Raw genomic sequence first — 72,089 nt, 5'->3', positions numbered from 1 at the left:
ATAAGGCTTGATATTTCAACCTACTTAATGTTTTGGTATTGTTCGAGACTTTCATTGATTTTGTGATTATTCCTCCTTGTAATATTAATAGTTCTATTGAGAGGGTGTTTAGTTATACATACTAGTACTATTCGACAGTACTAACGTTCTTTTTGCCGGGGACGCTGCATCTTTTAATGGATGCAGGTATACTTCTGCAGGATGATATGGATCTTTGGTAGGGATCTTCTGTGCATCAGATTATGGTGAACCTACTACAATTCCAGTGGGCACTCGAGTCTAGTTGGTATTATGTACTTAGGTATCTATTGTCATAGAAGCTCCATGTACACTGTGGGTCATGTACTTAAGTTTTGCGTTTCGTCATGTATTTATGTTCACGGATATTTATGAAGCTATGTACCCATCACGAGTGGAAAAAAAAATTATGGGCCATTGAGCCAAATGTATTCAATATGAAAGTCATGATCTAATTATGTTTTGATAAATCATGCATGAGTTATGATGAGAGGTTGATGTAACGTAGGCATGCTCGACTTGGTTCACTCGGTTGAGCGCCGGTCGCGCTCCTCGAAAATCTTAGCCACTTCGATCTATTTAGAGATATAGCAAAATTGAACACAAATTAGGAAGGAGTTCATAGTTCCAGCTCACTTGAGTATTTTATCAAACATTAGGTGAGCATTAAGGTTTCAAAGTCCTCCTATGGTAGATTCTTTCACCCCACTACCCAAAGTTTACCCAAAAGAGCTCAACAATCCTCCCACTACCCTTGATGATACATGCATGTAAAATAAACAACTCCCACACCCAAGAATTGCTTGGTTTATTACCTATTTTCAATTAAAATCACGAAATTGAGGACTATGGAGTAGAACCTTATCTCTAGGATGAAGACCTAGTGAATTTTTCTTGCAAATTCTTCAACTTTGAGCAAATATTTATGAATGATGAGCTTAGGAACTTCCCCTTTCACTCTATGGCACTCCCTCTCTCTAGAAATATATGTTTTTACCTTTTAAAATGATCCCCAAGGCTGTTTTATAAGAATGGGGTCGGGTTCAAAAATTAGAAAAAATGAAGCCCTGATGCAGGTCTGCGGTCGCATATGCGACCGCATAACGCTTCTGCGGTCCGCAAAATGGACCGCATAATGGCCCTCTAGAACTGGGCACCCCTGCCTCACTCTAAGACCAGTCTGCGGTCCGTAGACCTATTCTACGGTCGCATAATGTGCCGCAAAATATTCCTCTTGAATTATTTTGTGTTGGATCTGCGAGGGGTTATGCGACCCGCAAAATGGACCGCATAATGGTCTAAACATTTTGCCCAAATTTCTGCCTCGGTCTGCGGTAGATATGCGATCTGTGGATCAGTTCTGTGACCGCAGAATGGACGTAGAAAATGCCCTGTATTTCCAAAAATTTTCTTCAATCCCCAACGCACTGTTCAACCCAAAAAGTCCAACCTGCGGCGAGCTTGCGAGCCGCGAAGAATTCCTACAATCGCCAACACATAAGCCTATTTTGGTACCATGAAACCCCGGGTCTTAGGCAAACTTTTACGGGGCCTTACATAGAATCTATAAACATAATGCGTGCAACTCCCCAAAACCTGGTGAAATATAAGTCACAAGCTCTAGATACAGTGCTGGACAATCCTATACATCACTGTTTATAAAAGTATAAAGAAATAAGGAAGAGCAGAATAAAAGGGGACTCTGAGGCCTACAGATACAGGTAGGTGTACCTTGAAGTCTCCAATAGCAAGCTTAATTCACTGACGTCTAGGCTGGTAAAATGTACCTGGATCTGCACAAAAATATATACAGAAGCGTAGTATGAGTACATCACAACGATACCCAGTAAGTGCCAAGCCTAACCTTGGTAGAGTAGTGATGAGGTCAGGTCAAGGCCCTACTGGAGATAATAAGAAACAAGTCAGAAGATATAATGATATAATGATAATGACAAAGAAAGTGAAACAATAAAGAATTTGCGGAAAGTTAACAACACGGAAGCAAGGCAGTTAATACAACACGAAAGGAAAACAAGGATTTTACATGATAAGGAAACAACAACCAAACAAATGTAGCAAATAGAGAAGATCAACAGGGGGCCCTACCGAGGTACTGCCTCATAGTCCCAAATCATAAAAGTAACGTACAGTCTTTCCTTATATCACCACGAAAGCCTTTACATTTAGTTTTAAAAATTATTTTTTCCGAAATAACACCCCGCATTTTAGCCCACCTTATCACACCGCATGGCTTCTAGTAGTTCCCCTACTAGCCACGCGAATCAAGCCCACTTTATCTCACCGCATGCATTTCAACACCTAAACCTTATACCACCACATGTGTATCAATAGTAACAATAAAACGAATGCCAAAACATAACAACTCAATAAAAATGATATTTCACAATTTACACTTTGCCTCAATAGAAACCACGACCTTTGCAACTCAATACCAAACTCAACAGCAAAATACTCCAAGAATAGCAATTTCAAGTAAGGGTTCAACAGTTAAATAATGAATACGAAAATAAAAGAAAATAAGTAATTCAACTAAACATGTAGGGCAATTTGCAAATGAGAGAAACGACAAATAGACATGTGAAATTAGACTAAACATGATGTCTATAACATATTAAAGTATCTCAATTAAAGAATGAAAGGAAACTATATAGCAAAAATCGAGTAATTTCACATTTAGCCCGTGTACCCACTCGTTACCTCGCACGCACGGCTTTCACATTTCACAATCATAACAACAATACCAAATCCTAAGAGGAATTTCCCCCACACAAGGTTAGACAAGTCACTTACCTCAAACCACACTAAATCAATCAACTAGAAGGCCTTTCCCTCGATTTTCCAACTTCGAACGGCTTGAATCTAGCCAAAATAATTTCATACTATAAATATAACTATAGAAAACTAATTTAAATAATAAAATTATGATCTTAGCAAAGAATTAAAAAATCGTCCCAAAAAATCGACCATGGCCCGCGTCTCGAAACCCGACCAAAATTATAAATTCTGAACACCCATTCGATATCGAATCCAACCATAAAATAATTATCCAAATCCGACATCATTTTGCCTTTCAAAACCCAAAAACTCAGTCTAAGAAGTTTCTACCATTTTTCTAATTTTCAAACTCCAAACACTAATTAAATGAAGAAATTATCAATAGATTTATGGGAATTAATCAAAAACGAGTTACAATTTCTTACCCCAAAGTCCTCTCTGAAAATCCCTCTAAATTTTGCCTCAAACCGAGCTCTCAAAGTACCAAAATAAATTATGAAATCAAACCCTCGAAAATCCCCTTTTTCGTGCAGCGACTTCCGCTTCTGCGGCCTTTGGGTCGCTTCTGCAACGCCGCACCTACGGAAAAACCATCGTAGGTGCGAAACACTCAAGTCTCCAAATTCCGCTTCTGCGGAGAACCCCTCTGCTTCTGCGATCATAGCCAGGCCAGCCCTTGTCCGCATCTGCGATCTCCCTTTCGCAGATGCGGTCTCGCAGATGCGGATAACTCCACACAATTGCGCTCCCAGCTGGGCTTAGACAAAATCGCACATGCGATCACAAGCTCGCTTTTGCAAGTCTGCACCTGCGGCCAATCCCTCCGCATGTGCGATGACACCAGAAGCAGGAAATGTTCAGCAGCTCACCAAGTCCAAATTTCGATCCAAATTCAATCCCAATCACACCTGGGGCCCCCGGGACCTGGTCCGAATGTACCAACTAGTTCCAAAACACATAACGTACTTACTCGTATCCAAAAATCATATCAAACAACACAAATTCTACGAATCGCAACCCAAATTCAAACCTATGAACTATGAACTTCCAAATTTCGAACCCAACGCCGATTCATACAAAAACAACTCCGATTGACACCAAATTTTGCACACAAGTCATAAATAACATTACAGACCTATTTCAACTTCCGGAATCGGAATCCGACCCCTATATCAAAAAGTCTACTCCCGGTCAAACTTTTCAAAATCTTCCAACTTTCGCCAATTAACGCCGAAACGACCTACTGGCCTTCAAATCAACATCCGGACATGCTCCTAAGACCAGAATCACCATACGGAGCTATTGGGACCATCAAAACTCCATTCCGGAGTCATCTTCACACAAGTCAAACTACGGTTAACTCCTACAATTTAAACTTCCAACTTAGGGACTATGTGTCCCATATCACTTTGAAACTCTCCCGAAACCAAACACCCTGGCGAGTTACATAACCATAATATAGCATATGGGAAGCATAATTTAGGGGATCGGGGCTAAAATACTCAAAATAATCAGCCGGGTCGTTACATCCTCCCCTCTTAAAACAAACGGTTGTCCTCAAACGAGTATAGAGACATACCTGAAGTGGTGAAAAAATGAGGATAACGGCTACGCATATCATGCTCGGTCTCCCAATTCGCCTCCTCGACTGGCTGACCCCTCGACTGAACCTTCACTGAAGCAATGATCTTTGATCTCAACTTTCAAACTTGCCTGTCCAAAATGCCCACCAGCTCCTTAACATAAGATAAATCCTTGTTCAACTTGACTGAGCTGAAGTCTAACACATGAGACGGATCGCCGTAATACTTTCGGAGCATAGAAACATGGAACACCGGATGAATTGTAGCTAGACTAGGTGGTAGTGCAAGCCTGTAGGCCACCTCCCCAATCCTCTCAAGTATCTCAAATGGTCTGATATACCTAGGGCTCAGCTTGCCCTTCTTCCCAAACCTCATAACACCCTTCATGGGCGAAACTCGGAGCAAGACCCGCTCCCCAACCATGAATGCAACATCGCGAACCTTTCGATCCGCTTAACGCTTTTGTCTGGATTGGGCTATACGAAGTCGATCCTAAATCAATTTAACCTTTTTCCAAAGCATCTTGAACCAAGTCTGTACCTAATAGCCTAGCCTCACCTAACTCAAACCAACCCATCGGAGACCGGCACCGCCTACCATACAAAGCCTCATACGAGGCCCATCTGAATGCTTGACTGGTAGTTGTTGTTATAGGCAAACTCCGCAAGCGGCAAAAACTGTTCCAAGAACCCCTAAACTCTATCACACATGCCCGAATCATATCCTCTAATATCTGAATAGTGCACTCGGACTGTCCGTCTATCTGAGGGTGAAATGTTGTGCTCTACTCAACTCTAGTACCTAACTCATATTGTACGGATCTCCAAACCGCGATGTAAACTGCGTACCCCGGTCAGAGATGATGGATACTGGCACACCATGAAGCCTGACAATCTCGCGAATATAAACCTGAGCAGGCTGCTCTGATGAATAAGTAGTCATCACTAGAATGAAATGAGTTGACTTGGTCAATCTATCCGCAGTCACCCAAACTCCATCGAACTTCCCCTGAGTCCATGGGAGCCCAACAACAAAATCCATAGTGATCCGCTACCATTTCTACTCTGGAATCTCTAGCTTCTGAAGTTATCCACCTGACCGCTGATGCTCATACTTCACCTGCTGACAGTTTAGGTACCAGGCTACATATTTCACTATGTCATTCTTCATTCTCCTCCACAAATAGTGCTGCCTCAAGTCCTGATACATCTTGGCGGCACCCGAAAAAATGGAGTACCGCAAACTTTGAGCCTCCTGGAGAATCAACTCACGCAAGCCATCTACATTGGGTACATTGTAAGGCCCCGTAAAAGTTTTCCTAAAAATCCGGATTCCATGATGCTAAAGTTCAGACATTTTGGATTGAACAGTGTGCTGGGAGTTGAAGGAAAATGTTGGTAAGAAATATGCATTTCTGCAGCCCATTCTGCGGCTGCAGAACCACTTTGCGGACCGCAAACTGGTCGTAGAGTGGGGCAAGTTTCTTGGGAATTTTTTATGTCAATTTTGCGGCCATTATGCGGTCGCATTCTTGTCGCATATCCCGCCTTGGGATCTTTTTCGGAGGGAGGTTCTGCAATGCACTATGCGACCGCAGAACCGTTCTGTAGTGCATTATGCGATCATAGAACAGGTGTGCGGGCCGCATAGCGACCGCAAACCAGATCAGTTCCTTTCCAGTTCTGGCCCCCATTTTAGCGGTCATTTCGCGGACCACATATATTTTGGGGTTTTTAAACCTGGCCCTATTCCGTTAAAACACATCCCATGGACCATTTTGAACATATTTTCTGATATTTTTAGAGTGAGAGAGAGGGTCCTAGAGGGAGAAGTGATCTTCATCAAATTGTTCTTCAATTCTCACTTAAAACCTTGAAGATTATCAAGAGAGGCACCTAGGTCTTCTTCCTAAGAGATAAGATTTTATCACCCAAACTCTTAATTTTAAAATGTAACTAGAATGGGCCATTAGTAAGGTAATTCATGGGGATGAGAGTTCTTACCTTGCATGCATGTGTTCCTATGGTATGTGGGGAGGTTGTGAGTTAAAGATAGAAAAGAATGGGGTATGGAATGGTGGAGTCTTTCACAAAAAGGACCTTAAAACATTTATGCACACATGGTGTTTGATAGAATGCTCAAGTGAGCTAGAATTATGATCGTTTTCCTAATTTTGGGTTCAATTTTGCTATATTGCTAAAATAGATTGAAGTTGCTATTATTCTGGAACATTTAAGAGTATTAAGAGGCTCAATTGAGGTATGTTGGCTAAACCCCTTCTTCTTAGAATCGAACCCCACGGTGTTCATGTAATTGGAGTAAACCCTTGATCATTATAGAATTGGCGATTTCTAATGTATTTGTGTTGAAGGATGTAAATTCAATATTTATTCTAAATGCTTCATCATGTTATCTTATTATTTGAGGATGCGTTCCAAATGTGGAATATGTGCTAGCAATGTTAAGACTTCATGTCAAGATCGAAATAAAGGTTGTTATGCCAAATTGTATGAAAAGCCTTTATGTTCCTAAGACTCCCAAATTGCTCATATGTGAATTTAACGTCTTGAATGGGAAGACTTATTGTTGTTGATAATAATAATGTTGGAATGTGAAAAAGAACTTGAATTATGAAATACAGCCTAGCGCCAAGAATAACTTTATAATTGGGGCCACTCGTGCCATTGTATTGAAAGTATGGGATAGAAATATAAATTGAGATGACAGATTGAATATGGGTGATTTCTCAAATGAGATGGCCTAGCCGATCGGATCGGGATCAGACTCCGTGTAAGAATACAGTGGTATTGTAGACGAAATTATGAAAATGGTTGATGTCTCAAATAAGATGGCCTAGCCGATCGGGCCGAGATCGGACTCCGTGTAAGAATACATAGGTATTGTGAATTGTGGAATATCGGTACTAAAGGTCACCCAACCTAATAATATGGAAATTGTCTTGAAAACGTATATGATCCTTAACTTGTTGTTTTACTATAATTTGAAGCCCTTATTGAATTCTTGACTGTTCTTCTTGTATTATTATTCATTCTACTGAGTTGGTGTTTAGCTTTACATACTAGTGCTATTCGATGGTACTAACGCCCTTTTGCCGGGGGCACTACATCTTTAAATGGATGCAGGTGGTTACATAGTAGGCAATGTTAATCATAGATAGTGCTGCATCCTCTTCTCAGCGGACTCGGTGAGCCCCATTTCATTTCGGGGTTATGTATTATACCTTTTGTTTATATTATGGTCACTTTTTGAGGTATAGTCGGGCCTTGTTGTCGGCACCGTATTTACTCTCTTTTGTATCTTTAGAGACTCCGTAGACACTATGTGGGTTGTATATGGGTGTTGGGAATGTTAAACAAGTATATGTTGTGTTTGCTCACATGTTCCACTCAGACTATAAGAATGTGTATTTTGAGACTTAAAGGCACAATGTCTAATGAAAGATTTAGAATTGTATGAATGAGCTTCCTACTGTATAAGCAATGAAATTACGTCTTGTGTTGATCATGAGTGAATTGGGTAGAAAGTATTTAACAAGCTTGCTCGGCCGGGTTCACTCGGTTGAGCGCTAGTCGCGCTTCCCAAGGTTGGGGCGTGACACACACATAGCTTGCCCTGCATCCATAATACACCGTCATCCCCAATAGTGCCCTCATTGTCATCGTGTGCTGAACTGTGTCCTTGAGGACAAGCAGATGGTGGTCGTCATACTGACACTCTCTTATACTATCATAAAGAGAATACTGAGAAACCACACAAGCCAAAACCCGGCTTGGCTCAGAAACATCCAATCTAACAAACTGGTTGGCCAAGGCCTGAACATCCAAGGCTAATGGCCTCTCTGCTACCGGTAAATATGCTAAGCTGCCCAAACTCTCCGCCTTGTGACTCAAGGCATCGGCCACCACATTGGCCTTCCCGGGATGATATAGAATGGTGATATCATAGTCCTTACGCAACTCTAACCACCTCCGCTGCCGCAGGTTAAGATCCTTCTATTTGAATAGATGCTGTAGACTCCGGTGGTCGATGTAGATATTATAAGGGACACCGTACAAATAGTGCCACCAGATCTTCAAGGCATGAACAATAGCTGCTAACTCAAGGTCGTGGATATGATAGCTCTTCTCATTCACCTTCAGCTATCTAGATGCGTAGGCAATCACCCTACTGTTCTGCATCAATATCGCGTCGAGACTAATACACGACGCATCACAATACATAGTATAAGACCCCAAACCCAAAGGCAACACCAATACTGGGCTGTAGTCAAAGCTGTCTTGAGCTTTTGAAAGCTCTCCTCATACTCGTCCATCCACCTAAATGGAGCACCCTTCTGGGTCAATCTGGTCATAGGTGCTGCAATATATGAGAAGACCTATACAAATCGACGGTAATACCCCGCCAAACCAAGAAAACTCCGGATCTTCGTAGGTGAAGACGGTCTGGGACAACTCTACACCGCTTCAATCTTCTTCGGATCCACCTTGATCCCCTCACTTGACATTACATAACCCAAAAATGCCACCGAATCAAGCCAGAATTCACACTTTGAAAATTTTGCATATAACCTCTTTTATCTCAAGGTTTGAAGCACGGTCCTTAAGTGCTGCTCATGATCCTCATGACTCCGGGAGTACACCAGAATGTCGTCAATAAACACAATGACGAATGAGTCAAGATAGGGCTGAAATACACTGTTCATCAAGTGTATGAATGTTGTTGGGGCATTGGTCAGCCCAAAAGACATCGCAATGAACTCGTAATGACCATACCGAGTCCTGAAGGTAATCTTCGGGATATCTAGTTCCTGAATCTTCAATTGATGATAGCCTGAACGCAAGTCAATCTTAGAGAACACTCTGGCACCCTCTAGCTGATCAAATAGGTCATCAATACGTGGCAATGGATATATGTTCTTCACTATAATCTTGTTCAACTGGCGATAATCAATACACATACGCATAGAACCATCCTTCTTCTTTACAATAAGAATGGAGCACCCCAAGGCGACACACTGGGCTGAATGAGGCTCTTATCAAGCAATTCTTGCAATTACTCCTTTAACTCTTTCAAATCTGACGGGGCCATACAATAAGGTGGAATAGAAATGGGCTGAGTGCCTGGTAACAAATCAATGCCAAAATCGACATCCCTATCGGGTAGCATGCCCGAAAAATCTGCCGGAAATATATCTAGATAATCACTCACTAATGGAACTGACTCCACGGTAGGAGTATCAATATTGACATCCCTCACGAAAGCTAGATAAGCATTACACCCCTTCTCAACTATACACTGAGCCTTTAGAAATGATATAACCCTACTAGGAACATAATCTAAAGCACATCTCCACTCTATCCGTGGTAATCCTGGCATAGCCAGCGTCACGGTGACAATAAAGAATAGCATGATAGGGCGACAACCAGTCCATGCCCAAAATAATATCAAAATCTACCATACTGAGCAACAATAGATCGACTCTAGTCTCAAAACTACCAAGAACAACTAAACACGACTGATACACATGGTCAACAACAATAGAATCTCCCAGATGTGTGGACACAAAGACAGGAGAACTCAAGGAATCAAAAGATACACCCAAATATGGAGAAAAATAAAATGATACATAGGAATAAGTGGAGCCTGAATCAAATAAGATTGATGCATCTCTATGACAGACCAGAACAATACATGTGATGACTAAGTCGGATGAAACTGCCTCTGTCCTAGCAGGAAGAGAATAATATTTGGCCTGACCTCCCCCTCTAGGGCGACCTCTAGCTGCTCGACCTCCACCTCTAGTTGGTTGTGTAGGTAGGGTGGAAACTGGTGCGGAGACCATGGACTGAGAAACCTAAGGACCCGGTGGAATATGAGGAGTCTGAGTAGTCTGTGGAGGTGCACCCCTCTTGAGTCTGGGGCAATCCCTCACAATATGACGAGTGTCACCATACTCAAAACAAACTCTCGGAGGACGTGGCTGTTATGGCTGGCTCGAGCCTAATTGGCTGGACTGACAGCTGAAAGCACCCCGTGCAGAAGGTGCACTAGACAATGGTGGCGCATAATAGGGAGCTTGAGGCCTAGGAGTGGCCGAAATACCGTTGGAGGCTGGAAGTGCTGAATGAACAAGGCGACTCACATAGCCCATACCATGACGAGTTGTAACTGGGGCACGAAGACCACTATATGTGCCAGAATCTCGAGGCCTCTTGGCCTCCCTCTCCTCTCTCTCCTGAGTCCACATGTCATCCAATCTCCTAGTGATCCCCACTACCTGCTAATATGCGATGTCCATCTCCAACTCTTGGGCTATTCTAAATCTGATGCTGGGGTCGAGCCCCTCGATAAATCGACGGACTCACTCTCTAACAGTAACAACCAAGGCTGGTGCATGCTTAGCCAAATCACTGAACCGGACCGCATACTCTGACACTATCATAGAACTCTGGCGCAACTTCTCAAACTCTGCGCGCCATGCATCTCTGAGATTTGGAGGAACAAACTCCCTCAAAAACATATCCGAGAACTGACTCCAAGTGAGTGATGCTGCCTCGGCCGGACTACCCAACTCATCTGCTCGCCACCACTAATAAGTCGCTCCCTTAAGCTGAAACATAGTGAATGCAACCCCACTAGAATCCACAATATCCATAGTACGGAGGACACGGTGGCACTCCTCAATAAAACCCCGGGCATCCTTTGAAGCCAAGCCGTTGAAAGTAGGAGGGTGGTACTTCTTGTACTTCTCGAGCCTGAGTTGCTCCCCCTCAGAAACTGTTGCCCTAACCTCGGGCTGAACTGGGGTATTCGACTGCACTAGTATGACCTCTAGGACCTGGTCAACCTAGATCCGCTGCTCTGGGGTACAGACCTATTCCAACTTCCGGAATCGGAATCCGACCCCAATATCAAAAAGTTCACTCCCGCTCAAACTTTCCAAAATCTTCCAACTTTTGCCAATTAACGCTGAAATGACCTACGGACCTCCAAATCAACATCCAGACAGGCTCCTAAGACTAGAATCACCATACGGAGCTATTGGAACCATCAAAACTTTATTCCGGAGTTATCTTCATACACGTCAAACTATGGTCAACTCCTACGACTTAAACTTCCAACATAGGGAAGCATAATTTAGGGGATCATGGCTAACAACTCAAAACAACCGGCCGGGTCGTTACAATTGGATGATCATAATTACAAAAGCTGCTTTCATATCAGGAACAAGAGATTTGCTCAAGTCTAGTTGTCCAAATACATTAGAAACAAAAAACAAATAGTAGCAATTACACCACAAAATTAAGAAGTCCAAGCATTGTACTATTAGAATGAAACCCTAAGATGGCTTTATATACCTAAGGGTAAAATTATAATTTTGACAAAATTTATTAGGTTATCGTTTAAACCATTAATAAAATTGAAAAATTCATATCCGAATTGATAACCCAATAATCAAATAACACTAAATCGTTACTGAATCATTAACCCAATAATCCTATACAAATAACCCAATAAGCATTTTTCGGTTTTACCCGATATATGCCCCGCCCCAGTTTTAAAAGGCGTGGGCGTAAGGCGAGGCGTTTTACGTTTGCCTCAGCAAGGCGTAAGCCCCGAGGCATGGGACGTAATCCCCATAGGTAAGTAATTTTTAATATTTTATAAAATAATATAATTATAGTAAATATTTATAAACATGTAAAATTACATAAAAATTGAAGAAAACTATATATATGTGTGCTTAGTCCCCACAAAAAACTAATCAAAACAATCTCCAACCCCACAAAAAATTAATCAAAACAATCTACTATACGCTACTTACAAGCACAAGTAACTTGAGTCTAAAAGAATAAAGTTTTCTACATTGAGGAACAAAAAGGATGACTAACCTACAATTTGAATTTTGAACTTGCTGCTTTGAAGGAGAATGGAGTTCCCTTTGTATTTGTAAAAACAATTTGAATATTTGGTACTGTTTGGAGATATTAGTAAACTAGCGGACAAGATAACGAATTTGGAAAGACCATAAATTAAGGTTTCAATCAATAAAAAAAGTTTTGACTTTTAAATTTAATATATTTTAGTTCCTTTTTAAAAGTTTGAGTAATTACCAAGTTGACTTTTGAGAATTTGGGTATTATATGAAGGACTTATTCAATAAATTTTGTTTTAATTTGAGAAAATCTCTGGGATTACTCATCACTAAAAAAATACGACTCAAACGCGCGGGGCATACGCCCCTTGAGACTTTTGCCCCACACCATCGCCTCAGCGCATTTTTGGTGCGCCTCGCCCCAAAAACACCGTCTGCGCGCCCTAAAAATGCCTTTTAAAACACCGTCTACAACTTGATTTGCTTAATGTAAGATGGTTACTTTTCCCTTTTAATCTGCTTCCTTCATTTCTATGCATTTCTAATAAGGGGAAAAAAGGAAAGAAACAGTTGGACCTAACAATCTGATAGCCATTTTAAAGTTGTTGACAAAGACTTTGCCCCGTTTGGGCATCAAATATTATTTCAGTGAGATGATCCAAAATATCATCTTTAAATTTAATAATTAATTATGTGTTCTAATACCTCAAAAAGCGCTATTTATCATTCCTCGACTTGTGTACGCAGTCCGTAAAATTTTCCAGAAAGTTTTTATGTGAAAAAAATGGATTAAAATGTGAATTAGAGCTTTAAAACTCAACTGAGTTGACTTTGGTCAACATTTTGAGCAAACGGAATCAGATCAGTATTTTAATAGTTCCGGTTGGTCCGTATCATGATTTGGGACTTAGGCGTATGCCCGAAATCAAATTCCGAGGTCTCTAACCCGAGATACGAAATTTTGATGAAAAATTAAAAGTTTAAGTTCAAATAGTGACCGGATGTCGAATTATGTACAAACGACCCCAAAATAGAATTTTGATGATTCTAATAGCTCCATATGGTGATTTTGGACTTAAGAGCGTGATCAGAATTTTATTTGAAAGTTCGTAGCGAAATTAGGCTTGAAATGGCTAAAATAGGAATTTAAGTTTGGAAGTTTGACCGGGGAGTTGATTTTTTGATATCGGGGTCGGAATCCAATTCTGAAAATGTTTACAGCTCAGTTATATCATTTATGACTTGTGTACAAAATTTGAGGTCAATCGGACTTACTTTGATCGGTTTCGACATCGAATGTAGAAGTTAGAAATTCTTGAGTTTCATTAGGCTTGAATTGGGGTGTGATTTGTGATTTTAGCATTGTTTGACTTGATTTGAGGTTTCAAATAAGTTCGTATGATATTTTAGAACTTTTGGTGTATTGGGTTGAAGTCCCGAGGGCCTCGGGTGAGTTTCGGATGGTTAACGGATCAAAAGTGTGACTTAGCTTCTGCTAAAGCTGCTGCAATTTTTCTGCTGGAAATGCTGTCAAAATCGGGCTGCCTGTAAAAATCGAGCTCCCTGACAAATCGAGCTCCCTGACAAAATCGAGCTCCCTAACAAATCGAGCTCACTCACAAATCTGTAATTTATAAAAACAGGAGACTTCGTCCCATTTGCCTTTTTGACGAATTGGAGATTGAGGATAGGCAATTTTGATATATTTTTAAGGAAAAATATTGGGGTAAGTGATTCTAATTCGGATTTGGTCAATATACACGAATATATCATTGTTTTCACCATTTAATTTTTGTTTTGAGATAGAAATTTGGAAAACTTTTAGAAATCTCATAGAAAAGAATTTTAGAGATTTCGGTGTCGATTCGGAGTCGGATTTGAGTGAAACTGGTATGGTTGGACTCGTACTTGAATGGGTTATCGAATTTTATGAGTTTCGCCGGATTCCGAGGCATGGGCCCCACGAGCAATGTTTGAGCTAATTTCGGATGTTATTGAAAAGTGTAATAATTTCTTATGAAATTGATTCCTATATTTTTTGTTGACTGTATCGAATTAATTATGATTAGAGACTAGTCGATCAGAGTCGAAAAATTGAGAAAAAAGCATAATACTTGATTAAATTAGAGCAAGTCGAGGGAAGTGACTTGTCTAACCTTGTGTGGGGGAAATTTCCCCTAGGATTGGTATTGATATGATTATTAAAATATGTTGAAAGTCGTGTACACGAGGTGACGAGTGTGTACACGGGATAAATATGAAAAATTATATTTTTAAATTGTGTAGATCACGGTTGCATATTTATTAAATTATTTTATCTTGTGGTATTCTTCATCATTGATATGAGATATATACTTTAAAATTTGTTTGACCTTTTCCTGCCAATTGTTTTACCTGTTTAGTTGAAACTTGGTTTCTTTTATTCTGTGCATTATTTGAAGGTTGATTTTCTTTAAATTAAATATTATTAATACAAAGTATTTGACATATTTAAACTTGATATTGAAGCAACGTATTAAAGATTTTGAAATATTATTGTTGAATTATTTTGACATGAGCCATGAGATCTTTATTGTGAAAAATATTATTGTTGAATTATTTTGACATGAGCCGTGAGCTCTTTATTGTGAAAAAAGTTTATTGATGATTTATTTTGGCATGAGCCGTGAGCTCTTTATTGTGAAAAATATTATTGTTGAATTATTTTGGCAAGTTAAATTATTTGAGCACTTGAGGTGTAAATTGTGATATATTGATACGCATGCGGTGGTATAAGGTCTGGGTATTGAAATGCATGCGGTGAGATAAGGGTGGCTTGATACGCGTGGCTAGTAGGGGGAACTACTAGAAGTCATGCGGTGTGATAAGGATGGCTAAAACGCGGGATGCTATTTCGGAAAAAATATTTTCTTTCAAATAAATTGTGAAGGCTCCCGCAGTAAGATAAGAAAATGAGATATTGTGAATTTATTTATGATTTGGGACTACGAGGCGGTACCTCGGGAGTGCCCTTGTTGATATTGATTTATGGTCGCAGTTGCCTTTGATTATTGTTGTGATTTTCTTAAAGTTAAAAAGAATTCTGTTTTGTTTCCACGAGGTATTTATTTGCCATTATTTGATGTAATTAAATGTGACATACTACTTGATTCATTTCCATTGTTATTTTATCTTATAATATTGTTTAAATATTTTACCATACCATTATTTATTTTTCAGTAGGGCCTGACCTGACCTCGTCATTACTCTACCGAGGTTAGGCTTGACACTTACTAGGTACCGTTGTGGTGTACTCATACTACACTTCTGCACATCATTTTGTGCAGTTCCAGGTACATCTTATCAGACCACGCATCAGTAAACTAGTTGTACGAGGAGACTTCGAGGTATATCTGCCAGCGTCCGCAGACTCCGGAGTCCCCTTCTATCTTGCTATGTTGTCTTCCTTATTTGCTTTAGACTCTGATGTATAGAGACATAGAGAATAAATTCTTACAAGCTTGTGACTTATTTCTACCGGATTTTAGGAGTTGAAATTGTTTGAATTATAATTTATTTATTTCAGATATTTATTATTATTCCGCATTGATAGGCTTACCTAGTCTTAGAGACTAGGTGCCATCAAGACATCCTACAGAGGAAATTTGGGGTCGTGATAAATTTGTATCAGAGCACTAGGTTTATAGGTGTTATGAGTCACAAGCAGGTTTAGTAGAGTCTTGCAGATCGGTACGGAGACGTCTGTACTTATCTTCGAGAGGCTATGAAACTGTTAGGAAATATTCACTTCTTTGATTCCTTATCGTGCAGTATTGATTTAGCTTGAAACATATATCTCATATTCCTTTGTATCCACTCGTGTATGACATTGCGCACTCGGTATCAGTTGTGCGTCGACGGTTCGTGATGCCGCAGATGGACTACGAGGGAGCCAGAGATGCTCAAACATTACCTTAATGTGTGGTTCCGACTGAAGATGCGAGCATATTGAGAGATCACCTAGTGAATCATGTGCGGGGTGCAACGGAAATTAGCGTCTGGTTGATTTATACGAGCTGTGAAGGTTATTATTGTGGATCATCAGACGTTGTGAACTATGACTTCACGCTGTCCACTATCAATGGGTGGATTGCGGGGTCATGTATTATATCAGTTTTGGGCCTGAAATGTATATATGTGGTACTGAAAGGTTCCCTAAAATTTACATATGTTTAAGGCCTGAGATTTTGTAGAGGATAAAGTTGGGACTTGCGGTATGTCCGCCTCCTTAATAATCCTATACTTCAGTACCAAAGGAGTTATAGAAATAACTCTAAATTTACAGAAGGTCTACTCAACGTGGATGTCACGATTGCGGATTTTGGGGTGCTTCGGAGGAAGTACAGTTATTGACGAGATTCTGGACTATGTGGTTCGTGCTAAGATTTGTCTGTATGGAGCTCTACTTTTGTGATCATTATGTATAAATAGGGGTAAGAGTTAGAATGTGTTCGGGGTGAAATGGGTCAGCTCAACAGTGTTGAATCAGCATAACAAAAGAAGAAATTTTCCTTGGGAGAGATAATTCTCCACCGGTATTCGTGGAAAGCCTATGAAGAGGGCAGACCAACCAATGCAACACTGCCCACTTGGCTCAGTTCTCAGAAACTCTTTTGAAAGAGTTTCTTTTTTCGGACTCTCCGTAATGCGCATAGGGTTTGAACGGTTGCATCAGGTCACCATTGACAGTGTTAGAATATGCCATCAAGTTCAATAAGTTAGCCCGTCATACTCCTACTTTGCTTCTTACAGCCAGAGGATGAGTCCACAGACTCGTTAAAGGACTAAATTATGATCATAAAATTTTGTATGACTCGGGAGCTATAAGCTGATACTTTATTTCTGCTAGTTGTACATATTGCCAAGATATTAGAATGTGTTCGGGGTGAGGAAAAAAGGAAACTAAGGAGACCAATACGTCTCGAGGTTTTGGGGAATTAATTGGATTATACTCTGCATGTATAAATCATTATGGAGGGGGCTCGGGCAGTCGACCAGCCCAGTCCGCACATCGAATTACTCGGGGTGCTCCAGTAATTCTTTTAATGCACCACCGACATGAGTTCCTATAATGGTTATTCCAGTTATCTGGCACAGACTCAATATGAGCAGCCTAACCCTCAAAGGGGTTGTTATGAATACGGTGATACTAGGCACATCATGAGAAAATTGTCCCAAACTTGGGAGAGACTTATTTCATCAAAGCACTCAGGCTACGTACCCCATTGCAGTTACTACACCACCCATACAACCAGTTAGGGGTGAAGGACAGACGGGTAGAAGGCGTCCTAGAGGTGGAGACCTAGACGTTGATATATTTGTTTTACGGTATGGCGGAGGTCACTACATCAGATGGTGTTGTTACAGGTACGACCTCGATTTAATATAAAGGAATAATTTCCTTAACTTGATTCGGTTCTCAGTATCGAAACGAGCCCTCATATGGTGCTTCACTTATGAGTGAGCTTCGTAATTCTATAATCTACTTATGTGTTTACTCTTGTTGGGAGATTCCATGGAGATAACTACGCATATCATTCCATGTTGGTCACTAATAAGACCTGTGAGGCTAAATGTGGCTTTCTGTTACTCATTTCGGTAAGTTTTGATGTAATTTACAGATAATTAATTACAAATTGTGAATTATATGTCCTACCGGTGTGGGGTTCATTATGTGTTGTGATTTTGTTTAACGGAAATTATTTAGAAGGAGCAAATGAAAAGTTTCGATTGGCACGATGTGCATATTACTTGTGATTTAGAACCGAAGACGAGATCCTTGTGAGGAAAATTCTTATGTTTAAGTTCTCCTTTGTGAATATTAATTTGTACTATAGTACTAATAGGGAGTCCTGCCTGTTAGGCTTATTTGAAAACTCTATATGAAATTCTCTGTGCATACTTGCCAATTTTGTGTTGTAATTATTGAGTTTTAACCTATGAGGCAGGTTCCCACCCAAGTGACGTTAAATGTGACTTATTAATTCGGGTAAATAATTATGAGGTCTTCATGCCTCGTGTCTTGTTATCAGTATTGTGAAGGTATGAAACGAGATTTTTGTTAACATGAAGTTAATTGACAATTTTGTAATTGATTATGAACAACTATTAAGACCAGATTGACCCAGAAGGGTGCTCCGTTCATATGGACCGAGGAATGTGAGGAGGGCTTCCAAAAGCTCAAGACAGCTTTGACTACATCCCCAATGTTGGTATTACCTACAGGTTCAGGGTCTTATATTGTGTATTATGATGCGTCGCGTATTGACCTCGACGCAGTGTTAATGCAAGACGGTAGGGTGATTGCCTACATATCCAGACAATTAAAGGTGCATGTGAAGAATTATCCTGTACACAACCTTGAGTTAGCAGCTATTGTTCATGCCTTAAAGATTTGGCGGCATTATTTGTACTATGTCCATTGCGAGGTCTACACCAATCACCGAAATCTACAACATCTGTTTAAATAGAAGGATCTTAATGTGTGGCAGCAGATATGGTTGGAGTTGCTTAAGGATTATGATATCACCATTCTCTATCACCCTGGGAAGGCCAATGTAGTGGACGATGCCTTGAGTCGTAAGGCGGAGAGTTTAGGAAGCTTAGCATATTTACCGGTAGCAGAGAGGCCTTTAGCCTTGGATGTTCAGGCCTTGTCCAACCAGTTTGTTAGACTGGATGTTTACGAGCCGAATCGAGTTTTGGCTTGTGTGGTTTCTCAGTCTTCTCTTTATGACTGTATCAGGGAACGTCAGTATAATGACCCCCATCTTCTTGTCCTTAAGGACACAGTTCAGCATGGCGATGCCAAGGAAGTCACTATTGGAGATGAAGATGTATTACGGATGCAGGGCAGACTATGTGTGCCAAATGTAGATGGTTTGCGCGACTTGATTTTCCAAAAGGCTCACAGTTCGCGATACTCCATTCATCCGGGTGATGCAAAGATGTATCAAGACTTAAGACAACACTATTGGTGGAGGCGGATGAAGAAAGACATAGTGGAATATGTAGTTCAGTGCCTAAATTGTCAGCAGGTGAAATATGAGCATCAACGACCGGATGGATTGCTTCAGAAGTTGGAAATTCCAGAATGGAAATGGGAGCGGATCACTATGGATTTCGTTGTTGGGCTCCCACGGACTCGGAGGAAGTTCGATGCAGTTTGGGTGATTGTGGATAGATTGACCAAGTCAGCTCATTTCATTCCTGTGATTACTACTTACTCTTCAGAGCAGCTGGCTCAGGTATATATTCGCGAGATTGTCAGACTTTACGGTGTACCGGTATCTATTATCTCTGATTAGGGTACACAATTTACCTCACGATTTTGGAGGGTTGTACATCGAGAGTTGGGTACTCGTATGGAGTTGAGTACAATATTTCACCCTCAGACGGACGGGCAGTCCGAACGCACTATTCAGATACTGAAGGATATGCTTCGTGCGTGTGTGATAGATTTTTGGGGCGCTTGGGATCAGTTCTTACCACTTGCAGAATTTGCTTACAACAACAGTTACCAGTCAAGGATTCAGATGGCTCCGTATGAGGCCTTGTATGGTAGGCGGTGCCGGTCCCCAGTGGGTTGGTTCGAACCGGGCGAGGTTAGACTATTAGGTACATACTTAGTTCAGGATGCCTTGGAAAAGGTTAAGTTGATTCAGAATCGACTTCGTACAGCCCAATCTAGACAGAAGAGTTATGCGGATCGGAAGGTTCGTGATGTTGCATTCATGGTTGGCGAGCGGGTATTGCTCCGGGTTTCGCCTATGAAGGGTGTGATGAGGTTCGGGAAGATGGGCAAGTTGAGCCCTAGGTATATTGGGCCTTTTGAGATTTTTGAGAGAGTTGGAGAGGTGGCTTACAAACTTGCACTACCACCTAGTCTCTCTGCAGTTCATCTGGTATTCCATGTTTCCATGCTTCAAAAATATCACGGCGATCCGTCTCATATGTTAGACTTCAGTTCGGTTCAATTGGACAAGGATCTATCTTATATTGAGGAACCAATGGCTATTTTGGATAGGCAGGTTCGAAAGTTGAGGTCAAAGAACATTGCTTCCGTGAAGATTCAGTGGAGGGGTCATCCGGTCAAATAGGCGACTTGGAAGACCAAGCATGATATACGCAGTTGTTATCCACAATTATTCACCAGCTCAGGTACTTTTTCTAACTCCGTTTGAGGACGAACGTTTGTTTTAGAGGTGGAGAATGTGATGACCCAAAATGTCATCTTTAAATTTAATAATTAATTCTATGTTCTAAGACCTTGAAAAACACTATTTATCATTCCTCGACTTGTGTGCACAGTCCGTAAAATTTTTCACAAAGTTTTTATGTGAAAAAATGAATTAAAATGTGAATTAGAGCTTCAAAACTCAACTGAGTTGACTTTGGTCAACATTTTGAGAAAATGGACTCAGATCAGTATTTTAATAGGTCTGATAGGTCCGTATCGTGATTTGGGACTTAGGCGTATGCCCTGAATTAAATTCCAAGGTCCCTAGCCCGAGATACAGGATTTTGATGAAAAATTAAAAGTTTAAGTTCAAATAGTGACCGGATATCGAATTATATGCAAACGACCCCGGAATAGAATTTTGATAATTCCAATAGCTCTATATGGTGATTTTGGACTTAGGAGCGTGATCGAAATTTTATTTGGAAGTCCGTATTGAAATTAGGCTTGAAATGGCTAAAATAGGAATTTAAGTTTGAAAGTTTGACCGGGGAGTTGACTTTTTGATATCGGGGTCGGAATCCAGTTCTGAAAATTTTTATAGCTCAGTTATATCATTTATGACTTGTGTGCAAAATTTGAGGTTAATCAGACTTGATTTGATAGGTTTCGACATCGAATGTAGAAGTTGGAAATTCTTGAGTTTTATTAAGCTTGAATTAGGGTGTGATTTGTGATTTTAGAGTTGTTTGACTTGATTTGAGGTTTCAAATAAGTTCGTATGATATTTTAGGACTTGTTGGTGTATTGGGTTGAGGTCCCGAGGGCCTCGGGTGAGTTTTGGATGGTTAACGGATCAAAAGTGGGACTTAGCTACTGCAATTCTTCTGCTGGAAATGCTGTCAAAATTGGGCTGCCTGTCAAAATCGAGCTCCCTGACAAATAGAACTCCCTGACAAAATCGAGCTCCCTGACAAATCGAGCTCCCTGATAAATCGAGCTCCCTGATAAATCGAGCTCCCTGACAAATCAAGCTCACTCACAAATCTATAAGTTATAAAAACAGGGGACTTCGTCCCATTTGCCTTTTTGATGAATTGGAGCTTGAATAGAGACGATTTTGATATATTTTCAAGGAAAAACATTGGGTTAAGTGATTCTATCTCGAATTTGGTCAATATACACGAATATATCATTGTTTTCACCATTTAATTAGTGTTTTGAGATAGAAATTTGGGAAAATTTTAGAAATCTCATTGAAACAAACTTTTGAGAATTCGGTGTTGATCCGGAGTCGGATTTGAGTGAAAATGGTATGGTTGGACTCGTAATTGAATGAGTTATCGGATTTTTTAAGTTTCGCCGGATTCCGAGATGTGGGCCCCACGGGCAAATTTTGAGCTAATTTCGGATTTTATTAAAAAGTGTAATAATTTCTTATGAAATTGATTCCTATAATTTTTGTTGATTGTATCGAATTAATTATGACTAGATACGAGTCGATCGGAGTCGGAAAATCGAGGAAAAAGCATAATACTTGGTTAAATTGGAGCAAGTCGAGGTAAGTGACTTGTCTAACCTTGTGTGAGGAAAATTTTCCCTAGGATTGGTATTGATGTGATTATTGAAATGTGTTGAAAGTCATGTACACGAGGTGACGAGTGTGTACACGGCATAAATGTGAAAGATTATATTTTTAAATTGTGTAGATCACTGTTGCACATTTATTAAATTATTTTATCTTGTGGTATTCTTCATCATTGATTTGAGATATATACTTTAAATTTGTTTGACCTTTTTCTGCCAATTATTTTACCTGTTTAGTTGAAACTTGGTTTCTTTTATTCTGTGCATTATTTGAAGGTTAATTTTCTTTAAATTAAATATTATTAATATAATTTATGGCCGCAATTGCCTTTGATTATTGTTGTGATTTTCTTAAAGTTAAAAAGAATTCTGTTTTGTTTCCACGAGGTATTTATTTGCCATTATTTGATGTAATTAAATGTGACATACTACTTGATTCATTTCCATTGTCATTTTATCTTATAATATTGTTTAGACATTTTACCATACCATTATTTATTTTTCAGTAGGGCCTGACCTGACCTCGTCATTACTCTACCGAGGTTAGGCTTGACACTTACTGGGTACCATTGTAGTGTACTCATACTACACTTCTGCACATCATTTTGTGCAGTTCCAGGTACATCTTATCAGACCACGCATCAGTAAACTAGTTGTACGAGGAGACTTCGAGGTATATCTGCCAGCGTCCGCAGACTCCTGAGTCCCCTTCTATCTTGCTATGTTGTCTTCCTTATTTGCTTAGACTCTGATGTATAGAGACATAGAGAATAAATTCTTAGAAGCTTGTGACTTATTTCTACCGGATTTTGGGAGTTGAAATTGTTTGAATTATAATTTATTTATTTCAGATATTTATTATTATTTCGCATTAATAGGCTTACCTAATATTAGAGACTAGGTGTCATCACGACATCTTACATAGAAAATTTGGGATCGTGACATTCAGTCTTTCAAATACTGGTTTAAGCATTAGTATCTGCAAATACTGTACTTGAAATAGCTGTGAAGCATATGAAATTACTGGTTAGAAGAGTATTTTACGTTAAAAAATAGATTTCAATCACATCTTTAATTGTGATAATAAAAAGCATTCCAAGTAAAATTCATGTGTCTACAATTTCAACTTCTAAACACATTTTGTTTTTACTTTAACTTCAATTACTTTTTAATTTTTCTAACATTAAATAAACAGTGTCGAAATGCCTACTTATATTTGTCACGCCCTGAACCCGGAGGGCGAGACCGGCACCTGATGCCTCATCTATCCTTGCGTATCAACTTGCGACTAAGGGACTCTGAACATATAATGTCATCCTTTGGCCATGGGGCCACATATTGCAAGACGATTTGCGAAGTAAAATATAAAACTGAACGAAAACTACTACTGGCTAAACATCAATATAAGGCGGGGCCGACAAGGCCGTCATAGCTACTACGGCTGACAAACCATTATACATACAAGGCCTACAAGCCCAACATACTGCACTAACTGATAGGAAACGTCTACAAGCCTCTACTGATGGATGTACTGAGATCAGAATAGGGTCCCGACCTACCCATAACCTATATACATATGTATACAGAATGTACACAAAAGCTCTAGACCCGACAACTCCGAAGGACGTGGAGCTTACCGATAAAGCTAAACTCGGGCAACACCTACTGAGGAGGTCTACCCGTCTATCTATCTGAACCTGCACGTATGAAATGCAATATCCCCAGAAAAAGGGACGTCAGTACGAAATAATGTACCGAGTATGCAAGGCAATAATATAATTGAAAGATGAAACTGAACTGATAATAATAATAGTTGAAAGTAACTGGGAGTCAAAGATAATCTGAAGATATGCTCACTTGCTGATACTGACTCTATTATAGTAAGTAAAGTAGTTGTCCGGCCTTATAAAGCTCGGTTTATATATATATATATATATATATATATATATATATATATATATATATATATGCTCTGCCGTAGTAGGCTCGCTCATAGGCGCTCGGCCTTACTAGGCTCTGTATCTCGGCCAGCTGGGCTCGCTCATAGGCGCTCGGCCACAATAGGCTCGATATATAACTTACCATCTAATCAGAGGTTGCCCAATATGGGTCTGCCCGTCGATTATAGTTCGATGGTAATGAAAATATTGTAATAATTTATGTATAGGCTCTCTGCTCTCTTGACTGGAAGAGGACAATACTCAATTAAATATAAAGTCCCGATAAGGAGAATACTGTAATTTATGAGACTAGGATAATGTATATAAATTCGGGAGTATGAACTTCTCTTTATGCCTCGTTATTAAACATATGTAATTACGAGATCATGCCAAAATGAAGGAAAGGCTTAGCCTTAACATACCCGGAGTAGGGAAAAATCCGTATGATATTCTTAGAAAAGGTTACACCATACTCCTTTAGAACCGCAAAATCTTTAGTTGCTAAGGTGCTAATAATTCTCGTTGGAATTATTTTGTTGCAAGAAATTTTGTTGAAAACTTGTTGGATTGAGTTTAGCATCTGTTTTGAAATGTTTGAATTAGGAAGAAGGATATATGATTTCTTACTTGATTATTTTAAGTCCAAATGAAGCCAAACGTACTAAATGTCTTACACGTAAGTGTCATATGTATATTACTTTAGATGGCCATCTTTCAATCAAGATTGTGAGTCACTTAATTTGAATGGGGCTGCTACGTCATGCCATTTAATCCTTTCCAATATATGCCTAATTAATTAGGTAATATTCCATTACCCAATAATTAATCAATTACCCACATAATTAAGAATTATCTCAATTTACTTAAAATACTACTCACTTTTAACATACCTTGTACACCTTACTATCATGGTTATGTAGTACCTTGTATGTCACTAGTCCATAAATATCGGGTATTATCGCTCGGACCGTATTGTATCTCAAATCAACAACCTTTAATGAAACTCATTTTTTTTATTCGTTTACCCTTTATCTTTCACGGCACGTACTTATTGCTTGTTATAAATAGCATAAATGCTTATAATCTCAAGAAAATCTCATCCCCGAGTCTACGTCAATTAACTGAAGACGAAACTTTAATCGTACGAAAAGCGAGATGTAACAATATTCTTACTAAAAGGAAAGCAAATATACGCCATTGATTAAAGCGTAATTGAGTATGATATGAGATGTGTTATAAACTTGTGTTCGAAAATAATTTCTGCAAAAAATAAAATAAATAGAAGTAGAAACAGAATAGAAACAGAGATAAATAAAAGTTCCGAGCTCAACAGAAAAATGTGTTTCCTTAACGAATTTAATCCCCTCAGTGTTGCCCAAGGTTATTGGATTAATCCCTCCTATGATAGAACGGAACAACTATTTTGTAATACCGGCAATGTAAATTACAAAATTTCGTTGAACTCAACAAATGACAGTAAACCACACTTATGCTTACGTTTTTGCTTTGAAAAAACAGTATAGAAATGCAGAAGAGAGAGAGGAGAGTATGCAGATTTTTCGGTGCTAAAAAATGAGGCAAAACCTCTGAATTTATAGCCAAACAAGCTGGGTTGAATAGGTGCGAAGGTACCTGTTCATATGAGGTACCATTTCGGCAGAAGTCTAATCGCGAATTTTAAACTCAAAATAATCGTTGGGAACCGCGAATTTTAAATTAAAATTCCGCGAAAAAATAGTGTATAACGCAAAATAAATTACTGAGCCGAGCGACGACGACATCGCGAGGCATCACTTTTCTTAACTCTTTAAGAGCTAAAAGATGTGCTTCTCTATATAAACACAAAGATTTTCTTCCTTTTTTCGACGAGGGACAAAGTGCATTAGTAAAGGAAACAACTTTAAACTTTTCGTTTCTCTCCAAATCTTTTCCCTCCATTTCCCATTCACACATCTAATCTAATTAGATAAAACCCAATAAGAAGATCATTCACCAAATTATTGAGCATATGTAGCATTTCTAAAGTTTGTTGTTCTTCAAATAAAAAAGACGACGAAAATTAATTAGAATAAGGAAAAGAAACTATATTATAGATGAATTTTAGTTCTATTAAAATGAATTTGTCATGTACCTCAAAATATGTCAACTTCAAACTTATTATAGAATTTTTCAACCTGGAAATAATCGTAAAGCACTTTGTAAACAGTTTCACTTATCCATTTCGATTTTATCAATTGCAAAATCAAATACTTCCTCGCCTATATTACATGACTACGATTTTTGGATTTGCTTAATCAAGTCTTTCTTTGCTACTCCACCCGAACACTTTTATGATTTACACATATATATTTTGAACTTTAGACCTTGGCATAAGAAGTTATGCTTTGCTAAAGCTTTGGCAGAGAAGGTCTAAACTTGAGAGAATTGATTCTGAGGCAGCTAAAGTTTAAAAATATCATAAATTTTGCGGTATTTATACATTTGGTGTTATATTATCCGCTTTGAGTGAAACTTGCATGATTTGTCTCAAAAGAGTCACACACCATTATAAGTAGCTTCCATTTGTTTTCATTTACCAATTAATATGAGACTATTGTTCACAAACTTAACACACTCCCTTGAATTATGTTTCGCATGACCAGTTACCAAACCACTCGACCCTTATTTTATTTATTTATTTTTTAATTCTCTCCCAAAATCAACTAAATTACAATATTAAGATACATTGATGGTGTATTTTATCGTAATTTATGGTTTTAAAATAAAAGAAACTTTAAGACTTTTAGAATTGAATACATTAAATTTTTAAGATTATGAGTTTATGTCTACTATATATTATGATTTCAGTAATTACACATAAATTTATACTTCACATTGAAAATTATTAGTTCAATTGAATCCGTATGTATAGTTCCACATATGCCCCTGCTTGGTATGAGAGTTAGGTAATATTGACTGTGCGGGTTTAGCGAATTCGGTCACTTTAATCCAAACTATGTATTTATCTTAAAATATTAATTTAATACAGAATATCTACATATTATTAATCTCAAACTCAATAACTTAAAATTATTAGAACTCCGAACTCATATAAACTTTAAATTTTAAGTCCACCGCTCGTTAGGTGATTTGACTATCATGGTTTTTCGCCGTATCAGTTTTTTCTCAAAAGGAAAGGATTAGTACCTTTTTCTCTACTAGTCTAGCACCTAGAAAGAAAAAATTACGAGCCTAATCTCCATAAGAGGAAAAAGAAAATAGAATTCACTCGTGGCAACACGCAAGGAGAATGAGATTGTGACAATATTCCAAAGTATAATATTTAAAAAAACAAAAAGCCAAAATCTTGTACAAGTTGCGTACTTCAGCTGACTAAGCAGACAAAATACTTAATTCCATACGTTGTTTCTGACCAATAGCAGCTCAAGAATTTGAATACTCTTTAAAGAATTTCAGAGGAAAAGAATTATTTTTTAATTATAGATTGATAAATCCCAAAGCTAAACCATGACTGAGAAAAAAATACACACAACTGGTTAAGAGGAATTTAATAACCAAGAAAATAAAACAATTATATAATGCTAACCAAACAGAAAACTGTTAAATAACCAAGAAAAGAAAAAAGAATATAGAACTGGTTGAAAAGGGTGTCATTTTCTTGACATAATAAACTATAAGAAAGATAAAGTGGATAGTGATTGAAAGTAAAACTAGAGAGAGAAAAAGGACAATTTGGTGCACTAAGTTGCTGTTATGTGCGGGATCCGGGGATATCCGGATTATAAGGGTCTATTCTGTAAGAGACTGTTTTCATGGCTCGAACTCGTGACCTCGTGATCACATGGCAATAACTTTATCAGTTACGTCAAGGTTTCTCGTTTAAAGCTAGAGAGAGAATTGTACTAGTATCTATAGTGGCGGAGCCAGAATTTTCATTAAGGAGAGTCAAAATATAAACAAACAAACTCACTAAAGAAGTCAAAAAATATCATTATATATATATCTTTTAAAAAAAATTATCGAGCTATACAACGTAATTTTTTGACAAATTACACCTGTGGTGCATGTGGCTATGCCACTGAGTAGGTATATAATGGCGTATGCATGTGAATTGTTATTTGCTAAGCTGCATGTTGTACTAAGTGTATACTTAGTGGATTATTTTAATGTAGTTTGGGAAGTGAAAATGAAAGCAAAAACTATGCCAAGAAATATGGTAAAGAGAGAGAAAATATTATTGCTGTTGAAGAAGCAGAGGCAGCAGATTATGGTTATTATGTACATGGAGATACGAGCCATTAGCAGTAAAGGAACCTTCTCCTTAATACTCTTCCTTTTCCTCCTTTTCATTCTTCTACTCTTTCTTCTTTAAAATTTACAATTCATCTCTATACCAAGAATTCAACTTTTTATCCCCCCCCCCCCCCCACTTTTCTTTTGGTGGGGTTCTTTTTATTTGGCAAGTTTAACTGTTTGATTAAGTAATTAGAATTTTAGTGCCAAGAATCTGGATTTTTTGTGTTTCTTGTAATGAAAAATTCAATCTTGGGAACAAATGTTGAAGATTCTGGTATTGGTTGAGCAGGTTGTTTAAGTCTTGCATAAGTTGGTCAAACAACTTTAATTCCATTTCCTTATTTGCTTAGATCTTATACTTAATAGATGTATATACCAGACTTGGTGTGAATCTAATTACTGTAATCTGTTTCCCCCTTTCCAATATTTAGTGAATTTCTGGGGGAAACTTTTTTCTCTATATGTAACTTGCAGGAAAGAAAAGAAAAAACCCCACCATTTTTACTGTGGGTTTAATAGTTTCCAATTAACAGATTAGGAGAAAAGTTATAAACTTTGATCAATTGAGGCAGAATTGGTGATTATTCTGATTGTGGGGTTACTGCCAGTCTATGGGAGTACCTGATAATTCACTACTGGATTTGATTGAGAAAATTAAGTCTTGGATTTCGTGGGGAACGAGTGATCCGACTTCCTTAGATTGCACATGCAACATGGATTTTGACAGTGGCAAAACCTGTTGGGAATGCAAGTTGAAGTTTACTGATTCTTGCAAAAAGTACAATTGCCAAAGTTGCAATGGAGTTTTCTGTGGTGATTGTATGAACAGTTGTGAATCTTCAGATGTTGTTGTTGCTGCATCTGAATCAGAAGGGACTGTGATTGGTATAAAGTCTTGCAAGTTGTGTTCTAATCTAAGGACTTGGCATAAAGGTGCAAACAAGTATAGTGACAAAATTTATCCTTCAGATTTTGGTACTGACAAATTTGATGATTATTCTTCCCATTCTGCAATCAAGAATGGTTTTACAGCCTTTTCAAATCATCCATCTCCAGTATCTCTTCATCACTCGCCAAGCAGGTACCAACATTAAATGGAAGCACATATATCCTGCATAATTCATATTCCAACATTGTTTGTATTAGAGCTTGGCGTTAATATGTTTTCGCAAGATTAGATTTGGATTAGTACCCACAGTTACTGTCTTGAAGTAGTAGATGCTGCAAATGTTATGATGTGTCATACTGTCATATCTAGTTTTATGATCATTAACCAAAACTTTTTTTGTTTGTTTAACTATAATATACTTGCATTTTTTTTTTAATTTGGTCGCGGAGTTCTGTCAAATTTGTGTTTATAAGCCGCTTTTGAAAATAATTTCAGGAGTGATGAAGACGAAGGAGGGGATTGCACAAACCAATTATTTAGCCCATCTAGTAGTTATTTTCATGATACTTCTGATATAGAATCAAGTAGTGTTAGTACTAGACATGAATTTTACGGTTTCAGATCAGTTGGATCTAGTCCTTCAAAAAGCCCCTCTAGGATTCGTTTTATTTCCAATAGAGTTGGGCATTCTGTACAGCAAGATCAAAATGATGATGGTCCCTTTGATCAAGAAGCCTTGGATGTTTTAAGAAGGCTTGAGAAAGGGGCGAAGGATCCACTACAGACTGCTGATGGCAGTGTTGAAAATTTGTCCGTGTATCGGAACCAGTTAGGGAAGCAGCAAAAGCCAGTCGATCTTAGAAATGGCGGTCTCATATGGTTACCTCCTCCGCCTGATGAAGATGACAAGGCAGAAAATAATTTCTTCTCATATGATGACGAGGACGATGAAATTGGAGAGTCAGGTGCAACGTTTTCATCAGGTGCGAACCTTGCCACCGTGTTCCCTGCAAATGAGAAGGAGCATGTGGATCACAAAGAACCGTTAAAAGCCGTTGTTCAGGGCCATTTCAGGGCTCTTGTCTTACAGCTATTGCAAGGTGAAGGAATAAAGTCAGGGAAAGAAAGCAGTGCCGATGATTGGGTTGACATAGTTACATCACTAGCATGGCAAGCTGCGAATTTCGTGAAGCCAGATACCAGTGAAGGAGGCAGTATGGATCCTGGTTATTACGTAAAGGTTAAATGTGTAGCTTCTGGAAGCCCAAGGGAAAGGTAAAATACTTTCTTTTCTTAAACATTTGGGTGTTAGGCTTGCTTACTCATGTCTCATTGTTCATTTTTGTTTCAATGCAGCATCCTTGTTAAAGGAGTAGTCTGTACAAAGAATATTAAACACAAGCGCATGACTTCACACTACAAAAATGCTAGATTGCTTATATTAGGAGGAGCACTTGAGTACCAAAGAGTTCCCAATCAGTTGGCATCTTTTAACACATTATTGCAACAGGTTTTTGGTTGATTTTTCTATCCTTCTATGTTTGAACTAAGAGCAATTAGAGACAAGTTTATGACTTGTATTGTCTAACAGGAAAGGGAGCATTTGAAGATGATTGTTTCAAGAATCGAAGCCCGCCGTCCTAATGTGCTACTTGTGGAGAAAAGTGTATCTTCTCATGCTCAGGAGCATCTATTGGCAAAAGAGATCTCTTTGGTGTTAAATGTTAAGAGGCCACTGCTGGAGCGGATAGCTAGGTGCACTGGTGCTGTTATTACTCCGTCCATCGATAACATAGCCGCTGCAAGATTGGGATATTGTGAGCTCTTTCACTTAGAAAAAGTTTCTGAAGAGCATGAACCTCCAAACCATTTCAACAAGAAGCCGTCAAAAACTTTGATGTTTTTTGATGGTTGTCCTAGGCGTTTAGGTTGCACGGTAATTTTTCTGACTCAGACTCCAACATTGGTTCTTCTTTGCTGAAACTTTTAAATGTTTGAGCTCTAATTAAGACTTATATCATCCATATCTCATAAGTACATTGGATTTAAAAAGTACCTTATGCTAGAATTGTGACATTCTATGGCTCGGCTTTTTAGTGTTCTCTATTTATTACCTGTGTCTACTATTTATGCAGAATACCCTCACCCGCTCTTCTGTTTCCTTGAATGGCTAAGTTTCTAATTTCACCTGCTTGTCATGTAATACATTTGGAAGTTCTTTACACCAGTCTCTGAGCATGACATGCCTTCTTTCGACAACTTTCGAATTCACATTATATAGTAATTGTTATAGTTGTCCTTGAAATTCAACAGTGATTTGATTTCAAAGACAAACCTTTTAGGCCCTGGACGTCATAATGCCAATTCTGCAATTTCTTGTTCCTAAGAGCGAGCTGTCACAACAATCATCAGAGAAATACTTATTTGCTTGGTGTCATTTCGGGCATCTTAAAAAAAGGACGTAACTGAAAAGATCAGTGGTCTTAATATTCACGAAAACCTTGACATATGGTCCCCGCTATATCATGGAAAGTAAGTTTTACTCGAAAGAAAGGCAAGCTTTTTCCATAGGAGCAATGAGAAAAGAGGGATAGAGAAGACAAAATAAGCCAAAGAAAACCGTAGATAGATGACTCACTTGAGCAAAATCATCTGCTCTGCTTCTCATCATCCTGTTTGGTCTATGAATACTTCTGTACAAAACAGACCTGCGTCATACCTCCTCGAAAATTACCTATACTTTATAATATCAACTCTCCCTTTTAACTTTAATACTATTAGTCATTTTTCTTCATATAATACTTATGTTAGGCTGTGTCTGATGATTTCTTTTGTCACTTGTACATTCTCAACTCCAAGTAGTGGATTTTTTACAAGAAATTGGTGAAATAGAAGCGATCAATTATAATGTACACCATCTGCAGTAGTAAAATATCACTTTAGTAAAACTTTGTAAGTTGCTTGTGCTTTGATAGGCTGAAGCTAATCATCTGGTATCACTCTTAATATGCTGTATTGACTTTGAAAATGCTTAGTGAACTTTCATCCTGTTCTCTACTCAGTGAATTGATGCTGATCATGGTCTTTTCTCAATTAGAGAAACAAAAGTAGAAAGTAATGTAGCAGGATTCAACAGTCTAATCCGGGCTTTCAGGTATTGTCATAAAGGATCAGCAGTTATACCTTAATTGAAATATCAAGAAGTTGAAGTTGTAAACAGATGTTAACTATCCTTTCATTTGACGTTTTGTAGGTCTTGCTGAGGGGTTTGTGTTGTGAAGAGCTCAAGAAGGTGAAGAAAGTCTTCCAGTATGCAGTCTTTGCGGCATATCATCTGTCCCTTGAGACATCGTTCCTTGCTGATGAGGGTGCTAGTTTACCTAAATTGTCTGTAACACCCTCAATTGCCATACCAGAGATGATATCTGCTGATAATGCTATTTCAGTGATTTCTCATACTGCTGATAATGTAGGATCTGCCACCTGCAATGCCGATGTTGGGTTACCAGCGTCATCATTGGAGCATCATTACCCTCCTTATAATGATCCACACACCCTAAATGATTCCAGAGACAGAGATGTTCTCGCTACTGCATGCCTTGACAATTTACATGATATAAGACCTGTTGAATCTGTTGAAACAAAAAATCAAACCGGTGAAAGATCACAAGTAAAATTAGGTCAAGTGGAGAGTCAACCAAGAGAATTACCAGAGCTGTCGAAGCTTGAGAGATCAGATGAAATTGAACCCTCTAATGAATTCTATTCAGCTGCTGACAGTCATCAAAGCATATTAGTATCATTTTCTAGTCGATGTGTTCTAAATGGAAGTGTATGTGAACGATCTCGTCTTCTTCGCATAAAGTTCTATGGCTCTTTTGACAAGCCACTCGGGCGATATCTTCAGGATGATCTTTTTGGTCAGGTAAAAGTTGTTAGGGGTCATCTTCTTATGTCCAATTTTTAGTTCTTTCAAGCTATTTATGTATTGCACTTCATATTCCAGGTATCTTCCTGTCAATCATGCAAGGAGCCAGCTGAGGATCACGTCATTTGTTATACGCACCAACAAGGGAACCTTACTATAAATGTTAGACGGCTACCCTCAGTGAAGCTGCCTGGTGAATGCGACAAAAAGATATGGATGTGGCATCGATGTCTCAAGTGTGCACAAATAGAGGGAATCCCACCAGCAACTCCTAGAGTAGTAATGTCAGATGCTGCTTGGGGACTCTCATTTGGTAAGTTTTTGGAACTTAGTTTTTCAAACAATGCAACTGCCAACCGTGTTGCTAGCTGTGGTCATTCTCTCCAAAGAGACTGCCTCCGGTTTTACGGGTGCGTAGTTTGTCTTCTGCCAGTAATGTGCAATCACTCCGATCATTCAATTATTGATTTTCAGTGCTGCTATTTAGAGAATAAAGTTTTCCATTTGCCATTGCAGGTGTGGTAGTACGATTGCATTCTTCCGCTATTCTCCTATTGATATTCTGTCAGTTCGTTTACCTCCATCAACTCTTGATTTCAGTAGCTACACAGAGCAGGAGTGGTTACGGAAAGAAACAGCTGAGGTGCTATAAGTTCCAAAAACATTTTCCATTATCTTGCAATGATGCTGCGTGTTTGGAATTTTTCTGGTTCTTTTTTATTTTTATTTTTTTGTGTTAGCTTTTAAATAGCTATGTATAATACTATCTTATGTTTCCTGTAGCTACTGTGCAAAGCCAAAGCCTTGTATGCAGAGATATCCAGTGCTTTTCGTAGGATTGAAGAGAAAAGTTCCTCTTTAGAACATGAACCATCTGATAAAATTGAACTGCATGACTGCATCATGGAGTTAAAAGACTTACTTATGAAAGAAAAGAGTGATTACCATGTAAGTACCAACGGGAGTTTAATGTCTAATACTTCTGCATTTTCCTTTTCATTGCAAATTATGTGTTCAAGCCTGTAAGATAAATGCGGTCTTCTTCCTTATCTCGGTTGCTTCTGTTTGTTTTTACAACAGGACTTGCTTCAAACTGCTGATACAGAAACTTCAGAACGAGGGCAGGCAGCGGCTGACATTCTTGAACTTAATCGCTTGAGGCATTCCCTCGTGATTGCTTCACATGTTTGGGATCGTCGGCTTTTATCTGTGGAATCCCTCCTTCAAGAGAGCTCTGGTTCAGTGGGTTCAGAGGATTCTGGATCTTGTAGTGAGCTGATGGATTGGAGAAATGACATGTTTCTGAAGAATGACCCTCTTGAGCATGTCTATGAAGAGACCGAAATTGACTTCTCAAACTTAGAGGAATATCCTGAACATGAGGAGACTCATGAGTCACCTTATGGACTGGTGGAAGGCTCCATGTTTACCTCATGTGAGTTCGAGAAAACACAGGACATGCGGATGGAAGGAGAGAATGCAGTTAATAAAACATCCCTGGAACGAGCTCCTTCAGCGGCTTCTGTTCTTTCTGATAAGATAGATTCTGCTTGGACTGGTACTGATCGATCTCCCAAAAAAGCTCAGATAAATATGATATTACAACGGAATGGATCTGAAGCTGCTCCTTTCAGGCAACTTGATTATCCTCCTTTTGCAAGGCTAAAATCACCGGCAAGAGTTAACTCCTTCGACTCTGCACTGAGACTTCAAGACAGAATCAAGAAGGGATTGCCGCCTTCTTCGATGCATTTAACAGCAATTAGATCTTTTCATGCTTCTGGAGACTATAGGAATATGATCAGAGACCCTGTTTCCTATGTTCAGAGAACTTATTCTCAAATATCACCCAGTGAGGCTCAGAAGGTTAATCTCCTAATGAGTCCATCACCCTCGTTTATTTCTTATGCATCTCTTGTACATGATGGAGCCAGGTTAGTGGTTGGATACAATGACATAGTACTAGCTGTTTATGACAATGAACCTACTAGCATAATATCTTATGCTCTTAGTTCCAAAGAGTATAAAGACCGAGTCACCGATAAGCCAAATGTGCCTGAAAGGGGTTGGAACACGAGCGACATCAAGAAGGAGAATGGAGCGGCTTCTAATGTTTGGAAGTCTTTTGGCTCTTTAGACATGGATTATATCCATTATGGAAGCTATGGTTCAGAAGATGCTTCCGGTACAATTAGTTCCCTCTTTGCAGATTCCAAGACTTCCCCTCACCTGAGGATCTCTTTTGAGGACGAATCTTCAAATGCCGGGGGAAAGGTGAAGTTTTCTGTCACTTGTTACTTTGCTAAGCAGTTTGATGCGCTGAGGAAGAACTACTGTCCTGATGAACTGGACTTTATACGGTCTATAAGCCGTTGCAAGAGATGGACTGCTCAAGGTGGAAAGAGCAATGTTTATTTCGCTAAGTCATTGGATGAAAGATTCATAATTAAACAAGTCCAGAAAACTGAGTTAGAATCTTTTGAAGAATTTGGACCCGACTACTTCAAATATCTAACGGATTCTGTTAGTTCAAGGAGTCCAACTTCCCTTGCTAAAGTTCTGGGAATATATCAGGTTGGACTCCCTTTTTTATCTCTCTGTTGTCTCTTTGTTCATGATATGCAGCTTGGTTTGGTGGTGAATAGATATACTACTTCTTTTTTGAAAATGTTCAACTTGTTGCAGAATTCCTATTTTAATTTATGTTGTATATGCTAGGTTTCAGTTAAACAAATGAAAGGAGGCAGGGAAACAAAAATGGATCTGATTGTGATGGAGAATCTCTTTTTTGGAAGAACAATATCCAAGGTCTATGATCTTAAGGGTTCTCTACGATCCCGTTACAATGCCGACAAAACTGGTGCAAACAAAGTGTTATTGGACATGAATCTTTTAGAAACATTGCGTACCAAACCTATATTTCTTGGAAGCAAAGCAAAAAGAAACCTGGAGAGAGCTGTTTGGAATGATACATCCTTTTTGGCGGTAAGCTGCTTAGCGTCCAACTTTGTTTCTCAAAATTTCTTTTATATATAACAATTACTACTACTACTATTGCGCCTTTGTCCCAAACAAGTTAGGTCGGTTATATGAATCCTCGCCGACCATGTTTCTACATTTAATCATCCAGGCGAACATTATACAAAATTTTCTCTATATTTCTATTTGCATAAGAATCTCTAATAGGGCTAAAAGACTCCTAGAAAGCATAGTATTTTTCTTTCTTTTTAAAAAAAAAAAAGTGATAATGGAGGTTACACTATTCTCTTTTGTTTGGTAAGCACTTTATCAAGGAGTACTGCTATTATTTGTCTCTAAGTAATTTGAAAATAGAACTTAGAATGTCCAGTTTGCTTATAATTTAGTTATATTTCCTGTTAATGAATGTGCAAATACGAGTCCGTGTATATACACATATGGTTTTGCTGTAAGAGAAAAGGGTAGCAAGGAGCAAATATCTTACGAGTCAAATTTAGGAAATCCAGTAGAAATTAGCCACCCTACTGAATTGAGCTTTAAACTGTAGGGAAGGAGTAATAGCTGGACTTAAAGGCTTGAAAGTATTAGATTTATTAGCAAACTTGAACTGTGCAAAGTTAAATTAAGAAGGCTGACTATTAGGATTTTGCTCATTACACGGCTGACATGGCATATCTAGTAATGTATTGATTTTCCATCTATCCGTTGCCATGAATAATACCCGAGAACCCACATGTTTCTGTTTTGACCAAGGATGTTTGATTTGCACAGCAATATGCAGTACAAAATTCATCTGAATCACACTCTTTGTATCTGGAGACGTATGATTTACTACTAAAAGATGATGAGCTGTAAATAATAGCAATATTGTAGTTTGACAGTGTTGTATGGTTCGTAGGAAGTTTCGCTAATAGAGCTCTTCTGTTTAGGTTGTCACACTACGATACGACAAACTTTTGTTGGACTGGAAGGCGCTAAATTTGATTTTAACATGTTCCTTTAGCTGGTTTGTAATTGTTTATTAGTGCTGAAGTAAAATGCTTTGTACTTGAAACCTGCTCCATGGAGTTCAGTCACCAAATTTATTTTACTTTTACTCTTTTCTCTTTTTTTTTTTTTTTTTTTTTACGTATCTAGTTTGAGCGATGACTAATAAAGTTGCTCTTGTTGGCAGTCGGTTGATGTGATGGATTACTCTTTGCTAGTTGGTGTGGACGAAGAGCGCAAGGAGCTAGTCGTAGGGATCATTGATTTCATGCGGCAATATACTTGGGACAAACACTTGGAGACATGGGTTAAGGCATCTGGGATACTTGGTGGGCCGAAGAATGCATCACCAACTATTGTTTCTCCGAAACAATACAAGAAAAGATTCAGAAAGGCGATGACAAGCTATTTCCTAAGGGTACCTGATCAGTGGTCATCTTGAACATCTTAAATTCATTGTATTCATTACAAGAACTTTTTGCCAATTAGCAAAAATGAAATGGTATTTGCAAAGAATTGCAGGAAGGGTGTTTGATCTATTCCAATTGGCCCATTATATTCTTTTGTAATACTAGGGGTAGCAATTGGCCCCTTGTAAAAGGTTTACAAATAGGGAACTGTCATCTTGTGTGTTGAGAAATCTGGCAAAGTGTACATTTGATTTTAACCATCTGTACATTTACAGGCTTCATCCAGAAAATTAATAAAGTTTCTTTTGATATTTCTGTTATCAGTCATTGCATTATCAATGTTCAAGGATTTAAATAAATTCTTTTTTCTAAAAAAAATTGAACGGCCGGCCCGCCCTAGGCTGCTGCCCTCTTAGGGTTGGGCTGGGCTGGTCATTTTAAGGCTCATTCATATGTGGCCCGTCCTGTGCTACCCCACCAAATTTAAAAGTCTACGAGACTTGGATTGGGCCGGATCGGGCTGGGCCGTTTTGACAGCTAGGGTCCTGATACTATCCAAATGCGAAGAACCTCGCATGAACGGAAGGATAAGGATGAAAAAAAAGGAAAAAAGGGACGGTGTTTGGATCCCTTTTTATGCAATCTAAAAAGGTAGTTCTACTTTTTCAAGCAACAATCTATTTCCTTCTCCATTTCCTTTTTAATTAGGGTGTGTGGAAAGTTTAAAATTACTTAGTGTTGGAGCCTTGCAAGGCAATTATAACTTAGTCCTGAACATGTGATAATTCCATTTCATGTTCTCCTTTTGTTAAAGCAATTCTAAGTAGCAACTTTCTTAGCCATTCAAGAAAAGAATCGTGCATGCACTTCTCTCAAATTCCCTATTTTCTTTATTTTTTTTAATCCACAATTACTTTTATAGCGTGTCTTGTAATGTGAGAGCGGAATTTACTCCCCTCACTTCTCCTCTAAACCTTTTCTTCATATAATAAAGAGACAAAGAAATTGAAATAAAATTGACTTTCAGTATTCTGGTCCGTTACAATGTAAACATTTTTGTACACATATATTTAACATCTTTAATTATAAGAGTATTTATTTAAACTACCCTTCATCTCTTCTTCAATCTTTTCATTTAATTAATACTCCATAATCGGAACAGTAAGATAAATTTGAAAAAAAGAAGTAATAAATGATTTTTTGGTCAGTTTGCTTAAAACAACTACTCCATATTTAGATTTGTAGGAAGTAACAAAATGAGGAAATAGATGGAAGATCCTTAAAACTATTGTTTAAATAATATATAGAATTGTTTGCAAAATGTAATTTGCATCAATTAAGCGTTGATAGATTGAGAATATTAAGTGGAGATGATAAATTTGTCATTTTAATTTCTCTTTCTTTATTAATGTCGTGTTACATGTTAAAGGAAAACTTACTTTCAACGCATGATATATGTACAAACTTTTATTTATGTGGATCACATTCTTTTGTAAAGAACATGTGATATTACTGACGCCACAGCTAAGCAGCAAAAGATATTGACAACTCAAATAAAAGAGAGGATGGAGGGTCAGAGACGATAATGAAGTAAGCTAATATTGAAAACTAAAACATATGATAATGTTAATGTATTACAACAACAACAAACCTAGTGAACATATAATAATGTATTGAATTAAGTTTTTTTTTTTTTAAAATCAAAGTAAGATCTTGTGATTAAGAATATGTATTCTTGATGTCATACATAAACTCGTGGATTACGGGGTACGTATTGCTAAGAGGTAATATCTTTTGTTAATTAGGATTGATAATCAAAATTACTTGCGTAAATCACGGTGTGGATCCGTGAATTGGTGAGAGATTCCGTTCAGTCATTATCATGTTATTTTACTTTTTTGACTAAAGTATTTTTGCGTTAGAAATGAGCAAAAGAATTATATCAACATGGACTTTCTGATTTGTATAACTGGTTCCTATGAAAAGTACTGAAATATTCTACCAAAGCTATTTTACTACTAATTATTAGGGACCTCCCTTCACGTTTTTGTAGGATTTTACTTAAAGAAGATATTGATAAAATATTAATAAATCAAAAGAGCATAATCTTAGGGAGGGCAAATCAGTCCAGATATGTTATTTTTCTATTAGTCATAAATATAATAAAATAGTTGTTACAAAGAAGTTAGAATAGGGAGGTACACGTAATATTGCAAACGTAAGAGGAGGTCAGTGTTACAAAGCCAAACCTGAGGGAAGTTTCTGAAATTTTTCCTAAATTAAATGCACGTAAAATTGTCCCCCAAATTGTTTGGAACGTCTCGGAGAGGCAGTGGCACATGATTTGAGACTCGGCGGATTATAGACTCAAACCTTTTATTCTTTTCCACTCAAATGCTCAATTTTTATCTTTTAACACGATTCGAACATGCATTGTGCACCTAACTCATACGTCACGCATTGCGCTCTTGCAACTACCAATGCTAGTAGATTATTAGTACGTTTAAGATCAATATTTTGTTATTTCTAAGTAGAGTAACGAATGGTGAACGTGGACATTTTCGTGCAAGCTGAAGATTAAAAAGCTAGCTTTTTCTTGCCAATAATACTAAACAAAAAAGCTTCGACAAAGAAAAGCTTAGCCAGCCAATTTCGTTTATTTTTGTTTTGATACTAATAATGAAGCATTGCGTGTTTTTTCATTTACGTGCAAGGTATTAGCTTTCGTGTTGGAGTATTATTTTGAAACAAATGCAGCGTGAATAATAAATTTGCGGTCAATATTTTGCACCAAGGAAAATAATTTACCGAGAAGAAAGTTGAAAATGAATTATTAAAGTGGTACAGAATTAATCAAGTTAGAAGGGGTTAAAAAATAATTCAACTGTTAGATGTTTATTTATTAAAAAGGTCGGGGCTCGTTATTTTTCAAGGAAAAAAGAATATGGGGGTACAACCTTATGACTTATTGCTCCTCAGTATCAAAATTGACAACAATAAGTCAATAAAATATAGGTTCATAAAGAAAAAAACACACCATAATGTTGATCTTAATCAGCCTACTTTGAATACCAAATATAAATAACTAATTAAAGGTGTGAACACCTAACTAATTAGATTAAGTTAGTGAAGGAGTTAGCTAAAAGTTTATCTGAAATCCAAGAATTTGGAAAGAGGAAATCTAACTTTACTTGGTAAGTTACTCATCCAACAAAAGAAAAACAAATAGTGAGTTTTCTCATATTTCTGTGAATTTCTTCCCTTTTTTTAAAGAATCGAAGTAATTTATGTGCCTTGAAATTGATCAGGTATGAACAATGTGGCAACCCAATATTTTAAACCTATTATTTCAGAATCACATCTTATACTAAAGAAAGCACCAGTTCATCCAGCTTAAAGAAAAAGTAAAGCAAATGTATCTATCTTTGCAACAGTGAAAAATGGCATTTTCTAATGCAGGCAGGGAAGCCAAAGCATCTTTGATTTCTTTTCAATTTTCCACACATTTTCCTACTTTAGCATAGTAAAAGTTGGTCATGCAGATTGGATCAAACACGGGTTTCTATAACATTCTAGATAAATCACCGTAGTCGTATATAGGATTTGAAGGAATGTACACCTTAAAATAACTAATATAGAGTTTGTTCGGAACGTTTATTTATTTTTTAGTTTATTCAGGCAATTAATAGACATTTTTTATTTAAAATTATAAAATTACATCTCTTTCCCATAATATACTTGTGAGATTTCACTGGGTATGTTATTGTTGTTGTACAAAAATTACATCTCATACATCAAGAAGCAAATATAATTAACATTTTAAAGAAGGAATCACACATTTATTATTAACAATACAAGTAAAATCAATATTTTTTTACTAGGAACTGCATCTTTTTTTGTATGCTAAAAGTAAATTTGCACAAGTAAAATAACATCTTTAATAAGGGAATTCCACCAATCAGAATAAGAAAAATAAAAAAAATATCTTCAATAGATAAATTATACACCATAAGTAAATGCAGAATTAGATAAACTACATGATCCCAAAAATTAAAATAAAAAACCTCATATTTTTCTAAGCAATACTTGTGAAATATTCATCATAATTTAATAGTAAAGACAGTTAAATTGTATTTAACAATCATAGAATAACACAAATTTTTATGTTATAATAAAAAAATTAAATTTGATCTCAATCCAAAATTTCTATCAAAACCCAAGTTTTTTGATTTTGCAAAAAAAAAAAATTAAAAGATTTGAATTAAGAGAAATTGTTATTTTACGGTATTTTAAATATAGGAGGCTCTTTTTTGAGTGTCTTTGCTAAAGATCAGAGATAAAATAATAGAATAGAGGAAAACATATAAAAAATAATAATGAACGACAAATAGGAAATTGGGAGATAGCCAAAAATAAAAATGACTGGAACAAAGGAAATAAAAAGCACAACAAAAAAGGAAAGTTAGACAAGGTTCAAGATAAATTCGAACTTGAATTTTGTATACTAGAAACACTTTCACAAAGGTCTGCCAGCCAAGGCACCTTTGTCTAGTTTGCGATTGAGGGTGGCAAGATCAAATATTTAACCTAGTTTAAGAAAATTTCTACATAAATATATGATAATTTTACCAATCTAGCGGGTGCCGTACCACCCCACCCTAAAGGGTGGATCCGCATCTGCAAATTACCCCTCGATAGAACATGCCCAGAAGTGTTTGGTACATAAAGAAATACGCATTAGGCCCTGGTGACACGCTCGACAAAACACGCTCAGAAGTGTTTGGTGCATAAAGAAATATGCATTAGACCCTGGTGACGTACTTAAAAATTGTGTGCTAGGCTCAAAACAGAAAATATCACTAGGGAGTTGGGCTGTTACACGAGGTTAGGCTGGATAGGGAGTTCTCTGTGATGCTAATTAGATTCCCTCTTAACCTCATGCATAAGGACTGCAACTTGTTGCTGCACTGCTCCTTGATTGAGAGATCAAAGAGAGGAGAATCATTCCCAGGAATTGGATAGCCCTCATATTTTCAACAAAATGCCAATAAAGAAGTCATACTTACACTATTCCCTTTCAGAATGAATCAAGGGATGTGAATAGATTGAGACAAACCTGTGGGCTGTTGCCAGAAAAGCATTAAGACTTTTTCTTATCTTGTTTTTTCTTTTTAGAAAAAAAAAACTCTTCTTTTTAGTTATAAATTAAGGCTGCTGGCCATTATCTCAAAAGAGATAGTAAAACATTTCGCAATTAAAAGAATCTATCGAAAAGTCTTTCTGCCTTCCAGAATACGGGGTAAGGCTGCGTATATCTTACCCTCCCAAACCCTATTTGATGTTACATTCTTTCTCCTACCACCAGATAGCACTAGACCATGTCATTACTACTATGGGAATGAAGAAGGATCTGAGTAATAACTAAGGTTTATAATCCTCAGAAGCCAAAAATAATTATTACACAGACTCTTTGGAAGAAGTTAATGAAGCTTCATTTCACTTATAAATCTATGGAAGACATCACAAGCAGAAGGCTAGCATAAGAGAAAAGAAAGTGCAATTATCCACATATCAAAATGTCTCATTTTATACAGAGTTGATAAATTTTCGTCGAACCATATAATGTGACAAAACAGAAATTGATCAATTAGTAACAAATAATGAAAAGATACAGGTCAAACGAATCAGTGGCTCACTCAAAAACAGATTAAATAGATACACTGAATCACGGAGCAATGAGAATTGACTTATTTTCTCAAGCTCCCTTTCTTAGATTTTATCACTCTCTAAATAGAATCGTGTAATATTCACCGGTCAGATAAGAATGAAGGAAGCAATTAATAAATCTTTCACTGATAGAACACCAGTCAAGGCTGCTGAGATTTTCTAAGGTGCTCCAACAATGAAGTAGCCTTCCTCTTTGCCCTCTCGGTGCCACTATTAGCAAGCTCCGAAAGAGGTATAAGTGCACCGAGCCTACGAAGGCAAGATAAATTCTCAGGATCTCTCTTGCACAAGGAGAGTAAGATAGCAGCTGCATTCTCTTTATTACGAGGTAGACCTGTCCTTAGTAGATCTATCAACACAGGGATTGTGCTCACTTTTGCTATGGCAGCCTTGGCTTCTTGGTGGCTGGCAAGAACGGAAAGAATGGTCAAAGCTTCATCAACCATGCAATTGCTTGAATCTGTCAGCATCGTTAACAATGCTGGTATAATCCCTGCCCGTACCGCCCTACCCTTGTTTCCTTGATATATGCATAAGTTAAACAATGCTGTTGCAGCATCTTTCTTCCCTCTAGTGCTTCCAGTCCGAAGCAATTCGACCAGAGCTGGTATGGCTCCCGATGCACCTATTATTATTTTATTTTCATCTCCAAGTGACAAACTAAAGATGGTTGCTGCTGCATTCTCTTTTGCTTCCATGCTTCCAGCTCTGAGAACTTGAACGATAGAAGGAACAGCACCGGCAAGCATTATAATCCCCTTGTTGCTATCAAATATAGAGAGGTTAAGAATAGAAGTGACGGCATTATCTTGAATTTGACTGTCTTCAGATGTCAACAAGTTAACCAACATGGGGATTGCACCAGCTTCAGCAAGCAAAATTCTGTTATCTGTGCTTCTTTTGGATAGCGACCGTATCTCCGCTACTGCAGCCCTCCGATCCTCGGTGGACCTGCTTGAAAGCTTGCGTACAATTGCATCAATAGCTGCTATATCCCCACTAACATCACGAAATGATCCATCACTTCTCTTTATTCTCGCATATGCTAATGCAGTTGGTTGCTCCATATTGTTCTTTGCACACCAATCAGAAATGAGACTTCGCAAAGCAATATTTGGTGTCAGCGTAAGATCTTGGAGCATCTGCTGAGTTTTTGGGCATCTTGTGTTGCCTCCGTCTATCCATCTTTGTATGAAAGATCTCTCATAAGTCTGTGGGAATAAGAAAAGTGTACATTAAGCATACTACATTTGAAGATTTTCCACCCAAAAAGAGAATTCCGAGAATTGTTCCATCAAAAAGACAACGAAACACACATAAGAAGTCAAATGCCAAATGCATCAGAATCATGGGCGCGGTACCTGTCCTGTGGCCACAATTACAGGATCCCTCATGAGTTCAAGGGATATAGGGCAGAGATACTCTTCAGGAATTATAGGAGAATTTGTCTTCTTACTCTCCACGAGATTCTTTCTGGGTGAGTCATCTTCGCTGGCCGAACCGGGAATATTTGGGAAAGCAACCTCAGACAATTTGGTTGAATTCCTTAGATTTTCTGGTTCCTGAACTATCTGACTGCAATCATTGCCATTTGGACCACTGCCCAAAGGAACACCTCCAAGTTTTGGCCTAACTTCGTGATCAATAATGCCAATATTCTCTACATGTAAACTTCCAACTCCCGTACTAGCCGAGTGAAGCGGATCAATCTCCTTATCTAATGGTTGGGACAATGCTCGAGATAACAAATTTGAAGTCACAGGTCCACCATACCTCTCTTTGGCTCGTTTCAATTGTGTTCTGATCAATTCAACCTGGAAAAGTAGAAATATTAGGGGGGAAATCCAATGGACAAAACACATAAACAAGAAAAAGTAAAAGCTCAGAACTAACCTGCTCTTGCACTTCTTCTGATATATCGAGCTGGTCATATGGTAAGCTGCCCAGGGATTTCTCCAATTTCCATATCACACATTGAAATTGAAAAACGATCTTCTTCCTTGCCGCGTCCTTAAATCAAAAAACAAAAGAGCTTCAGTGAACTGTCAGAAATTGAAGATCTCAATTAGGAGAGTTTCTTTTTATTGATTATCACTACGATTTGTGAGTAATACTAAAGATCTGTTCTATATCCGCATGTTGGAGGCTCAAATTCGAAATATAACTAACATTAGCTACTATTGAATTAAAACTAGTTTCCTGCAAAGAATATCTTCAATACCTGGGGCAATAGCTTCACATGATTATAAACATCGCGCACCATTTTCAATTTGACTAGTGAATGACTATTTTTGGATCATCTCTAATTCACTTTAACTAGCATTAAGATAATATCAAATGTTATCATTTTTGCATAATATGGGAAGAAATGACCAAATGCCAAACTTATGCACCTTCAAACACAGAACAAACGAACAAGGAGAACAAATGATCAACACATCACAGAAACAACAACAAGTACATTGCTTTATTTCACAATTGTCAACTAAAAACTTAGGAAATGCAAAATTAACATGTCAAATTTACCCCCCCCCCCCCCCAAACCCCCTAAAACCACCTAACTGCAGACATAGAAATGCAAAACAAATCAAGTAATTTTAACAATGAGAACTTACAGATGAGATCTTGGGATCAAAGTCATTAGCAGCTAAAAGCAATCTTTTTGAAGCCTTGAGAGCTAAAGAGAGATCATAAAGGCAAGAATTGTGGGAAGAAGATGAAGAAACCAAAAGGATGTTGTTTGAATCCCTGATTTCCTCAAGCAAATGAGCCAAAGGAGACAATCTTCTGCCCAAATCAGTACAGTCTTTCTTGAACAAACCAGAAAATCCGGCACTGGAAATTCGACTGACGTCGTGAACTAGCTGGAGTGGGATCTTAGTCGCGACGGCGGTGGATTCTCCGCCGGCCATGGTGGTGGTGGTGGTGGTTGGGGGTGAGGAGGATTCTTGTAAGTACAACCACAATGCAGGGACTAATATGTGGTACCAATATCCTGTTACATAGTTCGACTAATTTTATAGACTAATATTTTTTGAAATGTGTTACTCCTGTTGAGTTTTATTATTATTATTATTATTATTATTATTATTATTATTATTATTATTATTATTATTATTATTATTATTATTATGTGAGAGAAAAAAACATATTGTAGGAGAGGAAATTAAGGAGCAACTTAGTCAGCCCATTAAAAATTCTCTTTCTATACTTCTTTTTATGTTTTTCATTCGATGCCCTTAGGCGTCCAACTAATCTGAATTCATGCCGAGAGGTCCCAATTTCTTGCGGAAGATAGTTTTATTTTTAGTATTCGAGCAAATACTTTTTATTAAGAATAAAATGATAGTTATTACCCCACCATAACTTTTGATGGTCTTTCTATGTATACATAATACTACCTTACCCTCATATTATTTTTCCCGCTAAGAATCTGTTTTTTATTCAAAATATTTGACATTTAAAAAAAATAAGAAATCATTTAGTATTTTTTTCATATTTACATTTTACTGTGTCAAGTAGTGGAGTATTAATTTAAGTAGCAATATTTTTTAATAGATAAAAGGTAATTTAAACAAATATTTTTGTGATTAAGGTTTTAAATTATATTTCTTAAGTGATGTATACAAACCTTAAAAGACAAATTATGGACAGAAGAGAATATTTTGCTGATATAGAAATATAATTATTTTTATGAAAAGGTAGAGGTTTTGGGGAATTGATAATGTTATAATGATTTTTTAAATCAGAACAATATGACTTAACAGCTTGTTTGGATGGTCGTTACCCATCGTTTTATAATGTATTGTATTATATTATGTTGTATTGTATTGTATCGTTTTAGAAATACAACGTTTGGATAGATTGTATTGTTTGATGTTGTTAAATAATATTTTGCTGTTTGGTTTGACTGTATCGTACTGTACTGTAACTGATAAGTTTACTAAAATACCCTCAATTGTTTAAATATTAAAGTTATCAAGAATTGCGCATAAAATAATTTAAGAAAACTCCTTTCTACTAGTTTATCACCAAATATGTCTTATAAATAGATTAAGCAATTAAATTTATGCAAATTCTAACAAAATGAGTGGAACAAAATTAGCAATTTTATGTTGGAGTTAGAAGCGGCAGAAGTTCTGGAAAAAAAAGGGACGAAGACAAAGTAGGTTATAGGTGGGAGATTTAGAATTAAAATAAAGAAAAAAAGTAAATGGTAAAATAAAATTATAGAGTAATAAGTTAGGGCATAATTAGAAAGAAAAATAGGAAACAATCCTACCACACCAAATCGATTGTTTAAAAAAATGGGACTTTTCATTATTCCGGAATAATGGATTTAACAATGCAATACAACCAATTTTAATGAAACAATCAAAACAAACATGTTTTGGACTAACAATAAAATACGATACATTGAGTAACAAATATTCAAACAAGCTGTAAACGAATTACACCTTAGAAAACCAAAATAGGACATCACAAGTTTTGAATTCTTGAATAGGAAATTAACTTGAAAGAGAACCAAAAAATATTATTTACCAAGATAAAAATGCTCCGTGTGAGCCAAAAATACATTCTTTTGTCAATTTGAGTAAGCAATGAGACGCCTAAATAGGTTTTGGAAGTTTTAATAATTTATGCTTTCTTTTCTATTTCTACATTTCTAAGTTCCAAATGGTTGGACCATATTTCCTATAATCTTTTCAAGTTAATGTCGAACCGTGTCACACACCAATGTGTGTCATCTAACAATAACCTAACTTTCGCAAATTGTAAGATTTTCAATCTTGGAAAAGTTTGGAGGGCAAATTATACATTTGTCCGGTCCATTAAAATTAATTATATTCACTAATCAAATATACACAAATATTATATTCACTGATTCCCTATTTACTGCTTTCCCAGTATCTCTTTCTGCTTATATGACTTGCCGGGAGGCTTTGGTTGTGTTTTCGGAGTGTTTTGGGACACTTAGTCCCTAAAGCTGTAGCTAAAGTTCTAAGATTTTGCTCGTGGTAAGAACTGTGTGAAGACGACTCCAGAATGGAGTTTCGTCGATTCTGTTAGCTCCGCTTGGTGATTTTGAATTTAGGAGCGTGTCCGGACTGTGAATTGAAGGTCTGTAGCTGATTCTGGCTTGAATTGGCGAAAGTCGAATTTTGGAGATTTTGACCGGTAGTGGACCTTTTGATATCGGGGTCGAATTTCGATTCCGAAAGTTGGAGTAGGTCCGTAATGTTAAATATGACTTATGTGCAAAATTTGAGGTCAATCGGAAGTGGTTTGATAGGTTTCGGCATCGGTTTTAGAAGTTTGAAATTTCAAAGTTCATTAAGTTTGAATCGAAGGGTGATTCATGTTTTTAACATTGTTTAATGTGATTTGAGGGCTCGACTAAGTTCGTATGATATTTTAGGACTTGTTGGTATGTTTGGTTAGGTCCCGGGGGCCTCAGGTGTGTTTCGGATGCTTAACGGATTGAAATTGGACTTAGGCAAAAGGCTGAAGTTTTCTGGTTTCTAGTGTTTCGCACCTGCGGTGGGGAGACCGCAGGTGGGGGATCACACGTGCGCAAGGTCTATCGCAGAAGCGGAGTGGGGTAGGTGCTCAGGGGTCGCAGGTGCGAGGCAATTTTCCGCATCTGCGATGCCTGCAGATGCGCCAAAGGAGCGCAGGTGCAAAGTGAAACCGCAGAAGCGGACCAGGTCCCGCAGGCGCGCACGCGCATGTGTGGCCACCTCATCGCAGAAGCGGACCCAGCCCTCTTAAGTCATTTTCGCACCTGCGATGGAATTTTAGCAGGCACGGCGTCGCATGTGCGACTGGTAGTCTGCATATGCGGAATCGCTGAGTAGAAAAGATCAATTTTGAGGATTTGATCTCATTTTCATTTTGGGTCTTTGAGAGCTCAGATTGAGGCGATAATTCAAGGATTTTTCTGAGAGAACTTTGGAGTAATGATTCTTAACTCGTTTATGGTTATATTCTACTAATCTATAGTTGATTTCATCATTTAATTAAGGAATTTGGTTGAGATATTTGGGAAAAATAGGAGAAGTTCTTCAACTAAAGTTTTGAATTTTGATTGGGATTTTGATATCGGATTTGGATAATTTTGATACGAGTGAACTCGTGAGTGAATGGGTATTCATATTTTGTGACTTTTACCCGATTTCGAGACGTGGGCTCGGGTCGACTTTTTGGGGCGTTTTTCTTATTTCTTGTTTTAGCTTTGATTTCATTAATTAGATTAGTTTCTTATAGTTGTATTTATGGTATGTAATTGATTTTGGCTAGATTTGGGCCATTCAGAGTTGGATATTCATGGAAAGGGCATTGTTACCGATTGATTGAGCTTGGTTTGAGGTAAGTGGCTTGCCTAACCTTGTGTGGGGGAAATCTTTTTAGGATTTGGTACTATTGTGATATGTGAGCTCCGTGTACGTGAGGTGACGAGTACGTACACTGGCTGTTTATTGTAAAATCTGATTTATTTTACTGAGTAGCAATCTGTTTTTTCTTTAATTTGAGTTATACCGTTTAAATGAGTATTAGTCTGTTTTCATTCTTAATTGAGTTATTCCAATATGTGTAGTTATCCTGTTTAGTCTAATATCGCATGTCTACGTGCTTTAACTGCTTATTTGAACTATGTAACGCATGCCTAGTTGATTTCCTGCTTTTTCCTGTTCTTTATCTGTATAACTGTAGAAATCTTGCTGTTAACTGTTGTATTTATCGGTTTGAGTTGTGTGTTTACTTTTGAGACTACAAGGCGGTTCCTCGGGAGTTCTCCATGCACATTTACTTTTGATACTACGAGGCGGTTCCTCGGGAGTTCTCCCTGCACATTTACTTTTGAGACTACGGGGCGGTTCCTCGGGAGTTCTCCCCGTATATTTACTTTTGAGACTACGAGACGATTCCTCGGGAGTTCTCCCTACACATTTACTTTTGAGACTACGAGGCAGTACCTCGGGAGTTCTCCCTGTATATTTACTTTTGATACTACGAGGCGGTACCTCGGGAGATCTCCCTGTATATTTACTTTTGAAACTACGAGGCAGTACCTCAGGAGTTCTCCCTGTATATTTATTTTGGGACTACGAGACGGTATCTCGGGAGATCCCCTGCTGTTTACCCCGGTGTGTTGTATTGTTGCCTTGCTGTGTTTTCTTTTGTTAAATTCTAGTCTCTTATTATATTGTATATTCTCCTTCCTTATTTATTATTTACTAGTGGGCATGACCTTACCTCATCACTACTCGATCGAGGTTAGACTTGCTGGGTACCATTGTGGTGTACTCATGCTATTCTTCTGCACATATTTTGTGTGCAGATCCAGGTGCTTCTTATCAGCCCCGCTACTAGCTGAGAGTGCTTGCTGTTGTACGGAGACTTCAAGGTACATCTGTTGCGTCCGCAGACCTCGGAGTCCTCCTCTATTATCTCCTATGTCATTTACCTTCCGTACTTTTTTTGTTAGACTCTGGTGTATAGAGATACTAGTTTTCTTCTATAGCTTATGACTTACGATGTTTCGGGTTTTGGGAAGACTGTGTATTTATAGAGTATTGGTTATTGTACATGTCGAGCGGCATTATTACTAGTTATTCAGTTATCCACTGTTGTTAGTTGCCAAATTTTACTTTCGTTTTGTTATTTTCTGAAATTTGTTAGGCTTACCTAGTCGTAGAGACTAGGTGCCGTCACGACGTTTTACGGAGGGAGTTTGGGTCATGACAATATATATATACTTTCTAGTGTTTTTTCTCTTAATTCTAAAACTACTTCATAGAATACATTATTATTGTAATTTCGAAAATAAAAAAGTAATTTAAAAGAAGATTAGTATAAGAATGTGTGAGGTCGAGTATCGCAATCCTTATTTTCCTTTTACGTTCTACTTATATACTTTCTTCCTTTGAACTTATGTGGCTATTGAAGTTTGTAGTATCAAACATGTATGACATTTGTCTAGTTATAAAAAAAAATTTATTGAACGTCGCATGCATTAACCGAAAAAGAATAGCATTGCATAAATTGAAAAACTAAAAAAGAAAGAGTAATAAATAATAATTTAATAAAGAAAGAAGTAGCAAAAAGAAGATAATATATTTAAAATAAAAACCAACAGAAGAAAAATCTATAATCTTGGTTGTAAAGTAAGTGGTGGAGAGAGAAATTGTGGAAGTGAGGAAAGGAAAAGTGGAGAGAAAGAAACAAAAGAATACAGTTGGAAGAAGAATATTTGATGTAGTTAGCTCATGAGAAGCTGTAAAGATATAACCAAAAACCCAATTTTAAATCATTTTTAGCAAATGATTGATCCAACTTTTTATAATTTTTTAAGGGTTGGGAAGTCTTTGCCTCTTTGGTTTTTTTATTATAGGCATTGCTTATGGAATCTTGGGGTAATAACAATGGGCGAAGCTGGAGAAGGCAGCCATTGTCCGCCTCATTTGTCAATTTGACAATTGGGAGTCCTATTTTTAGCCATTGAACTTCTAATGGTAGGTGAAAGAAAAACATTGTAAAAGGCAAAGTTAAAAATGAGTTATTTTTCCTTCTTTAATTTTCGATGTTCAATATCTGCTTGATTAATTCGAATTGTACCTAAAATTTCAATTTGAAAGTAAAGCACTTCTTAAGATAATTTTATATTTAAAATTCGAACTCAAGATATAGCTTATTTGACCAAGTTTATTCAAGGTCAAAAATATATTTTTTTCAAAGTTGAGGTGTTAGGCCAAAGTTTTAGGAGGAAAAAAATATTTTTATATAAGTAGAAGCTATTTTTGAGAAATAAAAAAAATAGTTTCTCCCCAAAAGTAAAAAGAGAAGCTGTTTGTAATTTTTCTCTTGGCAAAAATACCCTTAATAAAAAGTTTTATATACGAAATTAACCCTACTCAAATTTAACCTAATATTTAGCTATTTTAAATGCAATTCTCCAAATGTATAAGTATTTCTTTTTATCTTTAGGATAGATTTCTAATATATAATAACTTTTAGGGTGAATACTTTATATTAATTTTTGAATGTTGTCTTGATATACTTAAATCATTAAAAGAATAATGTATTTTTTAATTTTATTTTTATATTTTACCTAAATACAATAACAACAAACCCAGTATATTTCCACATGTGAACTCTGGGGATGATAGTACTATCTAGAATATATTTTACCTAAATAACATTAAAAACTTAATTATAATCTTTCATAATAAATATTTAAAATTATTTTTCTATTTAAAAAATATTAACTATTAAGTAAATCTTGTATGCCATTACTAGTAAATTGACATTTAAAAGTACTTCTAAAAAACTTGGTCAAACATAAATTGCACACAAAATGTTTTTCTCTAAAAAATACTTTTGCCAAAAAATGCTTTTCCATGTAAGATGATTTGAGAGCCTGTTTGGATTAGCTGATTGTAAATAGCTGATAAGATTGTAGTGCTGAAATTTTTTTTTAAGTGTTAAAATTGATAATAATCAGTTGATGTGTTTGATTAAAAAGTGTTGATAAACTATTCTTTTATTAAAATGACTAAAATATCCTTGAGCTTTTTTCAAAAGATTATAAATTAAAATTTTCTTTGTAAAGGAAAGAATTAATAACGAATATTGAATGAAGAGAAAGTCAAGAAATTTATTTTGGGAAAAGTATTTTGTGAATTAGAAAAAATTATTAAGGATAAACTAGTAAAAGTGTTGGTCAAACTAAAAGTGCTTATAAGTTGAAAAGCCATAAGTTGGGGGTGACCAGCTTATGACTTATGACTGATTTTAGGTTATAAGCACTTGGCTTATAAGCACTTTGAGTATTTACCAAACGCATAGATAAGCCAAAAGGTGCTTATAAGTCAGTTTGACCAGCTTATAAGTTTAGCCAAACACCCTCTTAGAAGCTTGCAAACAAGCTATAAAAATGTAACACTCTAACCACAACCTTAATAGTAAATTGAAATGAGTTATTGATACATATAATTTAATAGTATTGTATGAACAATGGCAGATGCAGTGTAGTATCGATGGGTTTAGCTGAACCCATAATTTTTGACGTGGAGTAAAATTTTATATGTAAAAATTCACTAAAATTACAAAAATAGTAGATATGAACCCATAACTTTAAAAATATAATGGTTTCAATGCTAAAATTTTTAAAAATTAAATTCATTAGATTTAAATCCTAAATTCACCTCCTTGTAATACAATCCCTTGTTTCGTGATCCCTTAATGCAACAGAAAAAAAAAGAGTTTGAAAAGAAAAGGTGTCTAGAGCTAAATGATAAGTTACTAGCTACTACAGTAATTATTGGATAATCTCCAAGTCTAAACTTTGAACTCACTTCACTTTTCGTCCTTCTCTTTTCAATTTCTCTATTTTAAGCAAATGTGTTTAGGCAATATTTTATTGAAGTTGAAAAAAAGAGTATTGTTGTCACGATCCGAAATTTTCCATCGACGGGACCGTGATGGTACCTAATATTTTACTTATTATGCAAGCCAACGTTAGAGAATTATTAAACCAATTCCTTATTTTCATTCCGTAATTAACAATAATTAACTAAGATAAAATATAATAAGTGTGGAATATCATAAAATTGTATTAATTACTACCACCCGGATCTGGAGTCACAATTTACGAGCATTCTAGAATTTACTACAAGTAATAGTCCGAAAAAAATACAACTGTTTGAATGAAAGAAAACAGTATTACATAAAAGATAGACGATGACTTCAAGGTCTATGAACGTCGACAGATCTACCTTGAGTCTCCGGACAACGGACCAATAGCAAATCTCGATCAACCTGAACCGGTATCAAAATCTGCACAGAAAGTGCAGAGTGCAACATCAGTACAACCGACCCCATATACTGGTAAGTGTCGGGCCTAACCTCGGTGAAGTAGTGACGAGGCTAGGACAAGACACCCACATATAACCTGAACAATATAATCCTACTAGTGGCAACAACAGTAAATAAAAAAATAATGGGAAGGGAACATATAGTGGGGGAATACGACATAAGAGTGAGAATAATGAAAAGACAGAATTAAACCGAAAATCCTTAAACGAATTGAACAATTAAAACAACAAGGAAAACTGTACGGCATCACCCTTTGTGCTTTTACCTCTCATAATATACACGGCATCACCCTTCGTGCTTTACACTCTTCCTCACAATATAAATAATGCATACACGACATCACCTTTCGTGCTTTACACTCTTCCTCACAATATAAATAATGCATACACGGCATCACCCTTCGTGCTTTACACTCTTCCTCACAATATAAATAATGCATGCACGACATCACCCTTCGTGCTTTACACTCTTCCTCACAATATAAATAATGTATGCACGGTATCACCCTTCGTGCTTTACACTCCTCCTCACCAATCACAAAATCAATAACAACAGATAGATAAGAGTATCACAAAGAAACCGATATTTTACCCATAATCAATAGCACAATGTAATCCCAACCTTGAATCAATATTCAAAAGTTACCAAATCTCAGTGAAACCAGATATGAATCACCCATCATTTCAAATAACCCGATAAGCATGGATAGTAGAATTTAAGGCTACAAAATAGACAAGAATAGAATTTCTCTCGCATGCTATGACTCGACAACGACGCATAGATGCTCGTCACCTCACCTATACATCGTATTTAACAATCAAACACGTAGCAAATGAACACATAATACCTATTCCCTCAAGCCAAAGTTAGACACGACACTTACCTCGCTCCGAAGGCCACTTAATTCCCAATCACAACTTTTCCTTTGGAATTCACCTCCAAACCACTCGTATCTATTCAAAAATGACTCAATAATATCAAATATTGCTAAAGGAATCAATTATATTGCATAAGTTAAATTTTTCAAATTTTTCTCTAAAAAGTCGAAAAATCGATCCCGGGCCCACTTGGTCAAAACCCGAGGTTCGAACCAAAATCCATTTACCCATTCATCTCCGAGCCTGAATATATAATTGGTTTTGGAATCCGACCCCAAATTGAGGTCTAAATCCCCAAATTTTTAAAATTCCTAGTTTCTATCCTAACCCCTAATTTTACCATGAAAACTCTAGATTTTAGGTTGAAAATTCAAGAAATGTAATGGGTAATTGAAAGAAAATGGTTTAGAATCACTTACCAATACTTTGGGGAAGAAATGACTCTTGGAAAATCGCCTCACACCGTTTGATTTTTGAGAAAAATAAATTTTTAGCTAAAATCCCGTTTTTGGATTCTATTAAGTGCTGAGCGACAGTGTTCATCGCGTTCGCAAGAGCACTGCCGCGTTCGCGAAGGGTACTGGCTCCCAAGCCTTCGCGTTCGCGAAACCCAGCTTGCGTTCGCGATGGTTACTCCCCCTGGCCTTCGCGTTCGCGAGGCATTGCTCGATTTCGCGATGAAGGAACGGCTGACTCCCCCTCCCCAATGCCTAACACTACGTGTTCGCGATGGGCTTGTCGCGTTCGCGAAGGGTAACGCCCCCATCGCTTCGCGTTTGCGACCAAGCCTTCGCGAAGAAGAAATTCCTGCCTCATTAGTTTACTCTTCGCGTTCGCGAGAGGACCTTTGCGAACGCAAAGAAGGACATACTAGAACACTTGCTGCAGCAAAATACCAGATTTTCAAAGTCCAAAACATCCCCGTGGCCTATCCGAAACTCACCGGAGCACTCGGGGCTCCAAACCAAACATGCACACAAGTCTAAAAATATCATACGAACTTGCTCGCACGATAAAATCTCCAATATAATACCTAGAACTACGAATTTAGTACCAAATCAAATGAAATTCTCAAGAACACTTTAAAGTTTCTATTTTCTCAACTGGACGTCCGAATCACGTCAAATCAACTCCGTTTCTCACCAAATTTCACAGACAAGTCTTAAATATCATAATGAACCTGTACCGGACTCCAAAACCAAAATACGGACCCGATACTAACAATGCCAAATATCAATCAATTCTTAAAAATAAATAATTTCCAAACATTTAATTTTTATCAAAAATTCATAACTTGAGTTAGGGACCTCCGAATTCGTTTTCGGGCATACGTCCAGGTCCCATAATTTGACATGGACCTAGCGGGACCGTCAAAATATGGATCCGGGCCTTTTTACCAAAAATATTGACCGAAGTCAACTAAAATTAACTTTTAAGGCAAAAATTCTTATTTTCATTAGTTTTCAACATAAAGCTTTCCGGAAACCTCCCCGGACTGCGCATGCAAATCGAGGAGGGTATAAATGAGATTTTTAAGTCTTAAAAGCGCAGATTCGAGTTCTAAAACATATGATGACCTTTTGGGTCATCACATTCTCCACCTTTAAAACAACTGCTCGTCCTCGAACGGACATAGAAAAGTACCTGGGCTGGTGAAAAGGTGGGGATATCTACTCCGCATATCGAACTCGGACTCGGACTCCCAAGTAGCTTCCTCAATAGGATGACCTTTCCACTGCCCTCGAACTGAAGGATAACTCTTTGATCTCAACTGGCGAACTTGCCGGGCTAGAATTGCCACCGGCTCCTCCTCGTAAGTCAAATCCTTGTCTAACTGGACAGAGCTGAAATCTAACACGTGGGACGGGTTACCATGATATTTTCGGAGCATAGACACATAAAATACCGGATGAACTGAGGATAACCCTGGAGGCAACGCAATTCTATAAGCTACATCCCCCACTCTCTCGAGGATCTCAAATGGCCCGATATACCTAGGGCTTAACTTGCCCTTCTTCCCAACTCTCATAACACCCTTCATGGGCGTTACCCGAAGCAATATTCTTTCTCCAACCATGAATTCAATATCATGAACTTTACGGTCGGCATAACTCTTTGCCTAGACTGAGCTGTGCGAAGTCGATCCTGAACAATCTCGACCTTATCCAAGGCATCTTGTACCAAATCGGTACCCAATAACCGAGCCTCTCCCGGTTCAAACCAGCCAACTGGCGAACGATATTGCCTTCCGTATAATGCCTCCTATGGAGCCATCTGAATGCTCGAATGGTAGCTATTATTGTAGGCAAACTCCGCTAACGGCAAGAACTGATCCCAAGAACCTCCAAAGTCAATAATACAGGCGCGGAGCATATACTCCAAGATCTGAATAGTACGCTCGGACTGCCCGTCAGTCTGGAATGTTATGCTCAACTCAACCCGCGTACCCAACTCACGTTGTACTGCCCTCTAAGAGTGCGAGGTAAACTGCGTACCTCGATTTGAAATAATAGACACGGGCACCCCGTGAAGGTGGACAATCTCACGAATGTAAATTTCAGCTAACCTTTCTGAAGAATAGGTAGCGCCACTGGAATGAAATATGTTGACTTGGTCAACCTGTCCACAATGACTCCAAACTGCATTAAGTTTTCTCTGAGCCCGTGGGAGTACAACAACAAAATCCATAGTGATACGCTCCCATTTCCATTCAGGAATTTCTAACTTCTGAAGCAACCTACCAGGTCTCTGATGCTCGTACTTAACTTGCTGACAATTCAGACACTGAGCTACATATGCAACTATATCCTTTTTCATTCTCCTCCACGAGTAATGTTGCCGCAAATCTTGATACATTTTGGCGGTACCTAGATGAATAGAATACCTGGAACTGTGTGCTTCTTCAAGAATTAATTCACAAAGCCCATCCACATTAGGCACATAAATACGACCCTGCATTCGCAAAACCCCATCTTCCCCCACAACGATTTATTTGGCATCACCGTACCGCACCGTGTCCTTAAGGATAAGTAAATAAGGATCACCATACTGCCTCTCTCTGATGCGCTCATATAAAGAAGACCGAGCGACTGTGCAAGCTAGAACCCGACTGGGTTCTGAAAAATCTAACCTCACGAACTGATTAGCCAAAGTCTGAACATCTGCAGCTAATGGACTCTCATCAACCGGAATATATGCAAGAATGCCCATACTCACAGCCTTTCTACTCAAAGCATCGGCCACCACATTGGCCTTTCCAGGGTGATACAAAATGGTGATATCATAGTCTTTCAACAACTCCAACCATCTTCTCTGCCTCAAATTAAGATCTTTTTGTTTGAATAGGTACTGAAGGCACCGATGATCAGTAAATACATTACACGAGACACCGTAGAGGTAATGCCTCCAAATCTGCAGCTCATGAATAATGGCTGCCAGTTCTAAGTCATGAACAGGATAATTCTTCTCGTGAACTTTCAATTGCTGCGACGCACATGAAATTACCTTGCCATATTGCATTAATACTGCACCAAGCCCAAAGTGAGAGGCGTCACAATATACCGTATACGATCCTGAACCTGTGGGTAATACCAATACTAGCGTTGTAGTCAAAGCAGTCTTGAGCTTCTGAAAGCTCAACTCACACTCGTTTGACCATCTAAATGGGGCACCCTTCTAGGTCAATCTGCTCTTAATAGTTGTTCATAATCAATTACAGAATCGTCAATTAACTTCATGTTAGCAAAAATCTCGTTTCAAACCTTCACAATACTAATAACGAGATGCCAGGCATGAAGACCTCATAATTATTTACCCGAATTAAACAAGTCACATTTAATGCCACTTGGGTGGGCACCTACCTCGTAGGTTACAACTCAATATTACAACACGAATTTGGAAAGTATGCACAGGGAATTTCATACAAATATTTCTAAATAAGCCTAGCAGGCATGGCTCCCTATTAGTACTATCGTACAAATTTAATTTCACAAGGGAGAATTTAAACACAAGAATTTTTTTATCACAAGGATCTCGTCCTTATATAACTTCCACCGCAGCTCATAGCCCGGTTTAAACATATCAATTTATTTTAAAATACGAGGACCTCGGCCTCAGTTCTGAATCACAAGTAATATGCACATCTTGCCAATCGAAACTTTCTATTTTCTCCTTTTAAATAACTTTCGTTAAACAAAATCACAACACATAATGAACCCCACACTGGTAGGGTATATAATGCACAATTTGTAATTAATTATCCGGAAATACATCAAAACATACCGAAATAAGTAGCAGAAAGGCACCTTTAGCCTCACATATCTTATTAGAGTCCATCATGGAATGATAGGTGTAGTTATCTCCATAAAATCTCCCAACAGAAGTAAACACATAAGTAGATTATAGAATTACGAAGCTCACTCGTAAGTGGAGCACAATAGAAGGAATCGTCTTGATACTCAGAACCGAATCAAGTTAAGGAAATCATTCCTTTATTTTAAATCGAGGTCGTACCTATAACGACACCATCTGATGTAACGACCTCCACCATACCATAAAACAAATATAACAACGGCTGGGTCTCCGGACGCCTTCTACCCGCCTATCCTCCACCCTTAACTGATAGTGTGGGTGGTGTAGTAACTGCAATGGGGCATGTAGCATGAGTGCTTTGATGAAATATGCCTCTCCCAAGTTTGGGATAATTGTTTTTCTCATGATGTGCCTAGTATCACCGTATTTATAACAACCCCTTTGCGGGTTTGGCTGCTCATATTGAGTCTGTGCCACATAACTGGAATAACCATTGTAGGAAACTCATGTAAGTGGTGCATTAAAAGAACTTACTGGAGCACCTCAATTAATCCGATGTGCGAACTGGGCTGGCCGACTACCCGAGCCCCCGCCATAATAATTTATACTCGCAGAGTAGAATCCACTAAATCCCCCAAAATCTCGAGACGTCTTGGTCTCCTTAGTTTCCTTTTTTCCTCAACCCGAACACGTTCTAATATCTTGGCAATTTCTACCACTAGTGTATCAGCCTGAAACTCTCGAGTCATACAAAATTGTACGATTTAATGAGTCTGTGGACTCGCTCTCTGGCTGTGGGAAGCAAAGTAGGAATATGACAGGCTAATTTATTGAACCTAATGGCATATTATGACACCGTCATGGTGACCTGACGCAATCGTTCAAACCCTATGCACCATGTATTACGGAGAGTCCGGGAAACAAACTCTTTCAAAAGTATTTCTAAGAACCGAGCCAAGTGGGCGGTGTTGTATTGACTAGTCTGCCCTCTTCATAGGCTTTCCATGGACACCTGTGGAGAATTATCTCTCCCAAGGCCAATTTCTTCTTTTGTTATGCTGACTCAACACTGTTGAGCTGACCCATTTCTTAACATAATCTTCAAATCTTCTTTGGGGTAACCCTTACCCCTATTTATACCCAACGATCACAAAAGTAGAGCTCCACACAGGCAAATCTCGGCACGAACCACATAGTCCAGAATCTTGTCAACCACTGTACTTCCTCCGAAGCACTCCAAAATCCGCAACCATGACGTCCACGCTGAGTAGACATTCTATAGATTTAAAATTGTTTCTCTAACTCCTTTGGTACTGAAGTATAGGATTATTAAGTAGGCGAACATACCGCAATCCCAACCTTGTCCTATACAAAATCTCAGGACTTAAACGTGTGTAATTTGTTTTTTGGGAACCTTTCAGTACCACATATATATATATATTTTAGGCCAAAACTGATATAACACATGACCCCGCAATCCATCCATTGATAGTGGACTCCCCCCACTCAGCGCGAAGTCATAGTCCACCATGCCCGATTATCCATAATATTAACCTTCACAGCTCGTTGCACCCCTCCACATGATTCACTGGGTGGTCTCTCAATGCGCCCGCATCTTCAATGGGAACCACACATTGAGGCAATGTTTGAGCATCTATGGCTTTCTCGTTGTCCATCTGCAGCATCACGAACCGTTGACGCACAACTGATACCGAGTGCGCAATGTCATACACAAGTGGATACAAAGGAATACGAGATATATGTTTCAAGATAAATCAATGTCGCACGATAAGGAATGAAAGAAGTGATATTGTTCCTAAACTTCATAACCTCTGGAAGATAAGCATAGACGTCTCTGTACCGATCCTCCATACTCTACTAAGCTTGCTCGTGAATAGTGAGACCTAGGCAACCTAGTGCTCTGATACCAACTGTCACGACTCAAAATTTCTCACCGACGGGACCGTGATGACGCCTAACATTTCACTTGCTAGGAAAGCTAACGCTAGAGAATCATTAAACCATTTCCTTATTTCCATTCAGTAATTAACAATAATTAACTAAGATAAAATATAATAAGTGCGAAATATCATAAAACTGTATTAATTACTACCACCCGGATCTGGAGTCACAATTCACGAGCATTCTAGAATTTACTACAAGTAATAGTCTAAAAGAAATACAACTGTCTGAATGAAAGAAAATAGTAGGACATAAAAGATAGATGGGGACTTCAAGGTCTATGAATGCCGACAGATCTACCTTGAGTCTCCGGACAACGGACCAATAGCAAATCTCGATCAACCTGAGCCAGTATCAAAATATGCACAGAAAGTACAGAGTGCAGCATCAGTACAACTGACCCCATGTACTGGTAAGTATCGAGCCTAACCTCGGCAAAGTAGTGACGAGGCTAGGACAAGACACCCACATATAACCTGAACAATATAATCCTACTAGTGGCAACAACAGTAAATAAAGAAATAACATAGAAATAATGGGAAGGGAACATACAGTTGGGGGAATACGACATAAGAGTGAGAATAATGAAAAGACAGAATTAAACCGAAAATCCTTAAACGAATTGAGCAATTAAAACAGCAAGGAAAACTGCACGGCATCACCCTTCGTGCTTTTACTCTCAACCTCACCAAATAAAGAAATATAACGGCACGACATCACCCTTCATGCATTAAACCTCTCATAATATACACGGCATCACCCTTCGTGCTTTACACTCTTCCTCACAATATAAATAATGCATACACGGCATCACCCTTCGTGCTTTACACTCCTCCTCACCAATCACATAATCAATAACAACGGATAGATAAGAGTATTACAAAGAAACCACAATATAAATAATGCATACACGACATCACCCTTCGTGCTTTACACTCTTCCTCATAATATAAATAATACATGCACGGTATCGCCATTCATGCTTTACACTCCTCCTCACCAATCACACAATTAATAACTACGGATAGATAAGAGTATCACAAAGAAACCAGTATTTTACCCATAATCAATAGCACAATGTAATCCCAACCTTGAATCAATATTCGAAAGTTACCAATTCTCAGTGAAACCAGATATGAGTCACCTATCATTTCAAATAACCCGATAAGCATGGATAGTAGAATTTATGTCTACCAAATAGACAAGAATAAAATTTTGCTCGCATGCTATGACTCGACAACGACACATAGATGCTCGTTACTTCACCTATACACCGTATTTAACAACCAAACACGTAGCAAATGAACACATAATTCCTATTCCCTCAAGCCAAAGTTAGACACGACACTTATCTCGCTCCGAAGGCCACTTAATTCCCAATCACAGCTTTTTCTTTGGAATTCACCTCCAAACCACTCGTATCTATTCAAAAATGACTCAATAATATCAAATATTGCTAAAAGAATCAATTATATTGCAGAAGTTAAATTTTCTAAATTTTCCTCCAAAAAGTCGAAAAATCAACCCTGGGCCTGCTTGGTCAAAACCCGAGGTTCGGATCAAAATCCATTTACCCATTCATCCCCGAGCCCGACTATATAATTGGTTTTGGAATCTGACCCCAAATTGAGGTCTAAAACCCCAAATTCCCAAAATCCCTAGTTTCTACCCTAACCCCTAATTCTAACATGAAAACTCTAGATTTTAGGATGAAAATTCAAGAAATGTAATGGTTAATTGAAAGAAAATGGTTTAGAATCACTTACCAACACTTTGGGGAAGAAATGACTCTTGGAAAATCGTCTCACACCGTTTGGTTTTTGAGAAAAATGAATTTTTGACTAAAATCCCGTTTTTGGATTCTATTAAGTGTTAGGCGACAGTGTTCATCGCATTCGCGAGAGCACTGTCGTGCTTGCGAAGGGTACTGGCTGCCAAGCCTTCGCGTTCGCGAGACCCAGCTCACGTTCGCGATGGTTACTCCCCCTGGCCTTCGCGTTCGCGAGGCATTGCTCGCGTTCGCGATGAAGGAACGGTTGACTCCCCCTCCCCAATGCCTAACACTACGCGTTAGCGATGGGCTTGTCGCGTTCGCGAAGGGTAACGCCCCCATCGCTTCGTGTTCGCGACCAAGCCTTCGTGTGTGCGAAGAAGAAATCCCTCCCTCATCAGTTTACTCTTCGCGTTTGCGAGAGGACCTTCGCGAACGCGAAGAAGGATATGCCAGAACACCTGCTGCAGCAAAATACCAGATTTTCAAAGTCCAAAACATCCCGTGGCCTATCCGAAACTCACCCGAGCCCTCGGGACTCCAAATCAAACATGCACACAAGTCTAAAAACATCATACGAACTTGCTCGCGCGATCAAATCGCCAAAATAACACCTATAACTACGAATTTAGCACCAAATCAAATGTAATTCTCAAGAACACTTTAAAGTTTCTATTTTCTCAACTGGACGTCCGAATCACGTCAAATCAACTCCGTTTCTCACCAAATTTCACAGACAGGTCTTAAATATCATAATGTACCTGTACCGGTCTCCGAAACCAAAATACGGACCCGATACTAACAATGCCAAATATCAATCAATTCTTAAAAATAAATAATTTCCAAACTTTTAATTTTCATCAAAAATTCATAACTTGAGCTAGGGACCTCCGAATTTGATTTCGGGCATACGCCCAGGTCCCATAATGTTGGTCGGTTAATGCAGAGGAAGCATTTACCGACCAACTTTGGTCGGTAATTGTTATTTTCTGCAAAATAACCGACCAAAGTTGGTCGGTTATTATGTCAACATTGGTCAAACTTTTGAATTATTTTTATATTTAATATCTAAATAATATAAATATAATTTGTTAACACTTTTGTAATACAAATAATGATTACACTAACATATACTATATATAACATGCTATATATGCAGTTAAAGTAGTACAACGAAGCGTGTTTTATATATACACACACACACACAAACATATACTATAACAAGCTATATATATAGTTAAAATATTACAATGAAGTATGTGTGTGTGTGTGTATATATATAGAGGTATAGCCGTATATATATAAGAACACGAAGCGCTAAGACCACAGGGTCGGGTTCTTTTACGGATAGACTTGTGAAGATCCTAATTAGTATATATAATTTATCATCAAATATATCTATTTGTAAATTGATTCATCGACTTATAACTTACTTCGATGCATCGATGAATATTTAAAAAAAACCTTTGACCTATATCGACTAATAGTAAAAACAAAACGTCTCGACCTATATCGATTAATCTATGTTATGCATTATTAGTGATGAATGAATGAAAAATAGAAGAATCAATACTAAACATCTTTGATATATATATATATATATATATATATATATATATATATATATATATATATATATATATATATATATATATATATATATATGGATCACAAATTAAATAAATGAAAGAAGTTATTAGTATTAAGTAAACGAGTTAAATTAATAGGTCAAACATGGTCAAACTTTAACAAGCTATATATATACACACTAACATATACTATAACAAGCTATATATATAGTTAAAGTATTACAGTGAAGTGTGTTTGTGTGTGTGTGTATAGGTATAGCCGTATATATATAAGAACACGAAGCGCTAGGACCACAGGGTCGGGTTCTTTTAGGGATAGACTTGTGAAGATCCTAATTAGTATATATACTTTATCATCAAATATATCTATTTGTAAATTGATTCATCGACTTATAACTTACTTAGATGCATCGATGAATATTAATCGATGATTCATCAAAACGTCTTGACCTATATATCAATTAATCTATGTCATGCGTTAGTGATGAACGAATGAAAAAAGAAGTTATTAGCATCAATTACTATATAGTGTATGTGTGTGTGTGAGAAATTACTCACATACTTAATTATAACTTAGAAAATTTACTTAGATAGATGCTATTATAATTTATTAAAAGTAAATAGTTAATATAATTATTTATAAAGATTATGCTTATAGTTTATAATTATTTATAATAATTGTATAGTTAAATAAAATAAATGCTTATAGTTTATAATATTTTTTTATTATTTATAATATTTTAAGGAAAAAAAACACAAAAAAAAAAAGAATTTTTAAAAATAAAAAAAAACCGACCAAAGTTGGTCGGTTTTTGGTCAAACGGTCAACACTTAATGTACCAACCAAAATTATCGAACAACTTTGGTCGGTAATTCTGAAATCATAATTGAAATAACGGGGGAACCCCCATTTCTCTCTTACCTTCCCCTCTCCTTCCCTATTTCCCTCACTCAATACCTTCCCCTCTCCTTCTCTATTTCCCTCACATAAATCCCATTCTGTCACGACCCGAAATTCTCACATTCGGACCATGATGGCGCCTAACATTTCACTTGCTAGGCAAGCTAACGCTAGAATAATATTATCCATTTTTAAAATAATTTTTGAATTTGTTAATAACAAAGAACAAATGCGGAAGTAAAGTCTAAATACCATCCCAGAATTGGTGTCACAAGTGCATGGGCTTCTAGAATAAATACAAATAAAGGTGTGAATAAAATAAAGTTGTCTGGAAATAAACACACAACTAAAGTAGAATAGACGGGGACTTCAGAACTGCAGACGCCATGCAGTTATACCTCAAGTCTCCTCCGAGTAGCTGAAATCCGAGCAAGCTTATTGCACACCGCTGGGACCAACTCCGAAATCTGCACAAGAATTACAGAGTGTAGTATCAGTACAACCGACTCCATGTACTGGTAAGTGCTGAGCCTAACCTTGACGAAATAGTGACGAGGCTAAGGTGAGTCACTTACATTACTTGTACGCAATATTAGTAATAACAACAATAATAGAAATAAATCAGGTAACTCATTTATAATAATCAAAGCCAACTCATCAGTCATAACCAATTATCATTTTCATCAATTCTGTTGCAGCGTGCAACCCACTCTCACAATATATATATATATATATATATATATATATATATATATATATATATATATATATATGTATATGAACTTTTAATAAGTCTGTTTGCGGCGTGTAACCCGATCCTCCAAAATAGACTTTTCATAAGTCTGTTGTGGCATGCAACCCGATCCTCCAATATGGACTTTTCATAAGTTTGTTGCGGCGTGCAACCCGATCCTCCAATATGGACTTTTCATAAGTCTGTTGCGGCGTGCAGCCCGATCCTCCAATATATTTATTATAATTAATTCTGTTGCGGCGTGCAACCCGCTCCTCCAACATATTCATTTACCAATTCTTATAGAAGACAACAAACATGTAACAATAATTATAACTTATTTATGAAACAAACAATGACAAATAACAGATTATTATAGAATTCAAATAGAAAATAGGCAGTTTAAGATTTAATATGCTAAATGTCAAATAACAATTAAAAAACATAATTCAAATAACATGTAACAATTAATGCAGGAATTCAAGAATTAATATTTGACAAAGAATAGGAGAGAAATAATTAATTTATGATTTAAAATAATTTATGATTTTTCGAGTAAGCAGGCAAACAATTAATTTGACGACGTATAGACACTCATCACCTCGCCTATACGTCGTTCACATGCAATTCACATAACAATTAAATTAAGGATTCTATTCCCTCAAGTCAAGGTTAACCACGACACTTACCTCGCCTTGCAAATTCCAACCAATTACTCAACCATAACTTTTCCTTTTAAATTTGACTCTCGAAAGTTTCAAATCTATTCACAAACAATTTGATATATTCAATACTAATCATAGGAATTAATTCCATATGAATTTAAGAATTTTCCGGATAAAATTCGAAATTCATTTAAATATTTGATAGTGGGACCCACATCTCAAATCCCGGAAAAACTTATGAAATCCGAACACCCATTCCGAGACGAGTCCAACCATATAAAAATTATCCAATTCTGATGTCAAATGGACCTTCAAATCTTAAATTTTTATTTTTGGAAGATTTTATAAAAATATGATTTTTCTTTCATAAATTCACGGATTCATGATATAAATGAGTATGAAATTATGAAATATAATCAATATAGAATAAGGAACACTTACCCCAATGTTTTTCCGTGAATATCGCCCAAAAATCGCCTTACGCGAGCTCACAAATGAAAAAGGGTTGAAAATGGGACGAATCCTATTTTCTAGAACTTAAGTTCTGTTTCTGGGACTTTTACCCTTCGCGAACGCGGTCAGTGCCTCACGTTCGCGAAGCACAAACTTGTGCTGTCCAATTTGTTTACTCTTCGCGAACGCGAGGGCTGCCTCGCGAACGTGATGCTTGCCCGGCTTGGCCTACGCGAACGCGAGATGCCCTTCGCGAATGCGAAGGCTAATCTTCCTGGCCAGCCTCTTTCCCTTCGCGAACGCGAAGCTTCGCACCTCAAGCCATCGCGAACGCAACCCCCCTTTTCGCGAATGCGAAGAGTAATTTTTATCTGCCTCCAGTTTCTTCTTCGCGAACGCAAGCCCCCTCTCGCGAACGCGAAGAAGGATACCAAAAGCAGATTTCTGCTGTTTTTTCCAAGTCCAAAAATGATCCGTTAATCACCCGAAACCAGCCCGAGCCCTCGGGACTCCAAACCAAATATGCACCCAAGTCCTAAAATATCATACGAACTTGCTCGCGCAAACAAATCGCCAAAATAACACCAAGAACTATGAATTAGATACCAAATAAAAGGAAATTTCCAAGAAAATTTTAAAACTTATATTTTTACAACCAGACGTCCGAATCATGTCAAATCAACTCCGATTCTCACCAAATTCGGCAGACAAGTCATAAATATTATAGTAGACCTACACCGAGCTCCGGAACCAAAATACAGACCCGAGGTCAATAAATCCTTTATCAGTAATTTCTTAAAAATCATTAAGCTTTCAAGCTTTTAAATTTTCTTCAAAATTCCATATCTCGAGCTAGGGACCTCGGAATTCGATTCCGGGAATACGCCCAAGTCCCAAATCACGATACGGGCCTACCGAAATTGTCAAAATACTGATCCGGGCCCGTTTGCTCAAAATGTTGACTAAAGTCAACTTAGTTGAGTTTTTAAAGCTCTATTTCATATTTTAATCCATTTTTCACATAAAAACTTTTCAAAAATTTTTACGGGCTGCGCACGCAAGTCAAGGAATGATAAATAGTTCTTTTTTGAGGTCTTAAAATACAGAATTACTTATTAAATTGAAAGATGATATTTTGGGTCATCACATTCTCCACCTCTAAAACAAACGTTCGTCCTCGAACGGAGTTAGAAAAATTACCTGAGCTGGAGAAAAGGTGTGGATATTTACTCTGCATATACGAATCGTACTCCCAGGTAGATGCCTCTACTGGCTGACCTCTCCATTACACCCGAACTGAAGGATAACTCTTAGACCTCAACTATCGGACCTGCCAGGCTAGAATAGCCACCGACACCTCCTCGTAAGTCAAATCTTTGTCCAATTGGACTGAGCTAAAATCTAACACATGGGACGGATCACCATGATATTTCCGGAGCATAGACACATGAAACACCGGATGAACCACTGATAAATTAGGTGGTAATGCAATCTTGTAGGCTACTTCACCCACCCTTTCAAGAATTTCAAAGGGTCCGATGTATCTAGGGCTCAACTTGCCCTTCTTTCTGAACCTCATTACACCTTTCATAGGTGAAATCCCGAGCAATATTCTTTCTCCAACCATGAATGCAATATCATGAACTTTACGGTCGACATAACACTTTTTCCTAGACTGAGCTGTGCGAAGTCGATCCTAAATAATCTTGACCTTATCCAAGGTATCCTATACCAAATTGGTACCTAACTGGCGATCGACATCGCCTTCCGTATAATGCCTCATATGGAGCCATCTGTATGCTCGATTGGTAGCTATTATTATAAGCAAACTCCGCAAGTGGCAAGAAATGATCCCAAGAACCTCCAAAGTCTATAACACAAGCGCGGAGCATATCTTCCAATATCTGAATAGTGCGCTCTGACTGTCTGTCTGTCTGTGGATGTAATGATATACTCAATTTGACCCGCGTGCCTAAATCACGCTGTACAGCCCTCCAGAAATGTAAGGTAAACTGCGTACCTCGATTTGAAATAATAGACACGGGCACACCGTGAAGGCGGACAATCTCATGAATGTAAATTTCAGCTAACCTCTCTGAAGAATAGGTAACTGGCACTGGAATGAAATGTGCTGACTTGGTCAACCTGTCCACAATGACCCAAACTGCGTCAAATTTTCTCTGAGTACGTGGGAGCCCAACAACAAAATCTATGGTGATACACTCCCACTTCCACTCGGGAATTTCTAACTTTTGAAACAAACCACCAAGTCTCTGATGCTCGTACTTAACTTGCTGACAATTCAGACACTGAGCTACATATGCAACTATATCCTTTTTCATTCTCCTCCACGAGTAATGTTGCCGCAAATCTTGATACATTTTGGCGGTACCTAGATGAATAGAATACCTGGAACTGTGTGCTTCTTCAAGAATTAATTCACAAAGCCCATCCACATTAGGCACATAAATACGACCCTGCATTCGTAAAACCCCATCTTCCCCCACAACGATTTGTTTGGCATCACCGTACCGCACCGTGTCCTTAAGGATAAGTAAATAAGGATCACCATACTGCCTCTCTCTGATGCGCTCATATAAAGAAGACCGAGCGACTGTGCAAGCTAGAACCCGACTGGGTTCTGAAAAATCTAACCTCACGAACTGATTAGCCAAAGTCTGAACATCTGCAGCTAATGGACTCTCATCAACCGGAATATATGCAAGAATGCCCATACTCACAGCCTTTCTACTCAAAGCATCGGCCACCACATTGGCCTTTTCGGGGTGATACAAAATGGTGATTTCATAGTCTTTCAACAACTCCAACCATCTTCTCTGCCTCAAGTTAAGATCTTTTTGTTTGAACATATACTGAAGGCTGCGATGATCAGTAAATACCTCACATGAGACACCGTAAAGGTAATGCCTCCAAATCTTCAACGCATGAATAATGGCTGCCAGTTCTAAGTCATGAATAGGATAATTCTTCTCGTGAACTTTCAACTGCCGCGACGCATATGCAATTACCTTGCCATCTTGCATTAATACTGCACCAAGCCCAATGTGAGATGCGTCACAATATACCGTATACGATCCTGAACCTGTGGGTAATACCAACACTGGCACCGTAGTCAAAGCGGTCTTGAGCTTCTGAAAGCTCAACTCACACTCGTCTGACTATCTAAATGGGGCACCTTCTGGGTTAGTCTGGTCAATGTGCTTGCTATAGATGAAAACCCTTCCACGAATCGACGATAATAACCTGCCAAACCCAGGAAACTACGGATCTATGTAACTGAAGTAGGTCTAGGCCAATTCTGAACAACCTCTACCTTCTTAGGATCCACCTTTATGCCTTTTGCCGATACCACATGCCCCCAAAAGGCAACTGAGTCTAACCAGAACTCACATTTTGAAAACTTGGCATATAACTGATTATTCTTCAAAGTGTGAAGCACACTTCGAAGATGCTGCTCATGTTCCTCTCGACTGCTGGAGTAAATCAAGATATCATCAATGAATACAACCACAAAAGAATCCAAACAAGGCTTGAACACCTGATTCATCAAATCCATAAATGTTGCTGGGGCATTTGTCAACCCAAATGACATCACTAGAAATTCGTAATGCCCATACCGAGTTCGAAAAGCTGTTTTAGGGACATCAGATGCCCTAATCTTCAACTGATGATAACCAGACCTCAAATCGATCTTTGAAAATACCTTGGCACCCTGAAGCTGATCAAATAAGTCATCAATTCTTGGCAGCGGATATTTGTTTTTGATAGTGGCTTTGTTCAATTGCCGATAATCTATACACATCCGCATAGAGCTATTTTTCTTCTTTACAAATAATACTGGTGCACCCCAGGGCGAGACACTGGGTCTAATGAATCCCTGATCAAGCAAGTCTTGTAACTACTCTTTCAATTCTTTCAACTCTTGAGGGGCCATACAGTATGGTGGAATAGAAATAGGCTGAGTGCCTGGAGCCAAATCGATAAAGAAGTCAATATCTCTGTCGGGTGGCATCCCCAGCAAATCTGCAGGAAATACTTCTGGAAATTCATGAACAACTGGTACTGAGTCCATAGAAGGAGCATCCGCATTGGGATCGTGAATATAAGCCAAAGAGGCTAGACACCCTTTCTCTACCATACGTCGAGCTTTCATATAAGAAATAACCCTGCTGGCAGAATGACCAGGAGTTCCTTTCCACTTTAACCGAGGTAACCCCGGCATAGCTAGGGTCACTGTCTTGGCATGACAATCCAATATAGCATGATAAGGGGACAACCAATCCATACCCAAGATGACATCAAAATCTACCATATCAAGAAGTAGAAGATCCACACTAGTCTCAAGATTACCAATAGTAACCACACACGAACAATAGACATGATCTACTACAATAGAGTCTCCCACCGGTGTAGATACACATACAGAAGCATTCGGAGAATCACAAGGCACAACCAAATATGAAGCAAAATAGGAGGACACATAGGAATAAGTAGATCCGAGATCAAATAGAATTGAAGCATCTCTATGGAAAACTAGAATAATACCTATGATCACAGCATCAGATAACTCGGCCTCAGGCCTAGCTAGAAAAGCATATAATCGGGGTTGGGCCCCACCACTCTGAACTACGTCTCTGGGACGGCCTCTAACTAGCTGGCCTCCACCTCTAAC

General features: G+C 37.8%; 2 protein-coding genes across 2 annotated transcripts; one reads left to right on the top strand and one right to left on the bottom strand.

Moving 5' to 3' along the window:
- Positions 1–28,219: 28,219 nt before the first annotated feature.
- LOC107763311 (putative 1-phosphatidylinositol-3-phosphate 5-kinase FAB1C) lies at positions 28,220–37,848 on the top strand. Its single transcript, XM_075226822.1, has 12 exons — positions 28,220–28,343; positions 28,869–29,416; positions 29,720–30,499; positions 30,581–30,734; positions 30,816–31,160; positions 32,478–33,149; positions 33,231–33,562; positions 33,669–33,795; positions 33,936–34,100; positions 34,233–35,726; positions 35,871–36,137; positions 37,306–37,848. The coding sequence occupies exons 2-12, from the start codon at positions 28,947–28,949 to the stop codon at positions 37,558–37,560; spliced, it is 5,061 nt and encodes a 1,686-aa protein (XP_075082923.1). The 5' UTR covers positions 28,220–28,343; positions 28,869–28,946; the 3' UTR covers positions 37,561–37,848.
- Positions 37,849–43,070: 5,222 nt separating this feature from the next.
- Positions 43,071–46,247, bottom strand: LOC107763312 (U-box domain-containing protein 11-like). The gene is made up of 4 exons (XM_016581789.2): positions 45,871–46,247; positions 45,149–45,265; positions 44,617–45,069; positions 43,071–44,466 (listed from the first exon to the last, which is right to left on the bottom strand). The coding sequence occupies exons 1-4, from the start codon at positions 46,165–46,167 to the stop codon at positions 43,396–43,398; spliced, it is 1,938 nt and encodes a 645-aa protein (XP_016437275.1). The 5' UTR covers positions 46,168–46,247; the 3' UTR covers positions 43,071–43,395.
- Between the last annotated feature and the right edge of the window lie 25,842 nt (positions 46,248–72,089).

This window comes from Nicotiana tabacum, chromosome 12 (assembly GCF_000715075.1).
Source record: "Nicotiana tabacum cultivar K326 chromosome 12, ASM71507v2, whole genome shotgun sequence".
Taxonomy (NCBI): domain Eukaryota; kingdom Viridiplantae; phylum Streptophyta; class Magnoliopsida; order Solanales; family Solanaceae; genus Nicotiana; species Nicotiana tabacum.
This window is presented reverse-complemented; position numbering and strand designations above follow the sequence as displayed.

Coding starts and splice junctions, on each gene's coding strand:
- LOC107763311 (XM_075226822.1), top strand. CDS start 28,947: ATGGGAGTACCTGATAATTCACTACTGGATTTGATTGAGAAAATTAAG. Junction 31,161..32,477: donor CTAGGCGTTTAGGTTGCACG/GTAATTTTTCTG, acceptor GACGTTTTGTAG/GTCTTGCTGAGGGGTTTGTG. Junction 33,150..33,230: donor AGGATGATCTTTTTGGTCAG/GTAAAAGTTGTT, acceptor TTCATATTCCAG/GTATCTTCCTGTCAATCATG.
- LOC107763312 (XM_016581789.2), bottom strand. CDS start 46,167: ATGGCCGGCGGAGAATCCACCGCCGTCGCGACTAAGATCCCACTCCAG. Junction 45,070..45,148: donor CAGAAGAAGTGCAAGAGCAG/GTTAGTTCTGAG, acceptor CTACTTTTCCAG/GTTGAATTGATCAGAACACA. Junction 44,467..44,616: donor TAATTGTGGCCACAGGACAG/GTACCGCGCCCA, acceptor TTATTCCCACAG/ACTTATGAGAGATCTTTCAT.